Below are 72,089 nucleotides of genomic sequence, written 5' to 3'. Positions count from 1 at the left end.
CCCACTAGTAAGAGTTATAGAAGGGATAGTTTTCTTTGTGATAATTACCTGGTATGTTGTTATCTGATATGTTTATATGCTAGCATGATATGATGTTATGCGATAGTAGGTAGTAAAGGGAATAGTCCCCAAGTACGGTCGTAAGGACCGAAGGGTAGGTCGGGCACCCCAGATATGTCTGACAGTAGGTTTATGTTATGTTATTATGTGGTAGTAGTAGGGGGTGAAATAGTCCCCGTATCCTGTTGAGATAAACTGGAGGGTAGGTCGGGCACCCCAGAATTGCCAGACAGGGTAGGTCGGGCACCCTAGAATTCCTGACAGGGTAGGTCAGGCGCCCCATAATTGCCCGACAGCATGTTTGTTATGCGGTATGTGGTATGATGGGGGAACTCACTAAGCTTTGTGCTTACAGTTTTCAGTTTTGTTTTCAGGTACCTCTTCATCGATGGGGAAGGAGTCGGCATGGTAGCAGCACATCACATACACACACACACAAGATTTCCGCATTATGAGATTCTTGGGATTGTACTCTGACATTGTTACTATTTTATGATATGGTTTTGAGACATGTGACTATGTTTTTATGAAATGATGTGACTCGATGACGTTTTCTTATAATTGTTTTTCTAAATCATAATATAAAAATGAAATTTTTGGTCTTGAAAATTGGGATGTTACAAGTTGGTATCAGAGCCTTGGTTTGAGGGATTCAGACACACTTCCAGGAGTGTCTGAACTCAAATCGAGGGTTTGAAAGATTTTCATCAGAAAATAGTTTTTCCAAAAGTTAAAGTAAAGAGTTTTGAGAAAGAACAAGGTGTGTGATGCGTGAAACTGGCCGAGCTCAAGTAAGTTTTCCCCAAGATACCCATACATTTATGTTATGTTATGATATGATTATGAGAATTGCATGTTAGAATAAGGATAAGGATCTAGGAAGATTCCTAATATGCCTGTTGTATGTGCTTTTTGAGCTACATGATAGTACTGATTAGTCAGTGATATGATAGCCTGCAAAGGATATGCTTGGTTTGGATTACTCAATGCCCGAATGCTGCTTGCTTTGTACTATTAGGAGTTCTAGTTATCTTTAATTAACTAGTAAATGAATATGCTAAGTTACATATTACGAGGAATGAATAATTTCAGAGGGTTAGGTTTAGCCCTACTTCGAAGCTCTCGTTTGAGTCTAACCATTATAGGGAGAGACCTCTCATTTGAAGAATTATCTGGTCTTAGTAATAAGTAATGGTATTGGCGAGCTAGTTAAGGAGAGATGACAGGGACTTCTTATGCAGCTGATGGTAGAGAGTGGGTTGGAGAGTTACCCTAGGGTAAGACTAGGATGAGATTAGTACAGAGTGCAGCAGTGGTAGAAGGGACTTGGTGAAGTTGAAGCAATCCTAGAGGAAAGTACGGATAGATGTGGAATGTAGTATGGGCCCATACTACTGAAAGCAGAGGATCCATACTCGAATCAAGGAGGGCTGAGATAGAACCACGGAACTTGTAGAGTGTGTGAGACCTCTCGAGATTATGTATGACCCTAACAATTTTATGTATTGTTTCAGATTGGTGATTACGCGTCACGGAGCAGGAGGTTCAGGGTCTGGGATATTATCAGGTTCAGGTTCAGGTTCAGGAGCAGGTTCTGAGCCAGTAGATGACGGACTACACGAGTTCATCGCGTCTGAGATCACGAGAGGCATCCTTGAGGCGACCCCAGTGATTTTAGGGTCGATCAAGGAAGGGATTATCGAGCTGTTTTAGGATCGCCTCAGGGCGTTCAGGAGTAACATGGCATCTGGCCAGGCAGGGACCCACACACTCTCCTTCAAGGACTTTAGGGGATGTGGTGCGCCAGACTTCCACGGGGTGAAGGAACGCATTGTTGCCAGGAGATGGATTGCAAACATCGAGTCTGCACAGTTGACGAGCTTTTTGCCCGGAGGGGTCGAAGGTCCGCTATGCTGCAGGTTGTCTGAGAGACAGAGCTAGAGATTGGTGGGAGTCAGTTGGTGATTCATTAGGATCCCCAGCCATTGAGGCTATGACTTGGTCGGATTTTGTGACCAGGCTTAGGGCTGAGTTTGCGCCGGCTGTGGAGCTTCAGCAGCTGGCCAGGGAGTTTCTTGAAATGAGACAGACTACTGAGTCGGTGGCGAAGATTACCGCCAAGTTTAGGGAGAGGGCCTGACTGGTGCCATAGTATTCAGGGGATGAGGAGATGAGGAAGACTCGGTACCACAACATGTTGAGGGCTGACATTCGGAAACATGTCAGCTACTCGGCATGCCCGACATTGGATGACATGATCGCGAGGGTGAGGGAGATGGAGATTGATATAGATCACCTCAGGAAGAGAAAGGCAGGGGATGGACATGTTAGTGGGGTTTTGGGGAAGAAACCCAAGGGATCCGACACTAGGTCGAAGGGCCAACCGGGCCAGAGCCGCTGCAGGAAATGCGGCAAGCCGCATGAGGGAGTTTGTAGATTAGGACCATCAGGCTGCTATAAGTGCGGCAAGACTGGGCACTTTAGCAAGGATTTTACTGCCCCTACCCCCACATTCCATACATTAGACCCGATTTGCTTCCAATGCAATCAGAAGGGTCATAAAAAGGCCGATTGCACAAGACAAGTATCAGCAGCACCAGTGGCAGCGCCAGCTCCCCCGACCATGTAGATCACAGATGGCCTACAGGGCAAGTCAAATGCTCCAGTAGTGAGGAGCCGAGCCTTCCAGCTGACCACCGAGGAGGCGCGTGCCACACCGGATGTGGTGACGGGTATGATTTCTTCTGCATAACTTTTATTTCATGTCAGTTATGATATATATGTGTATGTTTTATGTGTTGTTTAGGATCGTTCCATGTGAACAATATCTAAGTTCAGGTGTTATTCGATTCGGGGGTTACCCGATCATTTGTATCTCTTGCACTTAGCAAGAGATTCCCTGAGTCTTCGGGCATGTTGGATTGCCCTCTAGAGGTCGAGATTGCGGACGACCAATCAGTACGAGCATCATAGGTTTTCAAAGATTGTGTTTTGAGGCTATATGAGGAGTAGTAGAATTGGTTCCCATTCCGTTGCGTGGGAACAAGGTTATCATAGGAATGGACTGGTTGAGCCCTAACGGGGCGGTGATCGACTGTGCGCAATAGTTGGTACGGGTCAGGACCCCAAAGTGGGGAAGAACTGGTGATTCAGGGAGAGAGAACGCAACGTCGACTAGCTATGTGTTCAACATCGAGGGCTAGGAGCTACCTACAGTAGGGTTGCGTAGGGTATGTCGCCTACGTTATAGATACCCGGGAGGCGGGTAAGGCGACTGTGAGTGATGTACCAGTGGTGCGAGAGTACTCAAACGTATTCCCAGAGGAGCTGCCTGGGATACCTCCAGAGAGACAGGTGGAGTTCCGAGTCGACCTAGTCCCTGGTGCGGCTCCGATAGCCAAGGCACCATATCGGTTGGCTTCTCCCGAGATGCAGGATGTGTCTACACAACTACAGGAGCTGTTAGACAAGGGATTCAATATACCGAGCAGTTTTCCCTGGGGAGCCCCGATTCTGTTTGTAAAGAAGAAGGATGGGTCGCATCTGATGTGTGTGGATTACCGGGAGCTGAACAAGGTAACGGTGAAGAACCGTTATCCACTCCCGGGGAATGATGATCTCTTCGACCAGCTACAGGGGGAATCTTGGTTTTCCAAGATAGATTTGCGTTCAGGATACCATCAGATGAGGTTCAGAGACGAGGATGTATAGAAGATTGCGTTCCGGAGTCGCTATGGCCACTACAAGTTCGTGGCGATGCCCTTCGGGCTCACCAACACTCCTTCCGCGTTCATGGATCTCATGAACCGCGTATGCAGACCGATGGTGGATCGGTCTGTGATAGTTTTCATTGATGACATCTTGGTTTAATCCAAGATGCAGGAGCAGGAGGAGGAGCACTTGCGAGAGGTACTGGATACCTTGAGGAGGGAGAGCTTGTACGCCAAGTCTCCAAGTGTGAGTTCTGGTTGCGCGAGGTGCAGTTTCTTGGGCACCTTGTCAACCGGAACAGTATTTCGGTCGACCCGGCCAAAGTAGAGGTCGTGATGAGATGGGAGGTTCCAAAGTCTCCATCTGAGATCCAAAGTTTCCATGGATTGGAAGGCTATTACCGGAGAATCATTCAGGACTTCTCTAACATAGCCGTACCCTTGACCCGGTTGACGAAGAAGGTCGTGGTCTTTTGCTGGGAGCCTGAGCAGCAGGCGGCGTTTGAGATATTAAGAAAGAGGTTGTGCGAGGCGGCCATCCTAGCCCTGCAAGAGGGCGTGGAGGATTTTTAGTATACTGCGACGCGTCCATCTCGGGTTTGGGTGTGGTATTGATTCAGAGGGGGCACGTCATCGCTTACGCCTCGAGGCAGCTGAAGCCTCACGAGGCGAACTACCCGACGGATGATCTGGAGTTGGGGGCAGTTGATTTTGCCCTCAAGATTTGGCGACATTACCTCTATGGGGTCCGTTGTACCATATACACGGACCACAAGAGCTTGAGGTACCTCATGGATCAGCCGAATCTGAACATGAGGCAGCATCGGTGGCTAGATGTGGTGAAGGATTACGACTGTGAAATCCTCTACCACCTGGGGAAGGCCAACGTGGTGGCCGATGCGCTTAGCCACAAGGCGGACCCGATCAGAGACATTTGCTTGATGATGACTGTGGTGACTTCACTTTTGGAGCAGATGCGAGAGGCGCAGGTTGTGGGTATGAAGGAGGAGCGCCAGAAGTGCGAGCAGATCATAGACCAGATTTTCCATCCATCCTGGGCCGACTAAGATGTACAGAGGTCTTTGTATTGATTATTGGTGGCCCTGCATGAAGCAGGATGAAGCTTGGTACGTTGAGAGATGCTTGGCCTGCAGGAAGGTCAAGGCAGAGCACCAGAGGCCTCACAGCAAAACACAGCCGTTGGATATCCCTGTGTGGAAGTGGGAGGATATTACTACGGATTTCATCACTAAGCTTCCCAGGACCGCACGGGGAGTGGATTCGATTTTGGTCATCTTAGATCGGTTGACGAAGAGTGCCCATTTCATCCCGATCCAGGAGAGCATTTCAGCCAAGAAGCTGACCGACATCTACATAAGAGAGGTAGTAGCTCGATACGGAGTACCAGTTTCTGTGATTTCTGACCGAGACGTACGGTTCAGTTCCAGATTCTGGAAGAAATTTCATGACGAGTTGGGTACTCATTTGCACTTTAGCATGGCCTTTCACCCGCAAACGGATGGTAAGAGCGAGCGGACCATCCAGAATCTGGAGGATATGCTGAGGGCATGCATCCTGGACTTCGGTGGTAGCTGGGATACCTACCTTCCCTTGGCAGAGTTTTCCTACAATAATAGCTTCCACGCGAGTATTGACCGTCCTCCCTTCGAGATGTTATACACGAGGAAGTACAGAACCCCAATATGCTGGGGTGAGGTTGGACAGAGGGTTATGGGGAGTACCGAAGTGGTACTCAAGACGATGGAAAGGATACAATAAGTCAGGAGCAGGTTTTAGACTGCTCAGAGTCGGCAGAAGAGCTACGCCGACAGACGCCAATCGGACCTAGAGTTCTAGGTCGAGGATATAGTTCTCCTTAAGGTGATAATTACCTGGTATGTTGTTATCTGGTATTATGTGATAGTAGGTGGTAAGGGGAATAGTCCCCGAGTACAGTCGTAAGGAACGAAGGGTAGGTCGGGCACCCTAGATATGCCTGACAGTAGGTTTATGCTATGTTATTATATGGTAGTAGTAGGGGTGAAATAGTACCCATAGCTGGTTGAGATAAACCGGAGGGTAGGTAGGGTACCCTAGAATTGCCAGACAGGGTAGGTCGGGCACCCCAAAATTGCCAGACATGGTAGGTCGGGCACCCCATAATTTCCTGACAGGGTAGGTCGGGCGCCCTAGAATTTCCCGACAACGTGTTTGTTATGTGGTATGTGGTATGATGGGGGAACTCACTAAGCTTTGTGGTTACAGTTTTAAGTTTTGTTTTTAGGTACTTCTTAATCGAAGGGGAAGGAGCTGGCACGGTAGCAGCGGATCACACACAGTATGTCCGCATTATGAGATTTTTGGGATTATACTCTGACATTGTTAGTATTTTATGATATGGTTTTGAGGCATGTGACTATGGTTTTATGAAATGATTTGACTCGATGACCGTTTCTTATAATTGTTTTTCTAAATCATTATATACAAATGAAATTTTTGGTCTTGAAAATTACGATGTTACAATTTACCTCTTCACCGGAAGAATCAGTTACCATACTGGAATCAAAGAGGAAAATGTGAATTTAGATGGTATTTTTTGAACAAATTCTTTAGTTAGATGGTATTTTTTGAACAGGGTATACTTAAACGGCGTTGTTTGTACAAAATTGAAACATAGTTACCTTTTTAAGTCATTTTCCCTTCAAATTAAGATTTTGGGTTCCTAACTAAGTGGTTTCTAGTGGGCTAAATTAACTGGATTAATTTAGTTGGACTTGTCAAGTATTTAAATGAAAATAAATAGATGCAGTGAATGTTGCTCATGCAAATTATTAACTAAGAAACACATTGTGAATAATTGGTTCAAGAGCTACCTAACTAAATGTGATAAAAAAAATTTGGTTATATGGTTAGGTAATTATAATTCTTGGTATAAACTGACTAAGGGATTTAAGATATTTATTTCTTGTAACATCCCAAAATTTCAGACTCAAATTTTCATTTTTAAAGTAATTTAAACATCCATTTCAATAACATTACATTCACGTCAGACCATTAGTTCACAAGCCATTATTAAAATTAGAGTTATAAAGTAGACAATGTGTAATCTCAAATCATAAATCTGTAGATGTGTGTACAGTCCCGCCTTCGCTATCCTATAAATACTTGCAAACCGTTTAATCCACAACTATATGCACAAAGCTTAGTAAGTTTCCCAAAATATCACATATATCACAACATAATAATCTGATGGGTTTTTGAGCATTCTAACACTCCTATGGTGTACATGTAACCCTAGAAACCTTGGATCTATGTTTGACTATGATACATGCAAATAATTATTTTTTCCAAGGTTCTTATCCTATCTAGCATGGCATGGGGAACTTGAATCAAATAAAGCTAGTAGAATTACTTACCTTGTAGTTGTAGTTGATTGCTTGGAGTTTTAGAGCCTAGCACCAATAGTGTGGATGCCTCAAATGGAAATCACAAATCACCACAAACTTGGAACTTTGAGAGAATGGTAATCACCTTCTTGAAATCGGCCCTCTTACTTTACTCACCACAACTCGTGTGATTTCAAGAACCAAAGCCTCTTTTATATGGTGTGGTGGATTAGGATTACATTCATGTAAACCCTAATACCCATGTCTTTTCATTTCCATGAGATCCATGGGTTAAAGCTCCATGGAGTATCCATGGACTTTCCATGCAAGCCTAGCCCATTCCAAATAAGCATTAGCCCACACTATATAAATACCAGAGCCCATATTTAATTAGTCATACTTTTGATCTCTAAATTAATTCTAGATTAATTATAGATCAATACTAATTAAATAATATGATTTTATATTAATATATTAGGACTTATAATATATTAATAAATCATAACTTATACTATTCTCAAACGATTATCCATAAATTGTTCGGGTGAAGTGCAACCCAAATGAACCATGCCGGGTCGGGTCAAGTACATACCAAATATAGTTATGGACTTAGACACTATATCCAACAGTCTCCCACTTGGATAAGTCTAATAACTATAGTTGCAAGTATGACTTCAGGAACCGATCAGCAATCGTAGCTCTTTAAACTCTGTTGAACTATGAAGCGCCATTTTAGATAAGTGATCATATAATCCTCTGTTCTAGATATCAGTCGGACAAATACATGGAACACGGTCTTGCTTATTGTCCAGCATTTGTTTCCCGATTTCCGATTTGTTTGACATAGAACTTAACTGAACACATCAATTTAGTTCTGACCGGGCCCGGTACATAGGTCAAAACAAAATCATCGAGGGGCCCAGATATCGCTTCTAATCCTAGAAGGAACAGATAAACTTCGACTCATATGTTTGCTCTACTACTTGTTGAATTACACACAAAAGCACGGTTTATAACATCGAGTTACCAATGCGTTTTCGTGCAATCAATGCATAACCAACTCATAGGCAACAAATCATATCTCTAGGTTTGAAGACTTATATGATATTACCGTCTCACGATCACTCGAGATAAATTCCATGAAGTGATACAAGTGAGCGTGGGTTGAATCCAATACTCAGAACTTATGAGCACTCATGAGTGTTGTAGCCCCGCTTTGTCTAACATCTTAGACCTCTACAAGCCAACCCATGACAGTCTTGATTCATATCTACTTCCAACATATGACCGACTGTGGAGAGTTTGAATAATATGATATAAACCATAACATAATTATTCTGGAAGTCAAAACATGCAAAAAGAAATAATAGTAAACGATTGACAAGAGATAGCAACACTTTACTCATAAATAATAGCTTTTATTTATCATCAAATGTCAATTACATTTTACAAATTTCAAGATTATCTAACTACTAAAACTAATATCATCCTTCAGCCCTATGCTCCGAGCATGCTGGAGATGCTTAGCCCGAGTCAGTCCCTTCGTGAGGGGATCTGCTGGGTTCTCATCCGATGATACCCTCTTTGCCACGAGGATTCCTTCTTCTATTCGATGTCTAATGAAGTGATATTTTTTGTCAATGTGTCTGGATCTCCCATGATCTCTTGGTTCCTTGGCTAAGGCAAATGCACTATTGCTGTCACAGAAAATCTCCATTGGCTCCTTTATAGCTGGTACAACTCCAAGGTATCCGATGAAGTTCTTTAGCCATATAGCCTCCTTTGCTGCCTCGCTTGCTGCTATATACTCTGATTCACAAGTGGAATCAGCCACTGTCTCCTGCTTGGAACTTTTCCAAGTAATTTCCCCTCCCTTTAGAGTAAAGACCCAGCCCGACTGAGAGTGGAAATTATCCCTGTCAGTCTGAAAGCTAGCATCACTGTACCCTACAACTCTCAAGTCCTCACTACCACCGAGGGTAAGGACCCAGTCCTTAGTCCTCCGTAGGTACTTGAGGATATTCTTTACCGCAGTCCAATGTGCCTTGCCAGGGTTCCCCTGATACCTGCTAACCATGCTCAAAGCAAAGGCTACATCAGGTCGAGTACACGTCATAGCATACATGATCGATCCTACAGCTGAAGCATAAGGTATTCGACTCATTTATGCTATCTCAGCCTCAGTACTAGGGCTTTGTGTCTTACTCAATCTGGCATTACTCTGGATGGGTAACTCTCCTTTCTTGGAGTTATGCATGTTGAACCTTTTCAACACTTTGTCCACATAGGTGCTTTGACTAAGTCCAATTAGTCTTTTACTCCTGTTTCTCAAAATCCTTATCCCTAGGATATAGGCAGCTTCTCCAAGGTCCTTCATAGCGAAACACTTCCCAAGCCAGGACTTTACTTCCTGCAGGGTTGGGATGTCATTTCCTATGAGTAGTATGTCATCCACATACAGTACCAAAAAGCTAACTATACTCCCACTAGCCTTGATATAGACACAAGATTCATCTTCACTCCTTGAAAAGCCAAATTCTTTGATTTTCTCATCAAAGCAAAGATTCCATCTGCGAGGTGCTTGTTTTAATCCATAAATGGATTTCTCGAGCTTACACACTCTATTGGGGTACTCTGTACTGACAAAACCCTCTGGCTGAACCATGTAAACATCTTCAGCCATCTTTCCATTAAGGAAAGCGGTTTTGACATCCATTTGCCATATTTCATAATCATGAAATGCAGCAGTGGCTAACAGAACCCTAATAGACTTAATCTTGGCCACTGGTGAAAAGGTCTCATCATAATCAACTCCCGGAGTTTGAGAATAACCCTTTGCAACCAGTCTTGCCTTATAAGTGTGTACATTACCATCCATGTCAGTCTTCTTCTTGAAGATCCATTTGCACCCAATTATCTTACGATCAGGTACATTGTCAACCAAGTTCCAAACTTGATTGTCATACATGGACTGTATCTCGCTATCCATAGCCTCTTTCCATTTAGCAGCCTCAGGGCCTGCCATGGCTTCCGTGTAGCTGTTAGGCTCATCCAGATTTACCAGTGTGTTATCACTGATAAGTGTCTCACCTTCTGCAGTAATATGAAAACCATAATAATGCTCAAGTGCATTCCTAACTCTGGTGGAACGCCTCAGAGGTATATATTCTTCAATCGGCTCAACAAGAGTTTTCTCCTCAGGTTGAGGGCTAGGGTTTGAGGTTCCTTCACCACTTGACTCTTGAATTTCCTCAAGGTCAATTTGCCTCCCACTGTCTCCTTGGCTCATGAATTCTCTCTCTCGAAAGAATCCTCTTCTTGCTACAAAGACCACATTACCACTGGGTCTGTAGAAGATGTAACCAAAGGATTTCTATGGGTAGCCGATGAAAATACACCTTTCGCTTCGGGGTTCGAGCTTATCGTGAGTCTCGCGTCTCATGAAAGCCTCGCAACCCCAAATCTTGATGTGGTCTAGATTGGGAACTTTTCCAGTCGACACCTCGTGAGGTGTTTTGGCAACCTTCTTTGTAGGGACTAGATTAAGGATATGGGCGGCAGTCTCTAAGGCATACCCCCAAAATGAGATTGGTAGCGAAGCTCGACTCATCATGGAACGAACCATGTCCAACAAGGTCCGATTGCGCCTCTCAGCTACACCATTCAACTGTGGTGTCCTAGGAGGTGTCAATTGTGAGACAATCCCACATTCCTTAAGATAGTCAAGGAACTCAGTACTAAGATACTCACCACCACGATCGGATCGAAGTATCTTAATGTTCCTGCCCAACTGATTCTCCACTTCTTGCTTAAACTCTTTGAATTTCTCAAAGGTTTCTGACTTATGCTTGATTAGGTAGACATATCCATATCTACTAAAATCATCAGTAAAAGTCACATAGAACCGATTAGCATCTCTTGTGGCAGTTCTAAAGGGTCCACACACATCCGTGTGTATAAGGTCAACCAAACCTTCACCCCTAGCACAAGTGCCAGTAAAAGGTGACTTTGTCATTTTACCAAGCAAACAAGATTCACAACTATCATCTGACTTTAGGTCAAATGACTCCAACACTCCATCCTTTTGGAGTTGGCCTATGCGTTTCTTGCTTACATGTCCAAGACGACAATGCCATAAGGATGCTTTATCTAAGCTAGTGGAAGAGTTAATACACAATACATTATTTCCTAGATTATCTACAACAGATACAGTTTCATACACGCCATCACAAGGTAATGCTTTAAAATAAAGAACATTATTAAAGAAAGCATCAATACTACCATTATTCAAATCTAATGTAAACCCACTATTTAGCACTAAGGAATAAACTCCTATCTTGGTGACAGGTGAAGCTTTCCTGTTTCCCATGATCAAGTTTATCTTTCCCTGCTCCACATTCTCACTTCTTTTTAGTCCCTGCAAATCACAACATATGTGAATACCACAACCTGTATCAAGGACCCAAGACTTATAATGAGGTGAGTTATTAGACAATATAGTGTATATACCTGCATGGTTGGGTTTTACTTTCCCATCCTTCAAATCTTGCTGGTACTTTGGGCAGTTTCGCTTCCAGTGCGACTTTTCATGGCAATAGAAGCATTCAGCCTCATTAGGGTTAGCAGAAGGAGTGACAAAACCTTTCTTGGTTTTGCTTGAAGAGGAGCCTTCAAGTGTCTTACCCTTGGTACCCTTAGAAGGGTTCTTTCTCTTCTTCGCTTTGCCATGCCCGATTGCCAAGACATTGGCCGCAGTTGGAGTAGGAGTAGGAGTAGTAACAACCGACTTACCCTTTAGACCACTTTCGGCGGTCTTCAAGAGTCCTTGAAGTTTGCTGAGGGTGACTTCTTCCTTGTTCATGTGATATGTCATGTGGAATTGATCATAACACGATGGCAAGGAGTGCAATATGATGTCTATTGCTAACTCCTCAGGGAAGTTCACATTCAGCTTCAGTAAACGGTCCACATACCTTTGCATTTTCTACATGTGGCCCATGATGGGTTCACCATCCTTCATTCGGGTTGTTATCATGGAGGAGATTATTTCATATCGCTCTTGACGAGCACTTTGATGGTAGCGGTCCATCAAGTCCTGGTGCATCTCAAAAGGATAATAGTCCTCATAGGACTTTTGGAGCTCGGCTGTCATGGTGGCCATCATGATGCATGCCACTTTTGTAGCATCTCTTTCATGTACCTCATATTCAGCAAGCTCTTCAGGAGTAGCAGTTGGCTCGGGTACCTTCAGCTCCTTGTCGAGAACATATTCTTTGTTCTCATACCGAGTGACCATCCTGATGTTTCTGATCCAATCTGTAAAGTTGGACCCATCAAAGATGACTCTCCCATAAAGATTCATGAGAGAGAAGGAGCTAGTTGGGTTTGAGCCAGAAGCATTGTTAGTGGAAGACATCTGAAAAGAAGAGGGAATAGATTAGATTAGATATAGAGATAGTCCTTAACAAAGCACCCAAATGTAATATTAAGGCTAGGACCCAACACAATATTTTATAACTTAGAAGAGGGATGCCGTAATCTAAGCTATAAGATATTTGAAGGTAGGTGAATGACGATTCACCAATTTCCACCATGAAAAACGAAATATTTAATTAGGTTTTAATTAGTTTAGAAACTCCTAGATTCTTTGAGATTCATTGAACTTTCTTCAATGGCATGTTTCAATCTCGAGTGTACCCTTCAAGTTTTGTGACTGGGATGCCGACGATCACAAAACAAGGTGTGAAGTAACCATGCAAATTACTTGGTACCCTTAATGTATTACCCCTCAATCGATGTGCCGGTTAACCACACACGCTTCATCGATACTATGATAAACATTAAGTCACCCTTTACCTACCTTGTTAAGTTCAAGTTAGAGTGCCGGTTAACCACACACGCTCCACTAACGACTTAAACAAAGTGTAAAGTGTAATTTCATGGATTAGCACCTTATTCACATTTTCCTAAAATAACTAAGATTGAGAATTCAATAAAGTTTAGTTACTTTAGTATTATCATTATACTTTTAATGAGAATTTATAAGTCCTTGTCCTACCCGTTCGGCTAACGACCCTCGACCGATCAAGGAAGCGGTGGGTGAGAATTTATAAGTCCTTATACCCCCCCTTATACACCCATTAAGTTGCCATTTTATAGGCAAGCCTAGCCCATTCCAAATTAGCATTAGCCCACACTATATAAATACAAGAGCCCATATTTAATTAGTCATACTTTTGATCTCTAAATTAATTCTAGATTAATTATAGATCAATACTAATTAAATAATATGATTTTATATTAATATATTACGACTTATAATATATTAATAAATCATAACTTATACTATTCTCAAACGATTATCCATAAATTGTTCGGGTGAAGTGCAACCCAAATGGACCATGCCGGGTCGGGTCAAGTACACACCAAATATAGTTATGTACTTAGACACTATATCCAACATAATCAACTAAGGATTATCAGTAGCCCTAGGACTATCAACAGTCCGAAATATCACATACAACACACAATATACACAACTATGGGCTATCAGCAACCCTGAGGACTATTAGCAGTCTCAATGGGATAACATCACATCCTGTGGATTAACAACACACCTCATAGGTTATCAGCAGTCCCATGGACTCAAAGTAGTCGAAGAGTTATCAGCAACTCAATTCATATATAACAACAATCAACAAATAGGACCCAACTAGTCAACATGTATATACTACCACATAGGCAGATATAGTGAGAAGACCCACCTTGCTGACGAGTCAACAATTAACAGCTCTCACAGCTAACGAACCATGTTATTCACCTCCTAATAAACCATACAAGGTAAACCATTGGTCTATGTTAGGCGTGTCAAACCCAACAAATAACGGGGTAGAAAATGACTAAAAAAACACTGTTACTTTGCACTAAAAATGTAATACAAGATAAGCAGGGTCGATCCACAGAGACACGGAACAAGTGCTTATACCTTTTTGCGTAAGGTACAAATGTGGTCACAGAAGTCAGGGGGGTTATATGCACTGATTTAAACTAAATACTAAAGTAATAAGTAAATGATTGATTAAATAAAACAAATTCAATATTTGTAAGTAATCCAACTCTATGCAACACAAATTAGTAATGTGATTCCATGGATGAAATGATATTTACTCAATTTTATCTAAGTTGGTACTTAGAAATGCTAACAAGCTCTAGCACTTTCCATTCACCAAATTGACTAACCAAAATAAGCTCTTTGATTAATCCGAACCTTACCAATCTAATCTAAGCAAGCTCTTAGAGTTAGGTTGAAAGATTGCATTAAGCTTTATGTGAATGTTCCCAACAACATCCAATACTCCTCACAAGCTTGGGAGCATAAGAATGTGTGAATATGATTTACACTAGATTATTATAAAGAGTTCAATTTAGTGCTTGTTACTTGTTGTATTTTGCAAAGCAATTACAGATTTTGCACAATAGATAACTTGAATGATTTAACCCTAATTCAAATGGCCAATAAGAACTAAAATTAAAATCAAACATTCAATTGAAACGAAGTCAAGTTCACTAGATAGAAATTGCAACAAACAACAAGTCACATGATTAAAATAACAACTAAAAGTCAAGACATAAAGTTGGAGAATCTAGGGTTCTAGCCACACATGACTAGAACAAGATCAACAAGTCTAGAAAGGAAATTAAAGTGCTAAAGTGATTACAAAGATGAAATTAAAATGTTTCCAAATGATCTTCTTCAAGCTACAAACTAAAAACTTCTTCTAAGAGTCGTCCTTGGTCGCTTGGTGTGAATGGGAGTCCGTCCGGTGGCCAAAAATCCCTGAAATTAGATCATAAAAGAAAATTGTCCCAGGAAGTTATGCGACAGACACGACCCCATGTCAAACTGTGAAGAAACGACACGGCCCCGTGTAACATCCCAAAACTACAAGGAAAAAATTTCGTTTTAATTTAATAATAAAAAACCATAGTCATCATACGTCATATAAAAATCATAAACAATGTATCTCAGATACTATAACAACTGTCATGTATATCAGAGTGTAAATATCTCAGGCTGAACAAATGGTGTGTGCACTGCAACCTTCCCGAGCTCCTCTTTTGAAACTTGAAGTACCTGAAACCAAAACTGGAAATTGTAAGCACGAAGCTTAGTGAGTCTCCCCAAACTACCACATACCATACAATAACTCATATAGCACATATTGGGCCTTGCCCACTGCATCGCGCCCCGCCCGGCATCGGACCGAAGTCCGGACTAGCTTGGGCCCCGCCCACTGCATCAGGCCTCGCCCGGCATCGGACGTAAGTCTGGAATAACTTGGGCCCCGCCCACTGCATCGGGCCCCGCCCGGCATCAGACCGGAGTTCGAAATAACTTGGGCCCCGCCCGACATCGAACCAAAGTCCGGAATAAACGGAATCATAAAATAAACTCAAACATATAACATACATAAACTGGATCGGGGGTGCCCGGCATCGGACGGGAGTCCGGAACACATAACACATAACATAAACATGCTTGAATCACAAAGATATCAAGCATACAAAACTACTTCTCGGGACCACCCCGACATCGGACCGAAGTCTGGAATAAACTGAACATATAAACTGCATCGGGCTATCCCCGGCATACTATAACTACATAAACGGGCGGACATTGGTGCCTTAGACCCGTTCCTACTGGAGGAAAACTCACCTCACATTGCTGAAGTCCCGCTGACAAAACCCTAGGTGTTGGATGACAGATTCCCGAATCTGTCGACATCAAAATAACACCCAATTAATAATTTGGTTCACGACCCATTATTAGCTCAAACACCAAAGCCCAATAGAAAGGCCCAACATAAAGCCTAGTGAAATTAGGGTTTCACATAAAATAACGATTAAGGTTAAGTGTTTCTCACTTAACCCATTAAGGACTTAATCCCTTAAGTCCTTTACTCTACTAGATAAATGACATGGAATAATTTGGGCTTAATACACAATCCAATCCCAATGGCCCAAAGGTGGGTCCTAATAAGTCTAAGGCCCAAATACTCATAATTAGGGTTTTCACCCAAACATGGCCCAATAGGCCCAAAATTAATCTTTAAGCCTATTAGGGTTTTGCTAGTGGGGCACCACCCACTACCACCTCGGGTAGTGGTAGTCAACGACGGTTCACGGCGGCGGCCACCACCTTACGGTGGTGGCTTTGAGTTCCTTTCCATTATTCTTTTGCTAATTACAATTACAAAGCTTTAATCCAAAATAAACACACACACACACACACACACTAACTAACATAAACACACACACACATCCACTCTAGTGGTGGCCGGTGGTGGTAGAGGGTGGCAGAAAAGCTATAACCGGCGACAACCACCATGGTTGGCTACCATGGTGGTGCACCAGCTTTCCGGTGACACAAACATTCCCAAGCACACACACGTCACACACCAACAGTGGAAATATGACCACATACACATGCTCCGGTTGCAAAAGAACCCAACCACCCTCTTGGTGGCGTATGATGGGCCGACAGCAACATCAGCGCCTGATATCGCAGATGACAGCGACAAATGGAGCTCGACGGGGTCATAGAAGTGGCTAATGGCGGCAGTGGCGCACACAACATCGTTTCTCGACTCATACAAGGCTTGCTTCTCCGATCTGGCGACTCTCCGATTGCGCACAACGTCTCCAGCAATACGTTGCGGTGGCGGAACTTCGATGGCAAAGTGGCCTCTAGGCGGCTTCGTCTGATGGGAACAACGTCATGGATGGCGGTGGCAGGAAGGCTTCTAAGGTGGCGGCTGAAACAGGAGAGGAAGAGGAATGGCGGACGTCACAAACCTAGTCGCCAGCTTGGTCGTTGGTGGCAAGGGAGATGCTGCGGTTGCAGTGGTGGCTAGGGAGGGAACGGCGGTGGAGAGGCAAGGGTGGAGAGGTGGCGCCGGTGAGGGAGGAATAAGGGTGGGGGAAGTGGTGGCTGTGTTCGCATGCTAGGGTTAGGGTTTACCGAGTGCTATATACCCGGCACCCACTCAAACTTCACCCCATAATGTCATTAATGGTCCCTCCCCATAGGATTCTTGTCACAAAAAGTCCATAATTTACACTTCCCACCCCTGCTCACATATTTTCTTTCAATCTAAGTCCCTATTTTACCTTTTTAACCCCATCTTCTGCGATTCTTTACAAATAAAATCCGGAATTTACCAATTTTCCCCTTAACCTCTAAAATCTTTTCAAAAGAAGTCCCATAAATTACCATTTAGTCCCTGCCTTCATAAATACTTACAAAACTAATCTGGAACATACACTTTTAACCCCCAACTTCTAAAATTCTTCACAATTTAGTCTGGGACTTACATTTATTAATTTATTTAAATAAACGTGGTGTTACAACTCTCCCCCACTTAAATTAGATTTCGTCCTCGAAATCATTTCTTACCATTCCTTACACACCAAACCACTCAAATAACATGGTCAACATCATGTGCACACCCTAGTCTTCCCCAGGGTAACCGTGACCATCCTTCGCAAGGCCCTAAATTCTGCAGATGAACGAATTCCTGGCAACAAGATCACATCTACCCCATCTTAAATATTTTGTCTCGAGATGGTCTGATTCCCCGATAGACCACTCATACTAACTCATTATAGATGAACCTCGCGGTGGGTGACTTAGCATCACTCAAGCTATCTGTGACTCTAACCATACATGAAATTCCTCAAATACCATTATTGTTGGAGACCTAAAACTGTCTGAAACACTGATCTGCCTGAAAACACTGAACTGCGTGAAACACTGACTGCCTGAAACACTGAACTGTCTGAACACTGAACTGCCTGAAACACTGAACTGCCAGAAACACTGAACTTCCTGAAGCTGTGTGTTGCCACATGACTGCTTTCCAACATCTACCGAGACCTACCTGGTCTCAAATTTTTTTCGCCAATCATCTGAAATACCGGGTTCCATCCCGGCTGCGGAGTCAAAGGACTTCCACTTAGTCGCCTCACATGACTTCTGGACGAAATCCTTCTCTGGAACTAGTTGCAACTAGCTATCATGCTACTGTGACTCTAACAACTTTCTGATCTAACCGATTGGGTCCATACGTCGAATCCCGTCGTCATCAAATCCAAGACTAAAAGCGATTGCTACATGACGAAGGTAGCCTTAAATCACAAACGACCTCACATGGTCCATTGATTTTCTAATCCCATAACTATAGTGGCGCTCCTACAGTCTTATCACTGGCTTAACCAGGTATAATCCATCTGGGAAATTCTGAAATCCAATCTGTGGATTTCCATATCCTCACTGCTACACCCAAACTGGTGGGTACTACTGTTCTTTCCGCGCCCTAACAACGCATGCACACTATCTACCAACCTAGTGAATGTTATGGCTACACTCGTAGACTTACAACACTCTCTCACTATCTGGCTGCCAGTGAATGCTACGGCTACACCCGTAGACTTACAACACTCTAATGCTATCTGGATGCTAGTGAATGCTACGGCTCCACCCGCAGACTTACAACACTCTAACACTATCTGGCTGCTAGTGAATGCTACGGCTACACCCGCAGACTTATAACACTCTAACATTATCTGGCTGCTAGTGAATGCTACGGCTACACCCATAGACTTACAACACTCTAACACTATCTGGCTGCTAGTGAATGTTACACCTACACCCGCAGACTTACAACACTTTCCATACTGGGCCGAATACGCGCTTGAACTACACCCAACTAAACTCATGTCCTGACTGGAATCCCTAACCTGATTCCCTAAGGCTTGCTAGCAAACATTACGAGAACATGATCTCCTTAGTGGCAAGTTTTTCCGAACTTCCATCTCACACTATCCTCAAACCATACAGCCTCTTGGGCTGTCTTCCTTCCAGACAAGGATGCGAAACTTATCCCAGTTTCAAAACTGCTCATACTTCTGAATCCTTGGATGATTCTCCCCCACTTTGATTCCACTAACGTCTTACAGCACACAATACTGGAAGGATTCTCAATCCTTCTTACCATTCTATGCCCAATCTGCTGAAAACCACATTTACCATTGCTAGTGTTTCAATACTAGCCAGTCCAAAAGATCACACCACCTCCAAGAACCCGAATAAATCTCCGGTAATAACCCGCTAGACCCAGGAAGCTCCGAATCTCAATTGGAGACCTCGGAATCTCCCACTGCATCACGACTTCTATCTTGGCCGGATCGACTAGAATACCCTTCTGATTGACAAGGTGCCCAAGAAATTGCACCTCGCGCAACCAGAACTCACATTTGGAGTACCTTGCAAAAAGTCTCTCCCTCCTCAAAGTCTCTATCACCTCCCTCAGGTGCTTCTCGTGCTGGTCCTCAGTCTTGGAATAAACCAAGATGACACTGTACACTCCCAATCCCACAATTTGGGAAATGATCTTTTTCTATCCGCTAATAATTCTCGGTATGCAATTGGCATATGCCATTTCTTGGAAGTATAATTCAAACACAAACAGAGGATAACCTAGAGTCACACTTACTTAAACCCTTGGAACGAAAGGCTCCCTTGTGCAGTTTCCCGCAAGTGCTGCACCGAATCTGGTCCTGCTGGTCACTCGAAAGCTAATCCTAAATCTAAGGCCTCCTCCCGAGACCCTTCAATATAAGCAACTGGTCTGGTTCCCTCTTACCAATGTGCTCCAAGTCCATATCCCGTTCTCAAGCTCTAGAAATCATATGATTCAGGGTCTTGCACCCCGAGATACTCACGATATCCCTGCTATCATTCTACAGTATGTTCTGATAACTTACCTTCTTCATTTCCTCATCTGCTACATACTATGGTACCATATAAGCTCTTTCCCGAGACTTGGCAGTGATCTCTGCCACAGTCTCAGTCGTCTGGTGGAGATCTAACAACTCTTGCGCTAACTGCTGCGCCTCAATCGCCTGGGCACACTCTGCCTAGAATCTGGTCTAAAAGTCATCCCATGACATAGCATGAACCGCATCATCACTCAACCTTCTACCAACCTCTTCCTATCAATCTCGTGCTCTGCCCTCAGGAGACAGAAAGTAAGTCGGATCTTGTCTCCTTTTGAGAAAACTTCTGGTAAGAAAAGTGTTGGTGACATCTACCAACCATCTGCTGCTAACAATGGGGTCCCTAACCCCCATGACAATCTGAAGCCTCACAAACTCTGAATTCCTGAAACATCAATGTACGGGTCCCTATCATGACTGCTATCTCAGTGCAGATTGCACTCGGCCTCTCATCACAAACCTCTATAATGCCCTCCTTGATCCTACTCAGGATCACAAGAGTCTGGTCAATGATACTGCGCGTAATCTCAGATGGAATGGACTCCCTCATCTGATCATCGAGCTGCCCGGCTGCAGAGTCCGAGCCTGATCCCTCGTCGACACCAGAACTACCATCTGGTCTACCACGTAGCGTCACTATACTCGGTAATATATCATTACTTAACATCACAATACTCATCAAAACTTGACGGATCTCACACACTACAAGTTCCCTGGTCTTTCGGCCTTCCTTGATTCGAGTACGGATCCTCTGCTTTCAGTAGTACGGGCCCATACTACCTTCCACATCTATCCGTACCTTCCTCAGGAACTGCCTTGACTCCACCAAGCCCCTTCTACTGCTACTACTCTCTGCTACTCTCATCCTAGGCTTGCCCTAGGGTAATCACCAACCCACTCTCCGCCATCAGCTGCATAATAAGTCCCTGCTTTCTTCCCCTAACTAGCCCGCGAATACTATTACATATTACTCAGACTAGATAATTCTTCGAATGAGAGATCCTACCCTACAACGGTTGGACTCAAACAAGAGTTGTGAAATAGAGCTAGACCTAACCTTCTGAAATTATTTAATCCTCACAATATGTAACGTAACATATTCATTTACTAGTTAGTAAAAGATAGCTAAGACTCCTAAAAGCACAAAGCAAGCAGCATTCGAGCATCGAGAACACATAATCAAGCGTCTACTACTCTGGCTATCATACTGACAATTCTGTACTACCATGCAGTTCTCATAAAGCTGAAACACATATAGCAGGCACATAAGGCATCCTTCCTAGATCCTTAGTCCTAATCTAGCATGCTGATCTAATAAAGCTGATAATTATAACATAGCATAAACTTGTATGGGTAATTTGGGAGTACTTACTTGAGCTCGGCTGATTGCATGCACCACACCCTTTTCTCATTTCAAAGTTCTTTTCATTCTAAAATTTCTTTTCGCTTTTTCTAAAACTTTTTTCTTTCCTCAAAATCTTTCTTACAAAAATCGATTTTCCTTTTGAAAATTTCTATACCAATTCCTTAGTTTGAGTTCAGACACACCCGAAAGTGTGCCCGAATTCCTCAAACCAAGGCTCTGATACCAACTTGTAACATCCCAAAAATACAAGCCAAAAATTTCGTTTTAATTTAATAATAAAAACCATAGTCATCATACGTCATAGAAAAATCATAAACAATGTATCTCAGAATACTATAACAACTATCATATATATCAAAGTATAAACATCCCAAGCTGAACAAATGGTGTGTGCACTGCAACCTTCCCGAGCTCCTCTTTTGAAACCTGAAGTACCTGAAACCAAAACTGGAAACTGTAAGCATGAAGCTTAGTGAGTCTCCCCAAACTACCACATACCATACAATAACTCATATAGCAGATATTGGACCTTGCCCACTGCATCGAGCCCCGCCCGGCATCGGACCGAAGTCCGGACTAGCTTGGGCCCCGCCCACTGCATCCCGCTCGGCATCAAACCTAAGTCCGAAATAACTTGGGCCCCACTGTAACATCCAGTTTACCAGGTATATTGTTTTGAGTATTTAATTCAAGGATTTTGCAGGGACTCGATGAGTTGGGATTTTGCAGGGACTCGACGAGTTGGTTCCTAACTCGTCGAGTAGGGTCGCGACTTGGTGACATGGTGAATGAATGGACTCGACGAGTCAGAGAGATGACTCGCCGAGTCAGCGTTGTTGGCAGAAACCCTAATTCTCTCGGGCCTGGGCCTATTTAAATGCACTTATAGCCTCCTTGACACCCCCATCAGTGTAATTCGTCACTTGAGAGAAACCCTAGGGTCATTGGTGAGCAAGAGAAGGAAATGGACTAATTGGAGGTCACTCCTTGGGGAGAAGATCAAGGGTGTTGCAAGGATCAAGAAGAGAGCTTGTGGATCTATCTCATCCCCATCTTCAGCTTCAGATCAAGGTATGAAGCCCTTACCTTTCCTGCTTTATTGAATAGATCCTTTGAGTATGAGAAATTAGGGCTCATATCACTTTTGGTGGGGTTTTGGGTGCATCAAACCCCCCCCCCCTCTTCTGAGTATGCCATAGATCTGGACCTTGTATGATCCAGAGAGTCAGAAAGTAGGAAGCCATTGTTGTGCAAACATGAGGTTTTGAAGTTAGGAAGATTTAATGGAGTCTAAATGGCATATAGAGCAAAATATGCTATGCATGGATATCAAGATCGGACCTTTATGTGACTTTTGGGTATTAGGAGGTCAGATCTATGAGTTAGAGTTACAGATCTGACCTCAGGTGGCTGAATAAGAAATCCTATGGAGCCAACTCGCCGAGTCCATGGGATGACTCGACGAGTCGTAGCGAGTGTAACCTAGTAGCCTGGACCCAGTGTTAACTCATCGAGTTGGGAGTCAACTCAGTGAGCTGAGTGAACCCTACGAAGAAAGTGGAGAATACGAGTGGACTCGGCGAGTCACAGGTGTACACTCGGTGAGTCAGGTCAACCTTGACTGTTGACTCAGTCTGGTTTTCTGTTGATTTCCTGGGTGGGTCAATAAGGGACAGGAGGGACCAAGGAGGGGTAAAACAGACTTTTACCCATCCCGAGGGTAAGAAAGGGAAAAAGAGGACTTAAGGAGTAAATGCGTAATAAAGCGGATAATTATTGAAATGCTTGTCTTATGTGTTAGGCAGAGGCTAGTCCATGATTTCCGAGTGCTTGTTGGTTACCTGCTAGTCGAGGTGAGTCTTCTCACTATACTTTACCTAGAGTGGTAATTATGTGTGACCAGAGGGTCTTATGTGCTAGCTTGAGTTATGCATTTTGTCTGTGTGATTTTATGCTATGTGCTATATAGACCGGACCGGAGGGTCCAACGAGTTAGACCAGACCGGAAGGTCCAACGAGTTATGACCGGACCAGAGGGTCCAACGAGCTATGGGACTGGAGGGTTCCACTGAGACACATTGACCGGAAGGTCTTACAGAGCTATAGCCTCGAGTGGCCAATTACTTGTGCGTGGTATTTTGGGGAACTCACTAAGCTTCGTGCTTACCGTGTTATGTGTTATGTGTCTCAGGTTTTCTTAGGATCGCGGGATGGCACCGGCTTGATTGTACACACCAGAGAAAGAATTATGTTTCGAGGATCCTGGGTTACTAACTCATTTAACTCGGAGTTATGTTATGTAACTAAATAAATGATGTCTTAACATGCATAAACTGCATTGTGCATGCCCGGCATCGGACCGGAGTCCGGAACACATAACACATAACATAAACATGCATGAACACATAACGCATACAAAACTACTGCATCGGGCTATCCCCGACATCGGGCTTTCCCCGACATATTGTAACTACATAAACGGGCCGGCATTGGTGCCTTACACCCGTTCCTACTGGAGGAAAACTCACCTGACACTGCTGAAGTCCCGCTGACAAAACCCTAGCTGCTGGATGACAGATTCTCGAATCTGTCAACATCAAAATAACACCGAATTAATAATTGGGTTCCATCACATATACTCATAAGTCCATGCTTGGGGTAAAATACTTCTTTACCCCAATCTTAGCTTGATCCAATCCCAAGGCCCAATCCAAAGGCCCAACGGTCAACTATGAGTCAAAGCCCAACATATGGCCCAATTTTTCAAATTGGGCCCAAACCTTTACATAGTCATAATTAAAGGCCCAACTACTTAGTCCAGTCCAAACATTTGGTATTTCTAATGGCCCAATTGTTGGGTTTTGAGCATTCTAACACTCCTATGGTGTACATGCAACCCTATAAACCTTGGATCTATGTTTTCTCTATTATACATGCAAATATTAACTATTCCAAGGTTTCATCCTAACTAGCATATTATGAAGCACCTATACTACACAGTTCTAGTTAGATGACATACCTTTTGATGTAGCTTGATGTCTTCAAGCTTTAAGAGCTTAGCCCCAATAGTGTGGAAGCCTCAAATGGAATCACAAATCACCAAAACACCTTGGAAGAACTTGAGAGAATATGTATGCACACTAAAATCGGCCCACTCTTATTTTCACACACTTGTTCCAATTTTGTGAGCCAAGGACCCCTTTATATATTATGGAGGATTAGGGTTACACCCATGTAAACCCTAATACCCATGACCTTTCATTTACATAGGATCCATGGGTTAAAAGCTCCATGGACCATCCATGAAAGCTTAGCCCAACCTAAATGAACTTGGCCCATTCCATATATATAAGAGTCCATATTTAATTAGTTCTTTTTGATCACTTAATTAATTCTAAATTAATTCTTGATCAATACTAATTAAATAATATGATTCCATATTAATATATTAGAACTTATAATATATTAATATAAATCATAAATATACTATTCTCAAAAGACTATCCATATAAATTGTGCCGGTGAAGTGCAACCCAAATGGACCATGCCGGGTCGGGTCAAGTACATACCAAATATAGTTATGGACTTAGACATTAATCCAACAGTCTCCCACTTGGATAAGTCTAAAACTATTATTGAGTATGACTTCAAAACCTAATTGGCAATCGTAGCTCTTAAAGCCGTTGTCGAACTCTGACCTTGTCAATGACTTGTCCATTAGATAAGGGATCATATATTCCTCCATTCTAGATATCATATGGACTGAGACATGGATTATAATCATTCTCTCTGTCCATTTGTTGTTTCCCGATTTTCGATTTATGATGACTGACTGATTGAACAAATCAAATCAGTCCTGGCTTGGCCAAGCACTCACATGTGTCATCGCTAAATCATCGAGGGGCCCACAGATATCGCTTTTATCCCAAAGGTAAAAGGAATGGATAAACTTCAACTCATATGGCCTGTTCTACTACTTGTTGAATCATACACAAAGGCACGTTTTATAACATCGAGTTACCAATGTGTTTTCGTGCAATCAAAGTATAACCAACTCATAGTAACAACTCATATCTCTAGGTTTGAAGAATATAAGATATTAATGTCTCATGATCACTCGTGATAAAATCCATGAAGTGATTCAAATGAGCGCGGGTTGAATCCAATACTCAGAACTTATGAGCACTCATGAGTGTTGTAGCACCACTTTGTCCACCAAATTGGACCTCTACAAACCAACCCATGACAGTCTTGATTCATATCTACTTCCAACATATGACCGACTGTGGATAGTTTGAATAACTTAATCATTCAGGAAGAGCGACTTGGTTATTCTGGAAGTCAAAACATGCAAAGTGAAACACAAGAATAAATGAAGCAAATATGGTATCAAACCCTATGAATATAAATAAACACTTTTATTTATCACCATACTGATTACTCATTATTCATTGTTTCAGTTTTATCAACTTTATACTTGAATTAAAAACACTAGTTGTCCCATGCTCCAAGCATGTACACTATGTTTTTCTTAAACAATAGCTTTGCCATACACCAAGTACGCACTCTATGTTTGTCTATGATCCTTACTTTGTGAAATAAACCAATTGAACATAATTTCAATGATTCTAATTTCACACTCCCAAATCCTTATCGAAAAATGTGAGAATTTCAAATTCCTATCATTTATCCAAATCTGTTTAGATTTTAAACTTATATGCACTGACCCTCCTGTAATGAATATGTACAAAGTCACAAAGACTTGTCAACAGTCATTATAAGGTATTCCAATGGAGATCAACTCCATGGAAACTAAGTCTCATATTCAAAGTACATTGCTTTGGACATGCTTCTTGCATTAAGTTTTCTAATATTACACAGATAACTTCCACCTATGGAGACAACTCCATATTCTCATTTTGACTATCACTTCTGAATAAGAGATGCCTCTTTTCAGAATATGTCAATATGGTCCTTCCAAAATTAGCACTATACTTCCAACTGTCCCTGAGCAACCAATCTTTGGTAAACCTCAGATTGTCCTCGACAATTGCTTAATCATTTTAGTCATATCCAATTCTAGACCTTTTCCCTTCTTAATGCCTCTGGGCATTTGGAAAAATTTAGAAATGACAAATATTATAGCACATGCAATCGATCATGTACCCAAAGCAAATGGTACACGATTCATGATGTCTCACATAAAGACATGATTCTAGACCAGTCTTTTGCTACAATATTTTTATTTGCCATGTTTTCAAAATTTGACTATGAAGAGGGATGTCGTAATCATAATCGAATTTTAAGAACGCAATATATAGAATTTCCTGAAGTTGAACCAATCCAACATGAAATTCATATATATATTCTTGACTAAAGATGATTAAGGTCTCAATCTAAGCCTTTAGAACTGAAATGAAGTATATCCTCTCCCTTAATTATAGCAAAACAACTTTTTCAATCCCTGCAGCCTCACGAATTGAAACTTTTGTTTTCTATAATTAACATTGCTAACTTGCAACACTAACAATAATTATCATGCTCCCACTAACATGATGATTATTAATATAACACTTATGCACCCACTAGCTTTGACATGTACTCAGAAATCAGCTGCACTTCTAGAAATCAATACTTTATTGACTTTCTTACCAAAGTTCAGATTTCTGATACGAGATGCTTTGATAAAACTTTATCAAAATCATACACCTTTCCTTAGATAGCATGCGTGTGTGTCTAAACAATTTCAGAACTATGAAAAGGGATGCCGTAATCATAGTCTCAATTGTTTAGACCTTTTGCCATCTGCTTCAAATCTACTTGGTGGAAGTGTTTCCTCACCATCATTTCCATGTGAATCGTCAAAACCATAGTCACAAGAAAAGGATAATGACAAATCCAAACTCATATGGACTGAACTTATGCAATCTTAACTTCTTGCCACCTGGCAGTATAGGGCCTGCCATTGCTTCCAAGTTGTTATGCAACCAATTGAGAACTTTCAGAACTCCTATGCAAAGCCAACTTTAACTGGAATGGGCACAGAATATGTCAACATGATAGGTTATAAACCTCAAGTCGTGTGCTAGTGAAGAACCTCAGGTTTTATTCTTGATTAGTTCTTGAAATTCTTTTTAGGATCTTTAAGACTCCCACTATCCTCTTGACATATAAGACTATCTTGCCAAATATTCAAGAGATAGTGCGGATTCTTTATCAAGACAAACACTTCACACAATTGCCCTTAGTTGGTCTTTGTTTTATCCAAAACATCACAACTTACCAATTTCAAATGTACAAGAGTAGGACACTTTTACTCTTACATTTGACAAGTGTTTTAAACCTTTCTTTAAGATATGTCACTCAAGTTACAATCTTGGAGTATGACTCTAAGAATTGTTTTGGAACGAAGTATGACTCATCTTCCTGATCTAACCATTTCAACAATTCATGACTCCTCTTCTTAGTCATAAGAATGCACTAAGATGACCTTTAGAGGACTAATTGTGATATGATTTCTAAATCATTAAGATGATCACAAACATGATACTAAAGTACTCTCCCATCTTTTCAGATTTGAGAAACTTTTATCTTTCTGCCTAATTTGATTCTTCCTATTCGTTCTGCCATACATTGAGACTTTTCCAATGTTTCAGAATTATACTTAAACCTGTAAGTATAACCATATTTACTAAACTTTAGTAAATCAAATAGTCTTAACGAGCTTTGTGGTGGACATGACCAGTGCACAAGAATGTGTACTCGATCCCTTTAGTCCTTCACTTGACTCACACATCCATGTGAACAAGTAATTAGTCTTGATTTTCCAATGCTTGAAAGTTCTCATTCATCATACTATTCAACTTGCATGATTCCAAGTTTCGGTCCAATTGAAACTTGGGCGATGAGGAACTTTCCTGATTTGGTAAATTTAGACACTACCACAAATGAAAGAATCAAATCCATTTTCCAATATTGTTGTCAGTGGAATCATATAAGCAATAATTTTCCACAAATGCCATTGTAAGGACACTTCAAATAAATAAAATTAAACAATTTTCTTTTATTTTAAAACTTTGCGGAAAAACTTATCCTTACAATCCACATGGAAAATTGTTGTTATCTATTCCTTAGCAATATATCAGAACTTCTTAAGCAACTGCTCAAAATTCTGATGCGATCAAAATCCACCTTCGCGATCAGAATCAACATATACTTCCTTTAAGATTTCTCTCTATTCTTTGATTCTTAAAACATCAACATGTGACCCAGTCACATCATGTAATGAGGATCTCAGAATAGAACTTAACAGAGTTAGATAATGGGCTCTACCTGATGTAGAGTCAAACTTATTGACTTTAACATCCTTAGGTAAATTTGGCAGCTTTGCAATCAACGCCCCTTCCTTTGGCAAAATAAACATATGGACCCTTTGTTAATGGGACTATCTCAGACTTAGCCTTTCTCTTTACCATTTGGTCAACCGGGTTGACTATGGCCAATCGCTTTCCATTGGGAAGAGAATGCTTTTCTGGATTTCCAGTGTCACCATTGTCACTGTCCATAAAGTTTTTGGGAAGTTGATCTTCTAATCAAATTTGCTTTATTATCGTTCCAAATCATTGTTGATTCAGCAGCACCAAGCAAATAGATATGATCATTAAGGTTCATGTCATAGTCTGTTTCATAGTAGTCCCAAAGGAACTCACTATATGACTTAGAAAGTGATTGAACATCCAACTTTCTCAAGACTTTGACACCCAACTCTCCCGGCTTGTCAATATGTGACTTCATCTCTAAGATGTGATCACACATAGACCTTGCTTGCCATTAGGGTTTGAGTGACCTTGAACTTGTGGGTTAGGAAGAATAATTGGAGGAGGTGGAGGAAGAGAAGTATGACTTCCATGAGCCAAACTCGGGAAGTCATATTCATTAGGAAAGTTTGGTTTGGGAAGATCATTGTTGTCTAAACTAGACATCAACAATGGGAGAAATTCACGTAAAGTTGATTTAAGTCCTTAATATAACACCCAATATGATATATTAAGGCTAGGACCCAACAAACTATTTTATAACTTGGAAGAGGGATGTCGTAATCCAAGCTATAAAATATTTGAAGGTAGGTGAATGACGATTCACCAATTTCCACGAAGATAAACGAAATGTATTATTAGGTTTTAATTGGTTTTGAAACTCCTAGATTCTTTTGAGATTCATTGAACTTTTCAATGACATGTTTCAATCTCGAGTGTGCCCTTCAGGTTTTGTGACTGGGATGCCGAGGATCACAAAACAAGGTGTGAAGTAACCATGCAAATATACTTGGTACCCTTAATATTTACCCCTCAATCGATGTGCTGGTTAACCACACACGCTCCAACGATACTATGATAAACATTAAGTTACCCTTTGCCTACCTTGTTAAGTCCAGGTTAGTGTGCTGATTAACCATACACGCTCCACTAACAGCTTAAACAAAGTGCAAAGTGTAATTTCATGGATTAGCACCTTATTCACATTTTCCTAAGTAACTAAGATTGGGAATTTATAAGTGTTTAGTTACTTAATATTTATCATTATACTTATAATGAAGGGAGAATTATAGTCCTTGTCCTACCTGTTCGGCTAACGACCCTCCACCGGTCAAGGAAGCGGTGAGTGAGAGTGGACACCCATTAAACTGCCATTTTATAGGTAGTAACCTTATACCCCCCTTATAGACCGACTTCGTGAATGAGGCCTACTAATGGTAAGACAACTTGCTCTTATACATATAATATATTAAACTTTTAATATTATAATAGTATAAGGGTGTATTTTAGACATTTAAAATACTTGGTGGTTTAATCTATTAATTAAAGTAGACTTTTAATTTAATTAAACTCAAACCATATATTTATGGATTTAGTAATACTCTTTTAATTAAACGCTTTAATTAACTATTAATAAAGTCCATAAGAGTTAATTTGAACTATTCAACAAAACATCATAATTCCAATTATTAAACTCAAAATTAAAACCATTTAATTAATTGTTTAAGTTATGAACCCAAGAGTTTTAGAATTCAATTCTTTTTTCATAAAAAACTTTTCTCAAATTCCAAAACTTGAGGGCAAGTTTTGTAATTCTTGAAAACATTTGGATTCCATAACTTATGGAATTAATAGTGTTTTATGATGAAACTTTCCATATTCCATAACTTAAGAACAAGTTATGGAATTCTTTAAAACATTAACACCAAATTTTGTAACTCCATAAAAACTTTGAATCAAATTTTTTATTTTTTATTTTAAAAAACTTTCATATCCATAACTTATGGAAGTTTCAAAAACCTTAAGATCACAACTTTAAAAAAAACTTTTGAGCTCCAAAATTTTATGACAAAATATGTAACTCCTTAAAACATTTAGATCAAACTTTTAAAACTAATAAAATAATCATATCATTTTATCTTTTACTAAATTTGACCTAATTCAACTCATATAACAAATGATTCAAATTTTACAAATAATTCGTTTTTCACAAAACAAGTAATTATCTTAAAATTTGACAAACGTCATGTTTTTCTTTTCCTTTTTTTTCCAACTTGAAAATAAAACATTTGCATCAATATAACAGAAAACAACCCATGGCTCTGATACCACTGTTGGGTTTTGAGCATTCTAACACTCGTATGGTGTACATACAACCCTATAAACCTTGGATCTATGTTTTCTCTGTTATACATGCAAATATTAACTATTCCAAGGTTTCATCCTAACTAGCATATTATGAAGCACCTATACTACAAAGTTCTAGTTAGATGGCATACCTTTTGATGTAGCTTGATGTCTTCAAGCTTTAAGAGCTTAGCCCCAATAGTGTGGAAGCCTCAAATGGAATCACAAATCACCAAAACACCTTGGAAGAACTTGAAAGAATATGTATGCACACTAAAATCGGCCCACTCTTATTTTCACACACTTGTTCCAATTTTGTGAGTCAATGACCCCTTTATATATTATGGAGCATTAGGGTTACATCCATGTAAACCCTAATACCCATGTCCTTTCATTTACATAGGATCCATGGGTTAAAAGCTCCATGGGCCATCCATGAAAGCTTAGCCCAACCTAAATGAACTTGGCCCATTCCATATATCTAAGAGTCCATATTTAATTAGTTCTTCTTGATCAATACTAATTAAATAATATGATTCCATATTAATATATTAGAACTTATAATATATTAATATAAATCATAAATATACTATTCTCAAAAGACTATCCATATAAATTGTGCCGGTGAAGTGCAACCCAAATGGACCATGCCGGGTCGGGTCAAGTACATACCAAATATAGTTATGGACTTAGACATTAATCCAACACCAGTATCATATAACCATTAAGGCCCAAACTATGGCCCATCTATGGCCCAATTTTCCAAATTAGGCCCACACCCTTATATGGGCCTTACCCTAAAGCCCATCTAAATATTCCAGTCCAATGATTGATCTTGGATGGCCCATTATTAGCTCAAACACCAAACCCCAATAGAAAGGCCCAACATAAAGCCAAGTGAAATTAGGGTTTCACATAAAATGACGATTAGGTTAAGTGTTTCTCACTTAACCCTATAAGGACTTCATCCATTAAGTCCTTTACTCTACTAGATAAATGATATGGAATAATTTGGGCTTAATACACAATCCAATCCCAATGGCCCAAAGGTGGGGCCTAATAAGTCCAAGGCCCAAATACTCACAATTAGGGTTTTCACCCAAACATGGCCCAATAGGCCGAAAATTAATCTTTATGCCCATTAGGGTTTTGCTAGTGGGGCACCACCTACTACCACCTCGGGTAGTGGTGGTCAACGGCGGTTCACGGTGGTGGCTTTGAGTTCCTTTCCATTATTCTTTTGCTAATTATAATTACAAAGCTTTAATCCAAAATAAACACACACACACTAACTAACATAAACACACACACACAACCACTCTAGTGGTGGCCGGTGGTGGTAGAGGGTAGCAGAAAAGCTATAACCGGCGACAACCACCATGGTTGGCTACCATGGTGGTGCACCAGCTTTCTAGTGACACAAACATTCCCAAGCACACACACGTTGCACACCAACAGTGGAAATATGACCGCATACACATGCTTCGGTTGCAAAAGAACCCAACCACCCTCTTGGTGGCGTATGGCGGGCCGGCAGCGACATCAGCGCCTGAAATCGCAGATGACAGTGACGGATGGAGCTCGACGGCATCACAGAAGTGGCTAATGGCGGCAGTGGCACATACAACATCGTTTCCCGACTCACATAGGGCTTGCTTCTCCGATCCAGTGACTCTCCGATTGTACACAACGTCTCCAGCAACACGTTGCAGTTGCGGAACTTCGATGGCAAGGTGGCCGCTAGGCGGCTTGGTCTGATCCGAACAACGACATGGATGGCGGTGGCAGGAAGGCTTCTAAGGTGGCGGCTGAAACAGGAGAGGAAGAGCAATGTCGAACGTCACAAACCTCGTCGCCAGCTTGGTCGTCGTCGGCAAGGGAGATGTGGCGGTTTCAGCGACGGCTAAGGATGGAACGGCGGTGGAGAGGCAAGGGTGGAGAGGTGGTGCCGGTGAGGGAGGAATAAGGGTGGGGGAAGTGGCGGCTGTGTTCTCATGCTAGTGTTAGGGTTTACCGAGAGCTATATACCCGACACTCACTCAAACATCACCCCATAATGTCATGAATCGTCCCTCCCCATAGGATTCTTTTCACAAAAAATCCACATATTACACTTCCCACCCCTGCTCACATATTTTCTTTCAATCTAAGTCCCTATTTTACCCTTTTAACCCCATCTTCTGCAATTCTTTACAAATAAAATCCGGAATTTACCAATTGGCCCGTTAACATCTAAAATCTTTTCAAAAGAAGTCCCATAAATTACCATTTAGTCCCTGCCTTCATAAATACTTACAAAACTAATCTGGAATTTACACTTTTAACCCCCAACTTCTAAAATTCTTCACAATTTAGTCCTGGACTTACATTTATTAATTTATTTAAATAAACGGGGTGTAACACCCCGTGTCACTCAAAAAGTTGGTATATTTTCTGATCTGCGGCCAATGTATCAATGATGAATCGATTGACACGACTCGTGTCAAAAGAGACACGACCTGTGTTAACTCTTCTGTGATGAATTCTTGCTTTCTTCAGTTTTATTTTGAAAAATCCGCATCTTTGCTCCCGACCATTTTTCACCATCCCGGGTCATCTCCAAACTCCAGAACCACCTGAAATGGCATAAAAATGTGGAAATAAAGTGTGTCATATTTGGTCACAAAAATAAATAAAATGCATGGATTATTACTAAAATGAAATGCAAAAGAGTGAATTAAACATGTTTCTATGGTGCATAAAATGCACCTAACAAATCTCCCCAAACTTAAACATTTATTTTCCCCAAGAAAGAACAAAAGATAGACATAAACCGAATAGAAGAAAAGAAGAAAACAAAAAAATCTAGATCCTAATTTTGTAGTACAATGCAATGAATCAAGCAAAACATAACAAAACAAAAATGATACAACCTAATTGACATTGTTTTTGCCACATAGTCGAGAGTGTACCTGTCGTGCCTTAAGTCAACTTGCCATTAGTCCCATAAAATTATATAATAGTAAAAACAAGAATTTTGGTCACTCCCTAACGCAACTCAACAAAATCAAATCTCACAACACTCGTTCACTCTTACTGGTATTAGATCATCACATGGAACAATTTATGGTCTTACTTTCGTGAAAACACATGTGATGAAAACTATGGTCAATCATCTTTATTTTGCAAAACATGACAATGACCGACTTAACCTATTTGTTGACTAACAACAATCTTGTTCTAAAAAAATAATTTCTAAAAATTCCCTAAAATTTACCCAGGTTGGTTACATATTTCAAACCACTTACACCGGCCAAAGTAGTTAACATTCAGTCTCAATGTCTTAAGTTCAAGTCCAAGTCCAAAGGAATATTTTGGCAGCCAAGCATTCTTCCTAACGTGAGTACATAAAATAATGCATATTATTCAATTAAACTATAAACATAAATATATACATTCCATCTAATTATATTTTTCCTACAAATAAAGCTCATGGCTTTCTTTGAAATCCATGTAACGGGCTTCCAACCAACACATCTAGACCAGATGACCTTAGTGTGCTAGATTAAAAGAAATCCATTGGGTTTACTTGCCCGAACCTCAAAGGGGACAGAGTAGCTTTATTTGAATATATATATATATATATATATATATATATATATATATATATATATATATATATATATATATATATATATATATATATATATATATTAAGTTCTTGACTTTCTATGGAACCCGTGTAACGAACTTTCAACCCAATCAGTCCCGAACAATTCAGCTTTAGGCGATTAGGTGTAGAACACCCCTCAGAGTTTACTCATTCGAGTCCCAAAGTCACAGATTAACTTAATAATAATAATAATAATAATAATAATAATAATATTATTATTATTATTATTATTATTATTATTATTATTATTATTATTTATTTTGAAAATTAAAAGCTAAGACAACACATAATACTCTTTTTAGTTTATTTGTCAGGCTTATTTCTTTATATTTTCGTCCTTGGCTTTTCTATTATTGGAAAATCTCACGGTCTATTACCGTGAGGGGCTTCTAAGACATTTTTTTCGGGGGACTGATGTCAACACGCAAAGGCCCTTAATTATAGTTGGAAACTATGTCCCCAAGCAGGGTATTTAAGAGGGAATGTGAAGAAAGGACTTTTAGAGTGCTGGAAGGCTCAGTGCATTGAAATTTTATATTCTTTTTATGATTTATTTGAATTTGGCATTTTGGGTCCGATTGAGCACTTACTACTCATATGACCGGTCATTTGACCCAAAGGTTGACTCATACATGTCGTTGTGCTTCGGTGTTGAAAACCTTTTCATTTTCTGTTTTGCACGAGTAGCTTCGGGAGGTGTGTTCATGTGTGATTAGCTTGCTTTGAGATTTTCAATAAAAAGAGCAAGTCTAATCTCAAGGCATACGAATCACTTACCAACTCAACTATTTTAAGAAGATTCGGCTGTTATGGATTGGATCAAAACAAACATAAAATTTTTTTAGACAAGTAAAACCATGCAACATGCAATACCCTCATACCCCTCCCCAAGCTTAAAAATAAGCATCGTCCTTGATGCTTGGAGAGGTGCGGGACGATCTACTCACGAGGAGGCGGCTGGTATCCGGGGTAATGACGGGTCCAGTGGCGACCTCATCAGAAGCCCCAAATATGTCTTCAATGCGCTTGTCACACCTCTCTCTGTCAGTATGATATTCTGTGGCGAATTCCCCAAAACGCATGTTTAACCCTTGAAAGTTAGTAGCGAGGGAATCAACGCGCGTGACCACAGACTGAACAGTAGTATGAAGGCTAGAGTAATCACGGTGAAGATCAGAAAAGTGATCCATATATATCTGGTGGTAGGGTGGATAATCTGAGGAACCCGCCCCACTAGATGACACAATATGACCCACATGATATGGGTCGTTATGAATCGGACCGTCTCCTTCATTTTCCTCTTCTTTTTCACTTGAATTCGGCTCCACATTCTCCTCCGCGTTCTCCATAAATGCTGATAAGGTCCAATCAGTGTTTTCGGTTGGAGTGGATTGTTCAAGATGATGGGTGGATGTACGATTAATGATAAGGGTGGATGATGTATCAGGATTAATGTTCCAAAGAAACCTGCGTTCCTGTTGTTTGAACATGTGCATGGACTCATAGGAAAAAAGTGGGAGAATCTTGTCCTAGGAAAATTGCTCGAATGAATTGAGTTTGACACCAATCAGGTCGGAACTCGCAATGAGATCAATCAATCCTCCACACTGAATTAAGCCGAAATTTGCTTGGCTTGTGTTGAACAGTCATGTGCAAATGAAAGTGCCCAAGTGAGGCTTGATTGGAAGATTTCGAGCCATGCAATACAACAATTTCAACTCATCTGTGGTGACGGTGCTGCGTTCATGCCGCGGAACGACAATGGAGGCGAGTAAACGATGAGCAATACGGAGGATGGGATGGAGGATGCGAGAAGCTTTTAAAGCTTTTGATTGATAATGATCTTCATTGGAAATTTGAATCCAAAAGGTTGGTGCACTAAAACCTGGGATCCGTTTGAAGTTCGGGCGAAAGGTGTCATCCACTAGAGCATTAAGTAAAGCATTGAGCTCGTCCGCGATAATTTGATGATTTCGGTTGCAAAGGCGGAAGGATAGGACTTCACCATCATACTCAAGGGCTGACAAGAATTCAATTGTGGGCTTGAGGTGGGAATGATACCCATAGTCAAGAAGCTCTTCCCAACCAATGTTTCAAAATAGAATTTGGACACCTTGGTCAAAATGTAGATGAGTAAGGGCACTCATGTCTGCGAATTTTTGAGAACCAAACCCCCGTTCAAAGAGAGGATCGAATTTGTTGTTGAAAATCACTCACAAAGTCAATGCCCTCAAGATTTGGGTTATGAGGGACTCTTCTCTCTTTTGATGTTTTGGGTGCCATGGGTTTCAAATGATCAAAGGTAATAGATAACTATTTCCATCTCAAATTGTCCACCAATAACTACCAATAATCACACAAAGATACAAACTTTGAACAATTTCAAGCAACTAAATAAGTATTGGAAGGAGTATACCGGATTTATGCTTAAATGTGTGACTTTTATGTTGGTGTTTTGAGCAATCTAACACTCCTAAGGTGTTCATGCAACCCTAAAACCTTGGATCTATGTTTTACTAAGAATACATGCAACTTTGATTTTTCCAAGGTTCATAACCTATCTAGCATGGCATGGGGAACATTAAACATAATGGCTAGAATAGTTACATACCTTTCAATTAGTGAGTTGATTCCTTCGAGTTTGAGAGCCTAGCACCAATAATGTGAATGCCTCAAATGGAAATCACAAATCACCACAAACTTAGAAAAACGTTATGAAAGTGTATGCTTGCTTATGGAAATCGTCCACCACTTCATACACACACAACAAGTGCCATTTCAAGCATCATAAGATCCTTTATATAGTGTGGAGGATTAGGGTTACATCCATGTAAACCCTAATACCCATGACTCTTCCTTTCCAAGGATCCATGGGTTAAAAGCTCCATGGACTATCCATGGACTCCCATGCATGCCAAGCCCATTCCAAATGAGTATTAGCCCACACTTATATAAATACAAGAGCCCATATTTAATTAGTCACCTTTTTGATCACCAAATTAATTCTAAATTAATTTATGATCAATACTAATTAAATAATATGATTTCATATTAATATATTATAACTTATAATATATTAACAAATCATATACATACATTTCTCAAAAGGTTTAACCATAAATAGTTCTGGTGAAGTGCAACCCAAATGGACCATGTCGGGTCGGGTCAAGTATATACCAAATAAAGTTATGGACTTAGACACCTTATCCAACAGTCTCCCACTTGGATAAGTCTAATAACTATATTTGCCTATATTACTTCAGGAACCAACCGGCAATCGTAGCTCTCAAAACTCTGTTGAACTATGAAGTGCCACTTTAGATAAGTGATCATATTATCCTCTGTTCTAGATATCAGTCGGACAATTACATGGAACAATGTCGTACTTATTGTCCAGCAGTTTGTTTCACGATTTCCGATTTGTTTGACATAGAACTTAATTGAACACATCAACTTAGTTCTGAACGGGCCCGGTACATGGGTCAACACAAAATCATCGAGGGGCCCAAATATCGCTTCTAATCTAAGAAGGAACAGATAAACTTTGACTTATATGCTTGTTCTACTACTTGTTGAATTATACACAAAGACACGTTTTATAACATCGGGTTACCAATGCGTTTACGTACAATCAATGTATAATCAACTCATAGGCAACAAGTCATATCTTTAGGTTTGAAGACTTATATGATATTACCGTCTCACGATCACTCGAGATAAATTCCATGAAGTGATGCCAGTGAGCGTGGGTTTAGTCCAATACTCATAACTCATGAGCACTCATGAATGTTGTAGCAACCATTGCTATGGCTAAACACCTTTAGTCATCTATAAAACAAATTCATGACAGTCTTAATTCATACCTACTTCCGACGTATGACCGACTGTGGAAGTTTGAATAAAGTAATTTATTCTGGAAGTCAAAACATGCAAAGCTGAAAAAATAGTAAATAATTGACAAAGACAGTAACACCTTACTCATAAATAAATACACCTTTTATTCACAAAACAAGGTGTGAATAACCATGCAAATTCACTTGGTACCCTTAATATTATCACCTAATCGATGTGCCGGTTAACCACACACGCTCCACCGATCTATGATAAACATTAAGTCACCCTTTGTTATCCTTACTAGTCCAAGTTAGTGTGCCGGTTAACCATACACGCTCCACCAACGACTTGGTAAGGTACAAAGTGTGAATTTTATGGGTTAGCACCATTTTCACATTTTCCTAAAGTAACTAAGATTGGGAATTACTAAAACGTTTAGTTACTTTATAATAATCATTATACTTTTAATGAGAATTAAAGTCATTGTCCTACCCGTTCGGCTAACGACCCTCCACCGATCAAGGAAGCGGTGGGTGAGAGTGGACACCCATTAAGCTGCCATTTTATAGGCAACAACCTTATACCCCCCTTATAGACCGGCTTCGTGAATGATGCCTACTAACGGTAAAACGACTTAATCTTATACATATATATATAAATATTAACCATTAATCTTATAAACAGTATAAGGGTTTAATTTTAACTTTTAAAATCCTAAGGGTTGGAATTTAAAGTGTGTGTGTCTTTACAAATTCCAAAACTTGAGGGCAAGTTTTGAAACTCTTCATGACTTTTCATTTCATAACTTATGAGTTAAGGGTTCATAAAAGTGAAGACTCTTCATTTTTATGTAACTTATGTGTTTAAATGTTCATTAAAAGAGGTGACCTTTGGAAATCCATAACTTGAGGACAAATTATGGATTCCATTAAAACACATAATTGATCAAGAATTAATCATTAAACAATTTAGCAAGTAATTCCTATGATCTAACAATAACTCATAAGAACATGAATATCCATATCAAAATTTCAAGAACATATGAACACATATAAACATGGAATTTTCATATTAGCCACTGTAAATGGATTAGAACAACCATTACACCATCTAAAACAGGTTTTAAAACATCAAAACAGTTTAGGGTAATGTTTCTAGTCCATTTCCAGCAGCAAAAGTCGAAAAACTGCATTCTGTGCCTCTTACGCGTCGAGTGCACGAACCTACTCGACGAGTAGGATGAATTTGTGCTTGGACTCGTCAAGTCCCCCCATGGAGTCGGCGAGTCCACTACCCAGACAGCTCAATTTTGCGACTTTTCAACAGTTTGCATCAAGTATTCAAGAAAACAATCATAGGCTCTGATACCACTGTTGGTGTTTTGAGCAATCTAACACTCCTAAGGTGTTCATGCAACCCTAAAACCTTGGATCTATGTTTTACTAAGAATACATGCAACTTTGATTTTTCCAAGGTTCATAACCTATCTAGCATGGCATGGGGAACATTAAACATAATGGCTAGAATAGTTACATACCTTTCAATTAGTGAGTTGATTCCTTCGAGTTTGAGAGCCTAGCACCAATAATGTGAATGCCTCAAATGGAAATCACAAATCACCACAAACTTAGAAAAACGTTATGAAAGTGTATGCTTGCTTATGGAAATCGTCCACCACTTCATACACACACAACAAGTGCCATTTCAAGCATCATAAGATCCTTTATATAGTGTGGAGGATTAGGGTTACATCCATGTAAACCCTAATACCCATGACTCTTCCTTTCCAAGGATCCATGGGTTAAAAGCTCCATGGACTATCCATGGACTCCCATGCATGCCAAGCCCATTCCAAATGAGTATTAGCCCACACTTATATAAATACAAGAGCCCATATTTAATTAGTCACCTTTTTGATCACCAAATTAATTCTAAATTAATTTATGATCAATACTAATTAAATAATATGATTTCATATTAATATATTATAACTTATAATATATTAACAAATCATATACATACATTTCTCAAAAGGTTTAACCATAAATAGTTCGGGTGAAGTGCAACCCAAATGGACCATGTCGGGTCGGGTCAAGTATATACCAAATAAAGTTATGGACTTAGACACCTTATCCAACAGTCTCCCACATGGATAAGTATAATAACTATATTTGCCTATATTACTTCAGGAACCAACCGACAATCGTAGCTCTCAAAACTCTATTGAACTATGAAGTGCCATTTTAGATAAGTGATCATATAATCCTCTGTTCTAGATATCAGCCGGACAAATACATGGAACAATGTCGTACTTATTGTCCAGCAGTTTGTTTCTCGATTTCCGATTTGTTTGACATAGAACTTAATTGAACACATCAACTTATTTCTGACCGGGCCCGGTACATGGGTCAACACAAAATCATCGGGGGGCCCAAATATCGCTTCTAATCCAAGAAGGAACAGATAAACTTCGACTCATATGCTTGTTCTACTACTTGTTGAATTATACACAAAGGCACGTTTTATAACATCGAGTTACCAATGCGTTTACGTACAATCAATGTATTATCAACTCATAGGCAACAAGTCATATCTCTAGGTTTGAAGACTTATATGATATTACCGTCTCACGATCACTTGAGATAAATTCCATGAAGTGATGCCAGTAAGCGTGGGTTTATTCCAATATTCATAACTCATGAGCACTCATGAATGGTGTAGCAACCATTGCTATGGCTAAATAGTCATCTACAAAGCAAATTCATGACAGTCTTAATTCATACGTACTTCCGACGTATAACCGACTGTGGAAGTTTGAATAAAGTAATTTATTCTGGAAGTCAAAACATGCAAAGCTGAAACAATAGTAAATAATTGACAAAGACAGTAACACCTTACTCATAAATAAATACACCTTTTATTCATCATCAACTGTCGATTACATTTTACAAGTTTCAGAAATAGCTATCTAATATGTAAAACTAATATCATCCTTCAGCCCTATGCGTCTTGCATGTTGTAAGTGCCTAACCCTCGTCAGTCCCTTCGTAAGGGGATCTGCAGGATTCTCTTCTGATGATACCCTCTTTGCCACGAGGAGTCCTTCTTCTATCTTGTGTCTTATGAAGTGGTATTTTATGTCAATGTGTCTGGATCTGCCATGATCTCTCGGTTCCTTGGCTAAGGCAACTGCACTATTGCTGTCACAGAAAATCTCCATAGGCTCCTTAATAGTTGGTACAACTCCAAGGTCTCCGATGAAGCTCTTCAGCCATATCGCCTCGTTTGCCGCTTCACTCGCTGCTATGTACTCTGATTCACAGTTAGAATCAGCTACCGTCTCCTGCTTGGAACTCTTCCAAGTGATTGCCCCTCCCTTTAGGGTAAAGACCCAGCCCGACTGAGAGCGGAAGTTATCCCTATCAGTCTGAAAGCTAGCATCACTATACCCTGCTACTCTCAAGTCATCACTCCCACCAAGGGTAAGAATCTAATCCTTAGTCCTTCGTAGGTACTTGAGAATATTCTTTACCGCAGTCCAATGAGCCTTGCCAGGGTTCCCCTGATATCTGCTGATCATGCTCAAAGCAAAGGCCACATCAGGGCGGGTACAATTCATAGCATACATGATCAAGCCAACAGCAGAAGCATATGGCAATTGACTCATCTCGGCTATCTCAGCCTCTATACTCGGGCTCTAGCCTTGCTCAGTTTGGCATTGCTTTGGATTGGTAATTCTCCTTTCTTGGAGTTCTGCATGTTGAAACTTTTCAACACCTTATCCAAGTAGGTGCTCTGACTAAGTCCAATTAGTCTTTTACTCCTGTCTCTTAATATCCTTATCCCTAGGATATAGGCAGCCTCTCCAAGGTCCTTCATAGCAAAACACTTCCCAAGTCGGGACTTCACCTCCTGCAAAGTTGGGATGTCATTTCCTATGAGCAGTATGTCATCCACATACAGCACCAAGAAACTCACTATACTCCCACTAGCTCTGACATAAACACAAGATTCATTTTCGCTTCTTGAAAAGCCAAACTCTTTGACTTTCTCATAGAAACAAAGATTCCATCTGCGAGTTGCTTGTTTCAATCCGTAGATGGTTTTCTCAAGCTTACACATTCTATTTGGGTGTTCTTTACTGACAAAACCCTCTGGCTGACTCATGTAAACATCCTCAGCCAACTTCCCATTAAGGAAAGCGGTTTTCACATCCATTTGCGATATTTCATAGTCATGAAATGCAGCAATGGCTAACATAACCCTAATGGATTTAATCTTTGCTACTGGTGAAAAGGTCTCATCATAATCAACTCCCAGAGTTTGAGAAAAGCCCTTTGCAACCAGCAGCGCCTTGTAAGTGTGTACATTACCATCCATGTCGGTCTTCTTCTTGAAGATCCATTTGCACCCAACTGTCTTACGACCTGGTACATTGTCAACCAAGTTCCAAACTTGATTGTCATACAGGGATTGTATCTCGTTGTCCATAGCCTCTTTCCATTTAGCAGCCTCAGGGCCTGCCATGGCTTCCGTGTAGTTGTTAGGTTCATCCAGATTTACCAGTGTACTATCACTGATAAGAGTGTCACCTTCCGCAGTAATATGGAAACCATAGTAATGCTCAGGTGCATTCCTAACTCGCGTGGAACACCTCAGAGGTACAGACTCGTCAGTCGGATCAACAAGAGTTTCCTCCTCAGGTTGATTGCTCGGATTTGAGGTTCCTTCACCACTTGACTCTTGAAGTTCTTCAAGGTCAATTTTCCTCCCACTGTTTCCTTTGCTCATGAACTCTCTTTCACGAAAGACTCCTCTCCTTGCTACAAAGACCACATTCTCGCTGGGTCTGTAGAAGAGGTAACCAAAGGATTTATGTGGGTAGCCGATGAAAATACACCTCTCACTTCGAGGTTCGAGCTTATCGTGAGTCTCGCGTCTCACAAAAGCCTCGCAACCCCAAATCTTGATGTGGTCCAAGTTGGGAACTTTCCCAGTCCACATCTCATGAGGTGTTTTGGCAACCTTCTTTGTAGGGACTAGATTAATGATATGGGCGACAGTCTCTAAGGCATACCCCCAAAAAGAGATTCGTAGCGAAGCTCGACTCATCATAGAGCGAACCATGTCCAAAAAGGCCCGATTACGCCTCTCAGCCACACCATTCAGTTGTAGTGTCCTGGGAGGTCTCAATTGTGAGACAATCCCACACTCCTTAAGATAGTCGAGGAACTCTATGTTAAGATACTCACCACCTCGATCGGATCGAAGCATCTTAATGTTCCTGCCCAATTGATTTTCTACTTCCTATTTAAACTCTTTAATCCTTTCAAAAGCTTTTGGCTTATGCTTGATTAAGTAGACATAAACATATCTACTATAATCATCAGTAGAAGTCAGGTAGTAGCGATTAGCATCCCTTGTGGCGGTTTTGAAGGGTCCACATACATCGGTATGTATAAGGTCCAACAAACCCTCACCCCTTTCACAAGAACCAGTGAAGGGTGATTTTGTCATTTTTCCAAGCAAACAAGATTCACAACTATCATCTGACTTTAGGTCAAATGACTCCAAAACTCCATCCTTTTGGAGTTGGCCTATGGGTTTCTTGTTTACATGTCCAAGACGACAATGCCACAATGATGCTTTATCCAAGCTAGTAGAAGAATCAATACACAACACATTATTTCCTAGGTTATCTACAACCGGCATAGTTTCATACACACCATCACAAGGTAATGCTTTAAAATAAAGAACATTATTAAAGAAAGCATTAATACTACCAATTTCATTATCACAAGAAAAGGTAAACCCTTGTTTGTACAAACTATGAAAGGAAATAATATTCCTCGCCATTTCAGACGAGTAAACACATTTATTCAAATCTAACTTTAACCCACTATCTAGCAACAAAGTATAAACTCCAATCTTGGTAACAGGTGTAACCTTCTTGTTCCCCATGATTAAGTTTATCTTTCCGTGCTCCACATCCTCACTTCTTCTTAGGCCCTGCAAAGCACAACATATGTGAATACTACAACCTATATCAAGAACCCAAGAATTAGAATATGGTGAGTTATTAGACAATATAGTGTAAATACCTGCATGGGATGGTTTCACTTTCCCATCCTTGACATCCTGCAAGTACTTTGGGCAGTTTCGCTTCCAGTGCCCCTTGTTCTGGCAATAGAAGCAATCAGCATCCTTAGGGATGGCAGAAGGAGTAGCAGAACCACCTTTGGTTCCACTTGATGAGGAGCCATCAAGATACTTTCCCTTAATACCTTTCGAACGGGTCTTCCTCTTCTTCCCTTTGCCTTGCCCGATAGCCAAAACAGGGGTAGCTGTAGGAGTAGGAGTAGTAACAACCGACTTACCTTTAAGACCACTTTCGGCAGTATTCAGAAGTCCTTGAAGCTTGCTCAGTGTAACTTCCTCCTTGTTCATGTGGTATGTCATGCGGAATTGATCATAACACGAAGGTAAGGAGTGCAAAATTATGTCAATTGCCAACTCCTCACGGAAGTTCACATTCAATTTCTGCAAACGGTCGACATACGTTTGCATTTTCTGCATGTGGCCCGTGATGGGTTCACCATCCTTCATTTGGGTTGTTATCATGGAGGAGATGATTTCATATCGCTCTTGACGAGCACTCTGATGGTAGCGGTCCATCAAATCCTGGTGCATCTCAAAAGGATAGTAGTCCTCATAGGACTTTTGGAGCTTGGCTGTCATAGTGGCCATCATGATGCATGTCACTTTTGTAGCATCTCTTTTATGTGCCTCAAATGCAGCGACCTCCTCAGGAGTTGCAGTAGGCTCAAGATCCTTAAGCTCCTTGTCGAGGACATATTCCTTGTCCTCATAACGAGTGACCATCCTAATGTTCCGGATCCAATCCATCAAGTTGGAACCATCGAAGATGACTCTCCCACAAAGGTCCATGAGAGAGAAGGAGCCAGTAGGGTTAGAACCCGAAGCATTTTTGGAAGACATCTAAAAGGAAGAAAGACAAGTTTAGATTAGAATATAGAGTCCTTAATAAAACACCCAAATGTAATATTAAGCCTAGGACCCAACACAATATATTAGAACTTAGAAGAGGGATGCCGTAATCTAAGCTATAATATATTTGAAGGTAGGTGAATGACGATTCACCAATTTCCACCATGAAAACGAAATAAATTATTAGGTTTAATTGGTTTGAAACTCCTAGATTCTTTTGAGATTCATTGAAATTTTCAATGGCATGTTTCAATCTCGAGTGTGCCCTTCAAGTTTTGTGACTGGGATGCCGAGGATCACAAAACAAGGTGTGAATAACCATGCAAATTTACTTGGTACCCTTAATATTATCACCTAATCGATGTGCCGGTTAACCACACACGCTCCACCGATCTATGATAAACATTAAGTCACCCTTTGTTATCCTTACTAGTCCAAGTTAGTGTGCCGGTTAACCACACACGCTCCACCAACGACTTGGTAAGGTACAAAGTGTGAATTTCATGGGTTAGCACCATTTTCACATTTTCCTAAAGTAACTAAGATTGGGAATTACTAAAACATTTAGTTACTTTATAATAATCATTATACTTTTAATGAGAATTAAAGTCATTGTCCTACCCGTTCGGCTAACGACCCTCCACCGATCAAGGAAGCGGTGGGTGAGAGTGGACACCCATCTTCGTGAATGAGGCCTACTAACGGTAAAACGACTTGATCTTATACATATATATAAATATTAACCATTAATCTTATAAATAGTATAAGGGTTGAATTTTAACTTTTAAAATCCTAAGGGTTGGAATTTAAAGTGTGTGTGTCTTTACAAATTCCAAAACTTGAGGGCAAGTTTTGAAACACTTCAAGACTTTTCACTTCATAACTTATGAGTTAAGGGTTCATAAAAGTGAAGACTCTTCATTTTTATGTAACTTATGTGTTTAAATGTTCATTAAAAGAGGTGACCTTTGGAAATCCATAACTTGAGGACAAATTATGGATTCCATTAAAACACATAATTGATCAAGAATTAATCATTAAACAATTTAGCAAGTAATTCCTATGATCTAACAATAACTCATAAGAACATGAATATCCATATCAAAATTTCAAGAACATATGAACACATATAAACATGGAATTTTGATACTAGCCACTGTAAATGGATTAGAACAACCATTAAACCATCTAAAACAAGTTTTAAAACATCAAAACAGTTTAGGGTAATGTTTCTAGTCCATTTCCAGCAGCAAAAGTCGAAAAACTGCATTCTGTGCCTCTTACTCGTCGAGTGCACGAACCTACTCGACGAGTAGGATGAATTTGTGCTTGGACTCGTTGAGTCCCCCCATGGAGTCGGCGAGTCCACTACCCAGACAGCTTAATTTTGTGACTTTTCAACAGTTTGCATCAAGTATTAAAGAAAACAATCCTAGGCTCTAATACCACTGTTGGTGTTTTGAGCAATCTAACACTCCTAAGGTGTTCATGCAACCCTAAAACCTTGGATCTATGTTTTACTAAGAATACATGCAACTTTGATTTTTCCAAGGTTCATAACCTATCTAGCATGGCATGGGGAACATTAAACATAATGGCTAGAATAGTTACATACCTTTCAATTAGTGAGTTGATTCCTTCGAGTTTGAGAGCCTAGCACCAATAATGTGAATGCCTCAAATGGAAATCACAAATCACCACAAACTTGGAAAAACCTTATGAGAGTGTATGCTTGCTTATGGAAATCGGCCACCACTTCTTACACACACAACTAGTGCCATTTCAAGCATCACAAGCTCCTTTATATAGTGTGGAGGATTAGGGTTACATCCATGTAAACCCTAATACCCATGACTCTTCCTTTCCAAGGATCCATGGGTTAAAAGCTCCATGGACTATCCATGGACTCCCATGCATGCCAAGCCCATTCCAAATGAGTATTAGCCCACACTTATATAAATACAAGAGCCCATATTTAATTAGTCACCTTTTTTATCACCAAATTAATTCTAAATTAATTTATGATCAATACTAATTAAATAATATGATTTCATATTAATATATTATAACTTATAATATATTAACAAATCATATACATACATTTCTCAAAAGGTTTAACCATAAATAGTTCGGGTGAAGTGCAACCCACATGGACCATGCCGGGTCGGGTCAAGTATATACCAAATAAAGTTATTGACTTAGACACCTTATCCAACATTTTATGGTGAAGATTCCTCCTTTGTCCTTCCCAGGCTTATCCTACACAACAAGGCAAGCAAACTAACACAATTGATGGTCAATTTTTGAACCTAGGGTTTGTGAGAAAAACTGGAATTCACCATGAAAGGTCCAACAAAGAGCTTCAAGATGAAGTGTAGGGAAAGAAATTTCATACCTTGGGAGAAGATTTTACTTGGAATTGAGGAATCTAAGGTGGTTTAAGAGTGAAATCAGTTTTGGGGAAGAAAAATGGAGAGAAAAACGAGTGAAAACAGTGGGTGTGGTGAAAGAATGAGCATAACCTGGTTTTTTTAACGTTATAGCGCGTCGGACACGGCCCCATGTCAAACAAAGGCACAATGACACGGCCCCGTGTCATTCTCAGACTTGAAATTTTTTTAGCCAACTTCCGGACATGACCCCGTGCCAAATAGGGTCAAAAATGACACGGGCCGTGTCAAACGTTTTGTAAATTTTCACGATTTTCGGTTTCACGCACCCTCCGGTTATCGAAATTCATTTTTCTTTTTTGGAAACTCATTGATAGTTATATGAAAGTTGAAAAGTCATTTGGAACAATTAAAAACGATGAAATGTGAAAAACGAAAATATGACAAAATACCCCCGGTTGCCTCCCGGTTAGCCATCCTTTTTTTAAAATTTGTTGGCTTGACTTGGCCCCTGAATATGCTTCATTCTTGATATGTGGGGTTCTCAACCACATCCATCTCTTCATTCTTCACTTGGAATCCTTCATAATACGGTTTCAATCTATGTCCATTAACTTTGAAAATCTTCCCCGTTTGTTGGCTTGTGATTTCCACCGCACCATGGTCAAAGACATTTGTAACCACAAAGGGACCAACCCACCTTGATCTTAGTTTCCCCGATATCAACTTGAATCTTGAATGGTAAAGCAACACTTTTTGACCTTTTGTGAAGGTTTTCCGAGAGATCATCTTGTCATGATAAGCCTTGGTCTTCTCTTTATAAATCATTTCACTTTCATATGCATCATTTCTGATCTCCTCCAATTCTTGAATGTCCAATTTCCTCTTGTTTCCCGCTTCATCCTCACTCAAGTTGAATTTCTTCACAGCCCAGAATGCTTTGTGTTCAAGCTCAACCGGAAGGCGACACAGTTTCCCAAATACTAGCCGATATGGGGACATAACAATAGGGGTCTTGAAAGCAATGTGATATGCCCATAAGACATCCAACCTTATACTCTTGTCGTTGCGGCTTGGGTTGACTATTTTCTCCAAAATTCCCTTAATTTGCCTATTAGAGACTTCTGCTGGCCTTTTAGTTTGGGGATGATAGGCTGTTGAGACTTTATGAGTCACCCCATACTATATCAAAACGGCTTAAAGCATCCAGTTGCAAAAATGTGTCCCACGATCACTTATGAGAGCTTTTGGACTACCAAACCGAGAGAAAATCTATGCTTTAAGGAAACCCACAACAACTTTGGAATCATTAGTACGGGTGGCCTTGGACTCCACCCATTTGGACACATAGTCCACTGCTAACAAAATATATGAACAACCAAAAGAAGGCAGGAATGGTCCCATGAAGTCTATACCCCACACATCAACTATTTCACAAACTAAGATGGGAGAAAGGGGCATTTGATTCCTAGAACTTATGGACTCGGATCTTTGGCACTTATCACAATGTGCACATAGCACATAAGAATCATGAAAAATGGTAGGCCAATAAAATCCACTATTTAAGACTTTTCTACTAGTCCTTTGGGGTCCAAAATGACCTCCACACGCATAGGAAGGATAAAAGTTAAGTATGGATTGATCCGCACAATACTTCCAAAGGTAAGGTTCATCCCATACATACCTCTTTGCCTCCTTCTTGATTTTGTCCTTTTGCCAACGTGTGGATTCGGGGGGGGGGGGGGGGGATTGATTCGTGACCAAGTAGTTAAAAATGTTCGCATACCATGGAGTTTCATTGGTAACGAACAAATGCTCGTCCGAAAATGCATCACGGATTGGTATGGTGTCTTTGGGTGGTACGATTCAACTTAGATGATCCATGACCAAATTCTCTTTCCCACTTTTATTCTTGATTTCTATATTGAACTCTTGTAGTAGCAGCACCCACCGTATTTACCTCGGCTTCGAATCTTTCTTGATTTGTAAGTGCTTTATAGCTAATGCAAAGACAATGGCCAACAACTCATTTTCTGTTGTTGTGTAGTTGGTTTGTACATTATCCAAAGTCTTGGGCATAGTAAATGACATGATGAGCTCGGTCCACCTTTTGTCCCAACACTGCCTAAACCATTGTGTTGCTCGTGTCACACATGATCTCAAACGGGAGATCCCAATTAGGTGGTTGGATGATTGGAGCGGAGGTGAGTAAATCCTTTAAACGATCAAAGGCATCCTTGGATGGCTGAGTAAACTCAAATTTAACATCTTTTTGGAGTAGTTGACACATCGACACTGTAATCTTTGAGAAATCTTTGATGAACCACCGATAGAAACGAACGAACTTCTCGAACATTTGTCTGGTAAGGAAGACTCTTGATAATATCTGCCTTGGCTTTGTCAACATCAAATCCTTTTTGGGACACAATATGACCAAAAATCGATCTTGTCCATCATGAAATGGCATTTTTCATAGTTTAGCACAAGATATGTGTCAATGCACCTCTGTAGAATTTTTGTTAGGTTGCTTAAACATTCATCAAAGGTGTTTCCATAAACTTTGAAATCATCGATGAAAACTTCAATGATGTTTTCAACATATTCAGAAAGTATGCTCACCATGCATCTCTGAAATGTTGTAGGTGCATTGTATAGACCAAAATACATATGCATGTAAGCAAATGTGCTAAAGGGACAATTGAAGGTAGTTTTCTCTTGATCTTCCGGGACTACCAGAATTTTATGAAATCTCGAGAAACCATCTAAGTAACAATAGTGAGATTTACCTGCTAATCTCTTTAACAACTGGTCAATAAATGGCAGGGGAAATGGTCTTTTCTCGTTGAATAATGCAACTTTCTATAGTCAATACAAACTCTCCACCCGTCTTGCACACAGGTTGGCACCAATTCTCCCTTAGAATTCTTGACAACTGTTACCCCGACTTTTTTTGGGACTACCTGAGCAGGGCTCACCCATTTGCTATCAGAGATAAGATAAATCATACTTGCATCCAAGAGCTTCATGATTTTTTTCTTTACTACCTCCATCATGGGGGCATTCAATCTTCTTTATGCCTCTCGAGCTGGTTTGAAGTCTTCCTCCATGAGAATCTTATGCATGCATAAGGAGGGACTCAACCCCTTTATATCAGTAATTGTCCACCCAATAGCCTTCTTATACTTTTTCAGCAAGGTCACCAACTTATCTTCTTCTGCAATGGACAACTTGTTGGAGATAATGACTGACAAAGTTTCCTTTTCTCCAAGATATGCATACTTCAAATGATCTGGTAGAGTCTTCAACTCTAGCTTAGGTTCCTGCACAATAGAAGGAAGAAGTATTGTGTTAGAAATGGGCAAATTAACATTAGTATTATCATACCTCATTTTCTTCCTTTCTTCCATAAACTCCACAATTTCCAGCAACTCCTCATCATGCTTGAAATTTGCTGCAATTTCTTTAACTAAATTGTTATCAAAATTCCTGCTCAAAACAAACTCCAATGAATCATGGTTAGTCAACTCAAAACACTTTTCAGTCAAAGGTTGGATCGTATCAACAAAATTTATACAATGAACATCACTTGGATACCACATTGCTACATAGATATTGAAATTAATGACCTCCCCATCGAATTCCATAGACAATGTACCATTGTAGACATCAATTTTTGTTCTTGCTATTTTTAAGAATGGTCTACCTAAAAGTATGGAACTCAAGGTTTGGTCATCATCTCCCATATCAAACACATAAAAATCAGCGAGAAATACAAGTTCCTTGACTTGCACTAACACGTCCTCCGATACACCTTTTGGGTGTACTAAAGACTGATCAACAAGTTGAATTATGACTCCTGTTTTTGTTAATGGTCCAATTCTCATTGTTTTATACCTTGAATAAGGTAAGCCATTAATTGATGCTCCAAGATCTAGCATGGCACGTGGCACAAAAAGTTTATCCATTTTACAAGGAACCATGAATAAACCCGGATCCTTCATTTTTTGTTGCCGTTTTTGTAACACGTCAGACACGTTTTTTCCAACTTTCACCGTTTGATTTCCTTTGAGTTTTTTTCTTAGATGTGCAAAGTTCCTTAAGGAACTTAGCATATCTAGGAATTTGTGTAATAGCATCTAAAAGACGGATGTTGATTTCAACCTTTTGGAACATTGACATGATCTCATCATCTTCCCGTTCTCTTTTCGTGCTTGTTAACCTTGAAGGAAATGGTGCGGGAGTGACTTTCACTTCGGTGTCTATTGGCTTCTTTGACTTCGAAGTATCTTTCTTTTCATCTTCTTTGACAGCTTCCTCTACCTCAATCTCATTTTCTTCCTCTTCTTCATCTGGGATGCTTGGGCCTTCATAGTTTTTTCCACCTCTCAAAGTAATGTCACATGCATTATGTTTCAGGTTCTTCTCGGTTTGAGATGGTAGCTTGCGTTGTGATTACATTCTACTCACAGATTGAGCAAGTTGTGACACTTGTTGCTCCAAGCTTTTTATGCTACCTTTAGTTTCTTGTTGGAAGCTTTGAGTGCTAGTAGCAAGGCTTTTGACAATATCCTCCAATGACATGCTTGATGAACCCGCTTGTGGAGGTGGTTGTTGTGGTGGTCTTGGCTAGAAATTATGAGGTTGAAAAGGAGGCCTTTGTTGATGTTGAGGAGATGGTGGTCTTTCTTGGTAACTCCCATGTTGATTTCTTCCCCAACCTTGATTATTGTTCCATATTTGATCACCCCATGGCTGCTCATATCCTCTTTGATTTGACCAAAAATATCCTCCCAAGGCATTTGCTTCTTCATAATCTTCCTTTGAAGTTGAGGGCACATGTCGGTTGGGTGCCCCATTTGGGTGCAAATTCCGTAAGGACGGGGCATGCGTTGCACACCCTTGTCTTTAGCTAACATCATTACCACTTTTGTAAGCTCAGACAATTAAGCTTCAATTTGAGGAGTTTGGACATCTTTTACACCTCGGGGTGCATCCGTGTACCATTCTTCATCATGACTTGAATGCATAGAGTCTTCTGCCATATTCTTGATTACGTTGCGGATTTTGGTTGGAGTCTTGTTGGTTAAAGACCCACCACTTGAGGCATTGAGCAACCTTCTTTCCATTGGAGTCATGCCTTCAATAAAGTATCGAAGGAGTTGATATTCAGTGATTCTATGCTTTGGACAACGGGCACATAACTTTTGGAATCTGTCCCAATATGTGTCGAAGGCTTTTCTCTTATGCTTCTTGATTCCAATGATTTCCCTTTGTAGGGCCGAAGCTTTCATTTCCGGGAAGTATTTGTCCAAGAAAAGGCGTGCAAGATCTACCCAAGTAGTAACCGTCCCCGGTGGAAGGTCATAGAGCCAGTCTTTAGCTTGCCCTAAGCTTGATTTGATCCTCCGTGACATTGTATGGTTTCATGCCCACACACACAATATGGAATTCAGTGAGGAACTTATGTGGATCTTCATTTTCCCAGCCTCTAAAGGTTGGGAGTAAGTGGATGAGCCCAAATTTTAGTTCTAGGTTGGTGGCCGCCAGATATGTGATGCAAAGAGGTTGTTGAGTAACCTCTTTCCTTGCCAATTGGCAAAGGGTTTGCTCGGGTGGTGGATTTGGAGGATCTTGATTCCCACCATGGTTATCTCCCATTGTGTGAGTAGTGGTTGAAATTTTTGTGGGTGTGGAGTTTGGGATATTATGAATAGGTGAAGAGGGTGGAGTTATATTTTTGGGTGAGGATGGTTGTGGTGAGAGTGAGAGAGTTTCTGTTTCGGATGCGGATACACTTGAGAGGGGTATATCCTCCCAAATGTTAATGACTGGAAGGGTAGATGATGAAGAAGTCCCAGAACCTGGTCTCTTCTTATGAAGCTTGGCTTGCTTCCTTAACCTCTTTATAGTCTTTTCGATCTCCGAGTCAATTGCCAGTGGTGTACCTATACGGAAAGATCTAGGCATAAACAATTAGTAACACCGTGTTCCCAGCAACGGTGCCAATTTGTTAGGCGTGTCAAACCCAACAAATAAAGGGGTACAAAATGACTTAAAAAAACACTGTTACTTTGCAGTAAAAATGTAATACAAGATAAGAAAGGTCGATCCACAGAGACACATAACAGGTGCTTATACCTTTTTGCGTAAGGTACAAATGTGGTCACAGAAGTGGGTGGGTGGGGGGTATATGCACTGATTTAAACTAATGACTAAAGTAATAAGTAAATGATTGATTAAATAAAACAAATTCAAAATTTGTAAGCACTCCAACTCTATACAAGACAAATTAGTAATGTGATTCCATGGATGAAATGATATTTACTCAATTTTATCTAAGTTGGTACTTGGAAATCCTAACAAGCTCTAGCACTTCCCATTCACCAAATTGATTAACCAAAATAATATCTTTAATTAATCCTAACCATACCAATCTAATCTAAACATGCTCTTAGAGTTAGGTTGAAAGATTGGATTAAGCTTTATGTGAATGTTCCCAACAACATTCAATACTCCTCACAAGCTCGGGAGTGTAAGAATGTGTGAATTTGATTTACACTAGATTTATTATAAAGATTTCAATTTAGTGCTTGTTACTTTCTCTATTTTGCAAAACAATTACGGATTTTGCACAATGGATAACTTGAATGATTTAACCCTAATTCAAATGTCCAATAAGAACTAAAATTAAAATCAAACATTCAATTGAAATGAAGTCAAATTAACTAGATAGAAATTGGAACAAACAACAAGTCACATGATTCAAATCACAACTAAAAGTCAATACATAAAGTTAGAGAATCTAGGGTTCTAGCCACACATGAATAGAACAAGATCAACAAGTCTAGAAAGGAAATTAAAGTGCTAAAGTGATAACAAAGATGAAATTAAAATGTTTCCAAATGATCTTCTTCAAGCTACAAAGTAAAAACTTCTTCTAAGAGTCGTCCTTGGTCGCCTGGTGTGAATGGGAGTCCGTCCAATGGCCAAAATCCCTGAAATTAGATCATAAAAGAAAACTGTCCCATGAAGTTATGCGACAGACACGGCCCCGTGTCAAATTGTGAAGAACCGACACGGCCCTGTGTCACGCTAAAAGTTGGTATATTTTCTGATCTGCAGCCAATGTATCCATGATGAATCGATTGACACAGACCGTGTCACAAGAGACACAATACCCGTGTCAACTCTTCTGTGATGAATTCTTGCTTTCTTCAGTTTTCTCCGGAAAATCCGCATCTTTGATCTCGACCCTTTTTCACCATCCCGAGTCATCTCCAACCTCCAGAACCACCTAAAATGGCATAAAAATGTTGAAATAAAGTGTGCCATATTTTGTCCTAAAAATAAGTAAAATGCATGGATTATTACTAAAATGAAATGCGAAAGAGTGAATTAAACATGCTTCTATGGTTCATAAAATGCACCTAACAGTCTACCTTCTAAAATTAGAAATTTGAACAAAAGTCAACACATTCCAAAAGTCAACGGTCAAGATTAAAGTCAACTATCAACATCACTAATAGCTGATTCTCACGTCATGACCAACCCATGGTCATGTCGTGGCTAACAAACTTAACCCCGATCCAAAACTTCTAGTTACGAACCACTCACTCGCGATCAAAACCCATTGTCACGTCGTGATGGCCATTCCACCACATCTTGACAGAATCCACCAAAACAATCGGTGAGTCTCATCGTCACGTCATGACCCTCATATGGTTACGTCGTGACTACATCAATTTGGGACAACTTAATGCATTCAACCCTTAATCCTTAAAGCCATCCATTCCCACTTTTTAGAGGACCTTCTTACTCCAAAAACATTATAAAAATTGATGTTTTTTAGACATACATGTCCAATGCATGAATTGAGCTCAAGATAGGTCATAATGATGAAAACTGGAACCATAATCACATGAAAGTGTTCAAAACCTATCCAAACTCCAGATCCAACATATGTAACACTCAGGGGACCTCAAGGACCCATAAAGTTGCCAACTTTATGGAATCCTTCCATCCAAACTTCCACAATATGAAGAAAAAGGGTCAAGAAATTAGATCTAGAAGCATGCAACATAAAGTTTGGATTTTGAACACTTACAATGGTCTAGAAATGGCTCAAATGGAAATTCCAAGCTTTCGAAGAGGTTCTCTATACCACAAGGGCCTTCTTCTTCCATCCAAAAGCACCAAAACACCAAGGGTAAGCTCACAAATAGAGAAGATGGTCTTAGGGTTTGCTTCAAGGTTCAAGAGGATGATGAAGGCTGGAAATGATGCCCTAAATCCGAGATAAGAGGTTTAAATACGGAAGAAACCTAAAATATCATGGGCTTGGGCTGCAACCATCCTCACGTCGTAACCAATACCCTCATCACGTCGTGAGAGCCATCCGAAAACACGTTCTTATCTTTGTCTTTCATGTAGTGACAACCTCCTTGTGACGTCGTGACTTATGGTTTTCCTCAAAACCCATGCATTTGAATTCTTTATGCCATACATTGATCCATTCTGGGAGACTGGTGTTACATTTGTATGTATAGAAAACATTATATTTACTAACAATTGAGTAATATTAGGAAACGATATCTAAATAGAATTTATTTAACGAGATGGTTAATTATAAGCATTATATCTTACCTAAGGTCTAGATTATATGTGATGCTAAAAGTGAGATATACTTAATCTAACGATTGAGACACTTATAACTTGATTGTTGAGATGTTAATAAAAACGACTAAGTATATTTTGCAGTATTATCAAGCAATACTTGAAATATAGGTTAAGTAAGGATTACTTATATGATTGTAGGTGTTCAGGGAGATGTACACTCCATCTTAGCCACTTCAGTGGTCTTATCCCATGTTCTGCCGCTTCGGGTGAATTCTCAAGAACTTACTTATTATATGGACTATGTGATTATGTTATGTGAAACCACGAAAATCCTATTAAGTGAGGGAAGTGGTTATGGATTGGACAAGTGGAGAAAAGCCTCGCAGAAAGGGAATCATGTTGTTCAGTCTGGGTAGCCATGTACGGATGGTGTAACATCCCAAATTTTTACCACAAGATTTTTCAATTTTAATATAGAAAATATTAAGCATTATAAAAAACCATGTCAATAAAAATCCCAGGTATAACAAGTACCATCATCTCCAAATCAGAGTATCAAAATATGAAATCATAAAATCAGCAAGCCAAAGTGTACAGTCAATCCTTCGCTTTCACACGATCATTAGGAGTACCTGAAAAAAAATTAATCCACAACTATAAGCACAAAGCTTAGTGAGTTCTTCCAAAAAAAATATCCATACAACACAACATAATAAACAATTATGGGTTATCAGAAACCCTAGTGGGCTAACACACACCTTGTGGATTAACAACATATTTTAGGGGTTATCAACAACACTAAGGATTTCCAGCAATCCTGTGGATTTACAGCAATCCAAAAGTTATCAATAATTCAATTCAATTCACATATAACAACAACCAACAATTAAGACCCAAATGGTCACAGACATAAATACCACACATGTAAATATAGTGAAAAGACTCACCTCCCGAATAGCAACTAACACAATAGCTCACACACCGGGTAAACAGGTACATTGTGACACCTAGCAGCAACAAAAAAGTACCCTTTCGGTCTACAACCTAAAGCCCTAATTTGACCAAAAGTCAACGGTCAAAGTTATCCCCACCAGAATGTCACATCGTGACCACACCTTTTGGTCACGTCGTGATAGAGTTCGGACAAAACAGACACGAAAACACTCGTCGTCACGACGTGACACATAACTCGTCACGCCGTGAGAATCGATTTGGACAACTTAAAGCATTAAGATCTTAATCATTCAAGCCAAACCTTCAAACCTTCTAGAAGGCTTTCCCCAACCCAAAGGACCAAAAAAATCGTAGCTTTTTTGTCATGCATGTCAATGAGTTTTTGTAACGACGTAATTTTTCAAAACACTTTTTCATTTTTTTATCATACTTTCAATCACACGATAATCATAAAACATAATGTATTCACTTTGTCATAACAAAACATGTCCCAGAATCTCAATAACATAAACTCCGTAAGTGTGTACGAATCATGTCGGCGCCTTCCCGCGATCCTCGCTAGTACCTGAAAGACATATCATAACAACTGTAAGCATAAATGCTTAGTGAGTTCCCCAAAATACCACATACCACACATACGCCTTTCTAGGCCATAACTCTGTAGGATCTTCCGATCCATGTGTCTCAGGGACTTCCATCCCAAATCCCGGTAGACCTTCCGGTCCTACCCGTATCGACCTTCCGGTCCGTAACCTCTTGACCTTCCGGTCCATATCATCTTGACCTTCCGGTCCATATCATCTTTACCTTCCGGTCCATGTCATCTTGACCTTCCGGTCCATACCATACATAACATACATAGCACATACATATCACATAACCGCATATAGCACATACATCTTATAGCATACAAGACTTTCCGGTCACCCATATCACATAATCGCGTATAGCACATACATCATAGCATACAAGACCTTCCGGTCACCCATATCACATAACCGCGTATAGCACATACATCATAGCATACAAGACCTTCCGGTCACACATAGGTACCCTTCCAGGTACAGTATAGTGAGAAGACTCACCTCGGGTAACTCGGTAATCTCGAACTCGGTAAAATCTGCTCTAGCCTCCGCCTAATCACATGGAATAAGCACTCTAATCAATACAACTCTCAAGGCTAGACTATTCCCTCTCTTAGCACTCTCAGAACGCACCATTTTACCCCTCAACGGTCCCAAAAGTCCAATTGTTTGACCAAACCCTAAAAGTCAACAAAAGTCAACTCTCCGGGTTACGCTGCGCGTACCGAACCTGTACGTTGGGCGTACCCGGCGACCTCACAGAAACGGAGAACGCGACCCCCTACATCGCGCGTACTGGGATTACGCCCAGCGTAACTCCCAGTTTCAGACTCCTTAGCTTTTGGGGTCTTAAACAGTTAAGACACACGTCCATCTTTTAGATCTGACTACCCCTTAGCCTCTTAATCCATAAAGTTGGTGACTTTAAGCCTTTGCATGGCTGTAAGAGTCACCAACACCCAAATCATTCCACCTCCAACACTTTAAAGCCCATAACTCAAACATGACTCCCTAATGACGACCAAGTGGGGATTTTTATGGATCTACAACACATATATCACTGAAATGGGACAGATCTAGGTCCATGGAGTCCCTTGTGCTCATAAAGTCTCCACCTTTGGGACTTTAACCCTAGAAATGGACCATGAATCACCAAACCAAAATAAAGAGGAAAGTTCTGAGCTTTTTACCTCTAAGTGAAGCTCCTTCCTCTGAAGAACTCAAATCCAAGGTTGTACTCTAACTTCTAGCCTTCACAAGAACCTCCTCTTCTTCTTCACTAACACATAAAGGCACTTTTAGCTCAAAACCCTCACACACAATCTTTAGGACGAAGGAAATGCTCTCTTAGGGTTTCTCTCTTCGAAATGGTGGCTGAGGATAAGGCCATATCATTCCTTATATAGTGCACAAGTCTCATTCAGGGTTTGCATCTGGACCAGTTACGCGCAGTGTAACCTTTGGGACTTTAACCCAGCGTACCTTAAAAGGGTCCGTGTCCATTTCAAGCGCATGAGTACGCGCAGCGTACTCTCCAGTACGCCCGGCGTACTCATTTGCAACTTTTCCCACTCATGGACTAATCTTGACAACTTGACAAAAGAGAAGGGTTAAATAGTTGTACCTGAATTTCGGGATGTTACAATTCTCCCCCACTAGAACCAGAATTCGCCTTCGAAGTCTCATGCTGTAAACAACTCCGGATGCTGCTCCCACATCTCTGACTCTGTATCCCAAGTCAGCTCAGACCCCCCTCCGATGTTGCCACTGAACCTGAACCAGGGGCACCTCCTTGTTCCTCAGAACCTTGATCTTTCGATCCACAATCGCGATTGGCCTCTCAGCATAATCCAGGCTCGCATCCACCTGAATATCCTCCAGTGGAACCACCGCCGAATCGTCGGCTATACACTTCCTCAACTGAGACACGTGGAAGGTATCGTGAATCTGGCTCAAATCCGCAGGTAGCTCCAATCGATATGCTACCTTGCCCACCCTCGCGGTCACCCTGAATGGGCTGATGTACCGGGGCCCCAGCTTGCCCCTCTTCCTGAATCGGATCACTCCTTTCCAAGGGGACACTTTCAGGAGTATGAAGTCCCCCACCTGGAACTTCAGCTCGGATCGTCACCGATCCGCATAACTCTTTTGACGACTCTGAGCCGTCAGTAACTTCTGTCTAACCTGATGTATCTGCTCTGTCGTCTGAAGCACTATCTTAGTGCTACCCGTCACGCGCTGCCCTACCTCTCCCCAACAAACGGGAGTCTGACACCTCCTCCCATACAACAACTACCTCGGCCCAGTGACACTCAAGTCACGAAGTTCGCTTAACCCTAAGCGAATGCTACCTTCCCAACCGTAGATCGACTCAACCCCGACCTCTATCATCTGATACCCATCGTTCCATGCAACTTGCGGTACCACCCGTACCTGAGTACTGACCGATACAGGTCTAAGACATCATATGAAAACAATATTCCTCAACATGGAACCCATCTCAGAATCCAGAATCTCATGTCGCCTATCCAACGCACCACCAGAGCCAAACTCAACTCGAGAGTTTGGTCCGTCCAAGAGTTGGAACCACGCGTCCCAATGAAGCACTCAACTCAGAACTCATTTCTCGTAACCCATGCGTACCTCACTTATCCCATTCTTTCGGATTGTGATGACCACACCTCACTTCGACCAAAATGACTCCCTATCATTGAGGAGACCCCGGTCTCGCCCCGGGTCCAACCACCAGGTGCCCAAAAACTCGTAAATTAGGGCCATCCCATGCCTAAAACTCTTCTGCACCATGCTCTGATCAAAGAGTACTTTATAATGACAACTTCTCGCTGACTAGCATGAACTACGTTTCCCCCGTAGCATCACATCAACTTCTCATTAACTGGTGAGTACTACGGCTTCCCGCGGTATCACCACAACCTCTGACTAGCTAGTACTACGGCTTCCCATAGCATCATAACAACCTCTGACTAGTGGGTACTACGGCTTCCCGTAGCATCATAACAACCTCTAGCATCACAACAACCTCTGACCAGTGAGTACTACAGCTTCCCGTAGCATCACAACAACCTCTGACTAGTGAGTACTACAGCTTCCCGTAGCATCACAACAACCTCTGACTAGTGAGTACTACGGCTTCCCGTAGCATCACAACAACCTCTGATTAGTGAGTACTACGGCTTCCCGTAGCATCACAACAACCTCTGACTAGTGAGTACTACGGCTTCCCGTAGCATCACAACAACCTCTGACTAGTGAGTACTACGGCTTCCCGTAGCATCACAACAACCTCTGACTAGTAAGTACTACGGCTTCTCGTAGCATCACAACAACCTCTGACTGCAATCGCCATTACAAAACACCCTTCCCCAGCAGCTCCTGAAGCTGCGAGGATAACTCCTGCGTCTCTGGCGGCGCAAGGCGATAAGGTGCCTTGGCGATAGGCGCTGCCCCCAGAACCAAATCAATGCGGAACTCTACCTGCCTCTCGGGAGGCACACCCGGCAACTCCTCGGGAAAAACATCCGGGAAGTCACGCACTATCGGAACATCATCCATCAAACTTGGCCTCCCAGCGGCCTCTCGTGTGTCCATCACATAGGCTACAAACCCGTTGCAGCCCTGCTACAAACTCTGTCTCACTCTGGCGGCAGAACAAAATGCCGACCCACATCGGGTACCCTCGCCGTACACCGTAAGTACTCCCCCACTGGGGTCTCGTATCGTCACCAACTGTCGCTCGCAGTTTATGACAGCCCCAAATCGGCTCAACCAATCTATGCCCACTATGACACATACGTCCCCCATCGCTATCGGGACCAGATCTATCGAGAACTCAACGCCGAAGATCTCGAGTACACATCCTCGAATCACATCCGTAGCATACACCGCTCGCTCGTCAGCTATGGAAACTCGTAAAGGTCGTCTCAACACCTCTCGTCGGCTACTGATGTGTCGACTAAACGCTATCGACACAAATGATCGACTCGTACCCGAGTCAAATAACACTAAGGCAGGTACAGAACTCACAAGAAAAGTACCTATGCATAGCATAATATCTCATCCCATCATAAATCAATAAAGAATACATACCAGCCACAACATCGAGCGCTGCGCGGACCTCCTCCGCTGTCAACTGGAAAGCTCTCCCACGACCCTTCGGTGCCTCGGCCTTCGCTGGCCGAACCTCGGTAACCCTAGCAGCAGGTGCATATCCCTGTGCTGATTCCTAATGTAGCTGCGGGCACTCGGCCTTTCGATGGCCAGTCTGGTTGCAACGAAAGCAAATCATAAATCCCTTGGGGCAATCCTTGGCGATTTGCCCTTCCTTGCCACACTTGTAGCAAGCACCCGATCGACAGACCCCATCATGTCCCTTGCTGCACTTCACACAAGTGCGGCCCTTCTGGCCTCCAGATCTCGTATCCGCGGACTTTGCCCGCTTGGCTGCCGGCTGAGACTGTGCCGGCCGCTGATCCATCCTCTGAGACTCGACCTCCTCCCTGGCCTGAGTCTCCAACTCAATCTCCCTCTTCCGGGCATTTGCCTGAAGCTCAGCAAATGTCCGGTAAGTCGAGTTCGACACGAACTCCCGTATATCCCTCCTCAAATCGCCCAAATACCGGCTCATGCGTGCCTGCTCAGTAGACACCTGCTCAGGGCAGAACATCGCCCTCTCATGAAACTTCCTGGTAACCACAGTAACCGAATCAGTACCCTGCTTGAGGGTCAAGAACTCCTGAACCAACCGTTCCCTCTCCGCAGGGGGAACATACTCATCTCTAAACATGATGGTGAACCTCTCCCAGGTCACCACTGAAATCTCTGCAAGAGTGAAGCTCGCCGTCACGTACTCCCACTAATCCTTCGGTCCCAAGCGAAGCTGGTTCAACGCGAACCGTACCCTCAGATGCTCCGGACATGAACACGTGTAGAAGCATCCCTCGATATCAGCAATCCATCTCATCACAGCGATCGGATCCTGCGTCCCATCAAACTCTGGTGGCTTCGTGTTGCTGACTCTCGAAGCAACAACGAGTCACCTCCCTGAGGTTTGGCAGTAGCCACTGCTGCAGTAGCTGCAGCAGCCGCAGCCTCAGTCACCGCTGCATACCGCTCATCAAAAATCTCAATCAATGTGGTCTTGATAGACCAAACATCTCCGGAATCTCGGCTCGAATCGCCGCTGCCACCTCATCGTGGATCATCTGACGAAGCTCCTCGTCACTCACGCCACTTGGCTCGGGTCTGTGACGTGTCCCAACCATGATTTCTCTCAAATACAACATAATAATATTAGAGACTTGCTCGAGCATACTTGCACTCGATCATTCAACCCTACTTGTTCTCTAGTACCCAAAGGATTCTTACTTAGAGTGCCCACTGCTCCGGTGTCTTCAGTAGTACGGGCCCTATACTACCGCCCACACCGCATCAGTATTCACCCTAAGTCCTCCTCCTTGGATCCTAGATCACAAGTACTCTATATCTTACTGGCATAGGCTACCCTTCGGTAGACCTCTCTTCATCTCCTCACTGCTACCTACTCGCTCTCAAGCATCACATAGCAGCAAAATCCTTCCTAGGCTAAGGCATCACAAATCAGGCCACTCTAGTCCTAATATGAATACGTAGCCTACTCTAGCATGCATATTATATCATAACATATCTCATAACACATAATGTAAGGGTATTTTGGGAAATCACCGTTCAGGCGCTGGCTGATCGTACACACTGCTTCCTTCTGCCTTTCTCAAAATCTTTTACTCTTTTAGAAAAATTGTTTATTTTATGAAAAACTTTCTCAATTCCTCAGTTTGAGTTCAGATTCATCCGAAGATGCACCCGAATCCCTCAAACCAAGGCTTTCCCCAACCCAATGTATTCACCCGAATCTCTCAATTCCTCAGTTTGAGTTCAGATTTGGACAACTTAAAGCATTAAGATCTTAATCATTCAAGCCAAACCTTCAAACCTTCTAGAAGGCTTTCCCTAACCCAAAGGACCAAAAAAATCGTAGCTTTTTTGTCATGCATGTCAATGAGTTTTTGTAACGACGTAATTTTTCAAAACACTTTTTCATTTTTTTTATGATACTTTCAATCACACGATAATCATAAAACATAATGTATTCACTGTGTCAGAACAAAACATGTCCCAGAATCTTAATAACATAAACTCCGTAAGTGTGTACGAATCCTGTCGGCGCCTTCCCGCGATCCTCGCTAGTACCTGAAACACATATCATAACAACTGTAAGCATAAATGCTTAGTGAGTTCCCCAAAATACCACATACCACACATACGCCTTTCCAGGCCATAACTCTGTAGGATCTTCCGATCCATGTGTCTCAGGGACTTCCGTCCCAAATCCCGGTAGACCTTCCGGTCCTACCCGTATCGACCTTCCGGTCCGTAACCTCTTGACATTCCGGTCCATATCATCTTGACCTTTCGGTCCATATCATCTTGACCTTCCGGTCCATGTCATCTTGACCTTTCGGTCCATACCATACATAACATACATAGCACATACATATCACATAACCGCATATAGCACATACATCTTATAGCATACAAGACTTTCCGGTCACCCATATCACATAACCGCGTATAGCACATACATCATAGCATATAAGACCTTCCGGTCACCCATATCACATAACCGTGTATAGCACATACATCATAGCATACAAGACCTTCCGGTCACACATAGGTACCCTTCCAGGTACAGTATAGTGAGAAGACTCACCTCGGGTAACTCGGTAATCTCGAACTCGGTAAAATCTGCTCTAGCCTCCGCCTAATCACATGGAATAAGCACTCTAATCAATACAACTCTCAAGGCTAGACTGTTCCCTCGCTTAGCACTCTCAGAACGCACCATTTTACCCCTCAACGGTCCCAAAAGTCCAATTGTTTGACCAAACCCTAAAAGTCAACAAAAGTCAACTCTCCGGGTTACGCTGCGCGTACCGAACCTGTACGTTGGGCATACCCGGCGACCTCACAGAAACGGGGAACGCGACCCCCTACATCGCGCGTACTGGGATTACGCCCAGCGTAACTCCCAGTTTCAGACTCCTTAGCTTTTGGGGTCTTAAACAGTTAAGACACACGTCCATCTTTCAGATCTGACTACCCCTTAGCCTCTTAACCCATAAAGTTGGTGACTTTAAGCCTTTGCATGGCTGTAAGAGTCACCAACACCCAAATCATTCCACTTCCAACACTTTAAAGCCCATAACTCAAACATGACTCCCTAATGACGACAAAGTTGGGATTCTTATGGATCTACAACACATATATCACTGAAATGGGACAAATCTAGGTCCATGGAGTCCCTTGTGCTCATAAAGTCTCCACCTTTGGGACTTTAACCCTAGAAATGGACCATGAATCACCAAACCAAAATAAAGAGGAAAGTTCTGAGCTTTTTACCTCTAAGTGAAGCTCCTTCCTCTGAAGAACTCAAATCCAAGGTTGTACTCTAACTTCTAGCCTTCACAAGAACCTCCTCTTCTTCTTCACTAACACATAAAGGCACTTTTAGCTCAAAACCCTCACACACAAGCTTTAGGACGAAGGAAATGCTCTCTTAGGGTTGCTCTCTTCGAAATGGTGGCTGAGGATAAGGCCATATCATTCCTTATATAGTGCACAAGTCTCATTTAGGGTTTGCATCTGGACCAGTTACGCCCAGTGTAACCTTTGGGACTTTAACCCAGCGTACCTTAAAAGGGTCCGCGTCCATTTCAAGCGCATGAGTACGCGCAACGTACTCTCCAGTACTCCCGGCGTACTCATTTGCAACTTTTCCCACTCAGGGACTAATCTTGACAACTTGACAAAAAAGAAGGGTTAAATAGTTGTACCTGAATTTCGGGATGTTACAGTTTTGGTCTTATTTTCCTTTATTTTGACCTAGTTAGTGTTCAATTCGTGCATGTCCGATGCATGACTTGAACACTAACTAGGTCAAAGTAAAGGAAAATGAGACCAAAACTCATGTTTGGAGTCCAAACCACCATTAAACTTTAGAGCTGAGACTTATGCTTATCAAAAGATCACCATTATCCATAAAGTTGACAACTTTATGGATTCCATGCATTTAACCCAACCCAAACATGGAGAAAAGTGAATAAAACTTAGATCTAGCATGCTTTAATGAGAAAGGCAAGAACTTTAGGACTTACAAAGTCCATAAACAATACAAGGTGGTGAGGAGGAGGCTTGCTTGCCAAAATAATGCACCAAAGGAGCCTTCTTCTTCAACAAGGATCTACAAACCACAACAAGAGCTCTTCAAGGTCAACAATGGAAGCTAAATTTAATTTGGGCAGGTGGGAGGTGATGGAGGCTGAGGGTGTACAAATCCTAGCCCCTCACTTCCCTTAAATAGGGCACAAAACACAAAATTAGGGTTAACCCGCCGTCACGTCATGACCATCGATACTTCACGTCATGACCCACAAAGGTGGACATGTGTTTCTGCATCAATGGTCACATCGTGCGGCTTCCTTCCTCATATCGTGACCATCTATTATTTAATGTTGTACATATGTAATTTATTCAAAAGCATAAAAGGATCAAATACTTGAATTAGGTGTTATAGCTCTCCCCTATTAGACCCAGATTCTGCCCTTGAAATCTTCAATCGGGAAAAACTCCAGGTAGTGCTCGTGCATCTCCGCCTCGGGATCCTACATCCACTCTGATCCCTTACCGGTCTGCCACTGCACCTTAACCAAGGGTATCACCTTATTGCGCATGGTCTTTGTCTTCCTATCAAGAATTGCTATCGGTCACTCGATATAGTTCAGACGATCATCAACCTAAATATCATCAAGTGGAACTATGGCTGTCTCTTCAATCACATACTTCTGCAACTGAGAAACATGGAAAGTGATATGGATCTGACTGAGCTCATCCGGTAAATCCAATCGATAGGCCACCTTGCCCACCCTAGCCATAACCTGAAAAGGGATGATAAATATGAGACCCATCTTGCCCCGCTTCCTGAATTGAATAACTCCCTTCCAAGGTGACACTTTCAAGAGTACCATATCCTCGACATGGAACTCCAAATCAGATCGTCGTTGGTCAGCGTAACTCTTTTTTGGCTCTAGGCTGTCTGTAATCTATACATGGCATGTTGTATGAGTTTCATCATCTTGAGCACTATCTCTATGCTCGCCATGACCCTCTGACCAATCTCTCCCCAACAAATTGGGGTCCGACACTTCATACATAGCCGCTAGTAGCTGTGTCTCAGATCGTGATACATCTTTGTTGCACTCGGATGAATTGAAAATTTCGATTTGTGTCCCTCATCCATAAAAATATGTCGCGTTCCACCCGAATAAGCACCCAAATCCTGCCATGCAGCGTCAAAAACCCTTGACTATCATAATAAAAGTCTGGTACTTGACCATCACCCGCTTTCTCTTCCGATTCTCCTCCTTGATGGCCTCCGACCGTGCAACCTTAATCATCTCCAAAACTGGAGTCACAACTGTCATCCTCAAACATACATCATGAATCAGAGTACTAACCGCCCTATGACTCAGTGCACGACCCAACACATTAGCTTTACGGAAGTTGTAAAAAATCTCATAGTCATAGTCTTTCACTACGTCAAGCCATCGTCGTTGTCTTATATTTAGGTTGGGGTGATCCATCAGATATATCATACTCTTGTGGTCCGTGTAAATGGTACACCAGACCTCGTACAAGTAGTGGAGCCAAATCTTGAGGGTGAAGACTAGGGGTGCAAACGAGCCAAGCTACTCACGAGCTACTCGGGATCGGATCGTTAAAAGCTCGAATCGAAACCGATTTTAAACGAGCCCGAGTCGAGATCGAGCTTAAGATTAAGCTAATTTATTAAACGAGCTCGAGCTCAAGCCTGTCATTAAGCTCGATTAGGCTCGCGAGCCTAAACGTGCCTTTATATAATATAATTTATTATTATTTATAAATATTAAAATAAAAACATATTAGGGGAATTATGGATTTAGGGTATTGGTAAACGAGCTTCTTAACGAGCTCGAGTCGAGCTTAAGCTGATTTAGGCACGTTAGATAAAAAACGAGTCGAGCCCGAGCCCGAGCCGAGCTTGTATAATTCTTTATGAGCTCGAGCCGAGCTCAATACAAGAAAGCTCGAATCGAGCCGAGCTCGAGCTCGAGCTTCATATAAATGAGAAAGATAATTCACCTCATGAGGTTTCAGCTGCCTTGAAGCGTAAGCGATCATGTGTCCCTTCAGCGTCAAAACCGCACCCATACCCAATATCGATGCATCACAGTACACCACAAAATCCTCGACTCCCTTAGGGAGGGTAAGTACTGACACCTCACAAAGCTTCTATCGTAGAGTCTCAAATGTCGTTTGCTGTTCAGGCCCCCAACAAAAAGCGACGTCCTTCTTCATCAATCTAGTGAGATGAACTCCAATCTTGGAGAAGTCACGAATGAATCTCTAGTAATAACCTGCCAGCCCATGGAAACTCTGAATCTCATATGGAGTTTTCGTAACTTCCCACCGCATAACTGTTTTGATCTTGGCTTGGTCGACCAATATACCGTCCTGGTTGACGAGGTGCCCCAGAAACTGGACCTCTGATAACCAAAACTCACATTTGGAGAACATGGCATTCAATCTCTCCGCCCTAAGGACTCCAACAATCTTACACAGATGCTCCTCATGCTGATCCTTGGTCTTGGAATAGATCAAGATATCATCGATAAAAAAAATCACCGATCGATTCAACATACGCCTACACACCCGGTTCATGAGATCCATGAACGTTGTCAGTGCGTTGGTGAGCCGGAAAGGCATCACCACGAACTCATAGTGTCCATAACGAGTTCAGAAGGCCGTCTTCAGGATGTCCTCCTCCCGAACCCTCATATGATGATAACCGGACCTCAAATCGATCTTGGAAAACCCAGATGCTCCCTGTAATTGATCAAAAAGGTCATCAACCCACGGTAATGGATATCAGTTCTTCACCTTCAGCTTGTTCAACTCCCGGTAATCAATGCACATCCGATATAAACCATCCTTCTTCCTAATGAAAAGAATCAGTGCTCCCCATGGTGAACTACTGGGGTCGAATGAACTCCTTTCCCAATAGTTCCTGTATATCGCGCCTTAACAATTGAGGCAGCACCAGGGATCAGGTCGATCCGAAACTCCACCTGCCTCTCAGGAGGCGCACCAGGCAAATCCTAAGGGAAACATCAAGAAACTCCCTCACAATCGGAACATCGAAAAATGATTGTTTTCCCTCAACCTGAAAACAACCACATACGCTAGATATCTCGTACACCCATGATAAAGACATTATCTCGCCCTTGTGGTAGAACAGAAAGTAGAACCAACCCTGGTGCCCTCGCCATAAATAGTTAGCAATCCACCACTTGGGTCACGAACCATTACTAAATGATTTTCGTAGTCAATCAATTCCACGAGGTAGCTCAACCAATCACTATTCGAATTTACGCAAACAGCTCCCATCGCAATAGGGAGATCAATCGGGAACCTGACAATGAAAATCTCCAATACACAATCCTGTTATATCTTATAAGCCAAAATCGTGTGATCATCAACTATAGAAACCCTCAAGGTTTGATTTGGGGTCTCATGAGAAATACTGAAATCTCTACAAAAGGATGTCGACACAAAATACCGACTCGCACTCGAGTCAAACAACACCAAAGCAGGTACATAATTCACAAGGAAAGTACCTAACAGAATCACAACATAAGCATATATGAAAAATAATTCAACAGAATGTAAATAGACACATACCAACAACGATATCAAGTGTTGCCCTGGCCTCCTCTGCAGTCAACTGAAAGGCTCGACCACGGGTCTTCGGGGCCTCAACCTTAATCTGGCGACCATCAGTGGTGCGCAAGATCATAGGAGCAAGAGTCTGGACTGGCCTCGATGCAAGTAGTGGACACTCAGCCTTAACATGGTTTGCCTGGTTGCAGCTGAAATAGAATCATAAACCCTCCGACACACCTTCGCAAAGTGCCCCTCCTTGCCACATAAGTAGCATACTGTCTCTGCCCGACAGGGACCCTCATGACCTTTACCGCACATGCTGCAAGTTCGGCTCCTCTGACCTGGTGATCTCGAATCAGCGGGTTTCACCTGCTTAGCCGCCGACTACGACTATATTGGTCTCCTATCGCTCATCTAAGTATCCATCTCAGTCTCTTTCACATGCAGCTCTATCTCAATCTCCCTCCTCCTAGCATTAGACTGCATCTTGGCCAATGCCCGGTACTGGGCGTTCGTCACGAACTCTCTGATATCCTTCTTCAGCATACTCAAGTATCAAATCATCCATTCTTGCTCAGTGGATACGTACTCAGGGTAAAACAAAGCTCTCTCGTGGAACATAATGGTAATCCCAGTCACCGTCTCTGTCGTCCGTCGGAGCGGCAGGTACTCCGGGGCCAGTCGATCGCTCTCCACCAAGGGAACATACTTGTCTCGAAACATCTCAAAAAATTGATCCCACGTCACTGCAGCCCGTTCCGCAGGCCAATTATGACATCCCAAAATTTACGTCAAAAACTGTGAACTGTCAATTTATGGTAAATCTCTTGGTAATTTGACTCATTGAGTTTTGGTATATCTAATGTAAAATAAATGAGTTCATTTCAACTATTATAAGATACGAGATGGTATCTTCTTTCTAAATGTGTAAACAAGAAAACGAATCAAACGACTCAAACTGCAACCCTAAGAATGTGTATGCAAAACTAAAACTTCGTATTAAGCAGTTGTGAGCAAAGCAAACATTTTAGTCTCGTAGTACATGTTTCCCTGTTTCCAAAAATATAAAGAACGTCCAAAACGAAGTTCGTATGCAAAAGATACGACTGTTTTAAAAATTAAACAACATGGTTAGGTTAAACCCCTGTTAAGTGTCAAATCACGACCTACGGTTGAGTCGTGGGGTGTCTTAGGAAATGAATTTTGATTCCCGATCAATTTTCCTATGAACCCTATTTAATTTAGGAAATTATCATGTTCCTAACTTTGTATGCCCAAAAAATACCCTGAGCCATTATGGATAGGGTTGAGATAGCTAAATGCATGTTTTCGCCAAGAAGTTCGCCTTCTTCCCTAAGTTTTGCTGTGTAAGGTTACTTCCTGGTTTCAGATCAAAAAGTTAGTTATGTCAAACGAATAACCTTTTAATGTAGTATTTGATTTAAGAGCTAATTTTCCCGTCATACGTCATCTCGACTCTTTTAAGAAATGAAAGTGTGTAACCATAATCGGATAATACCCGGTTTCGACTTTTAATCGCTTCGTTAGTATAGCTACACCTTGAGTTAACAACTATCATTTGAACCGTTATTCTTAGAATATCGTTTATTATTTGATTTCATAAACGAAAACGTCGCTACTCGAATTTCACGAAACGCCTGTCGCCTGGTTAGGATAAAAGCTAAATAACTAGTTAGATTTAGGACCGTCGGATCGGATTCGTTTTAGGCCGTTGGATCGAAATAGAGTTATTATAAATAAGAGGGAGGGGCTCCCTCATTTCTCTCTAATTCACCTTTGTCTCCTCTCTCTCCCACCAATCTCTCTCTCCCTTCTACTATTGGAACCGTCATAAGCCACCACCGACTGCCTTCCTCTGTTGAGCCCGAGATCTAAGAACCGCCGGAAAACTGGTTGCCGCTTCCCTTTTCCGATCTGACCTCCAACGAACAACCTCCGACCCACCTGCTGCCGACAGCAACCTCCGGTCATCATTAAGTTGCTGACAGCCTCCGTCTGCCGCTACCATCCGCCGCCAGTAATTTTTCCGGCTACTTTTCCGATCAGTTTCCGGTCAAGTTCATTATTCCTCCTGTCATGGTTACTATTCATCTGATGACATTTTCCGGCGAAAAACTATTCACCGACAGTTTTTAAGGTGAACTTTCTGACTAATTTACCAGCGAAGCTCTGACGAGTTTTTCTAGGAAAACACT

The 72,089-nt window shown here is 41.3% G+C and overlaps 3 protein-coding genes across 3 annotated transcripts; all 3 read right to left on the bottom strand.

Moving 5' to 3' along the window:
- Positions 1–48,427: 48,427 nt before the first annotated feature.
- On the bottom strand, positions 48,428–48,907 carry LOC145112234 (uncharacterized). The gene has a single exon (XM_079048425.1). The coding sequence runs from the start codon at positions 48,905–48,907 to the stop codon at positions 48,428–48,430; it is 480 nt and encodes a 159-aa protein (XP_078904551.1).
- Positions 48,908–50,976: 2,069 nt separating this feature from the next.
- On the bottom strand, positions 50,977–51,906 carry LOC145112233 (uncharacterized). The gene has a single exon (XM_079048424.1). The coding sequence runs from the start codon at positions 51,904–51,906 to the stop codon at positions 50,977–50,979; it is 930 nt and encodes a 309-aa protein (XP_078904550.1).
- A 25-nt stretch (positions 51,907–51,931) lies between these two features.
- LOC145112232 (uncharacterized) lies at positions 51,932–53,319 on the bottom strand. The gene is made up of 3 exons (XM_079048423.1): positions 52,923–53,319; positions 52,420–52,814; positions 51,932–52,345 (listed from the first exon to the last, which is right to left on the bottom strand). The coding sequence occupies exons 1-3, from the start codon at positions 53,317–53,319 to the stop codon at positions 51,932–51,934; spliced, it is 1,206 nt and encodes a 401-aa protein (XP_078904549.1).
- Between the last annotated feature and the right edge of the window lie 18,770 nt (positions 53,320–72,089).

The sequence above is a fragment of the Lactuca virosa genome, chromosome 5 (assembly GCF_052849685.1).
Source record: "Lactuca virosa cultivar CGN04683 chromosome 5, Lactuca_virosa_CGN04683_v6, whole genome shotgun sequence".
Taxonomy (NCBI): domain Eukaryota; kingdom Viridiplantae; phylum Streptophyta; class Magnoliopsida; order Asterales; family Asteraceae; genus Lactuca; species Lactuca virosa.
The sequence above is the reverse complement of the archived record's forward strand: the minus strand, read 5'-3'. Positions and strand labels throughout refer to the sequence as shown.

Excerpts from the sequence above, each read along its gene's own strand:
- LOC145112234 (XM_079048425.1), bottom strand. The coding sequence starts at position 48,907 with ATGTCCCCATATCGGCTAGTATTTGGGAAACTGTGTCGCCTTCCGGTT.
- LOC145112233 (XM_079048424.1), bottom strand. The coding sequence starts at position 51,906 with ATGAAGGATCCGGGTTTATTCATGGTTCCTTGTAAAATGGATAAACTT.
- LOC145112232 (XM_079048423.1), bottom strand. The coding sequence starts at position 53,319 with ATGTCACGGAGGATCAAATCAAGCTTAGGGCAAGCTAAAGACTGGCTC. Across the intron at positions 52,815-52,922 it reads AGAAGACTCTATGCATTCAA|CTAAAGACAAGGGTGTGCAA; the intron begins GTCATGATGAAG and ends TAATGATGTTAG. Across the intron at positions 52,346-52,419 it reads CTTCCAACAAGAAACTAAAG|CTACCATCTCAAACCGAGAA; the intron begins GTAGCATAAAAA and ends TCACAACGCAAG.